Source organism: Coregonus clupeaformis, unplaced genomic scaffold (genome assembly GCF_020615455.1).
Source record: "Coregonus clupeaformis isolate EN_2021a unplaced genomic scaffold, ASM2061545v1 scaf0015, whole genome shotgun sequence".
Lineage (NCBI taxonomy): Eukaryota > Metazoa > Chordata > Actinopteri > Salmoniformes > Salmonidae > Coregonus > Coregonus clupeaformis.
The window spans coordinates 1497619-1569707 of record NW_025533470.1 but is presented as its reverse complement, the minus strand read 5'-3'; the positions used below and the strand labels follow the sequence as shown (position 1 = coordinate 1569707).

Below are 72089 nucleotides of genomic sequence, written 5' to 3'. Positions count from 1 at the left end.
TTATATATATATATATATATATATATACAGTACCAGTCAAAAGATTGGACACACCTACTCATTCAAGGGTTTTTCTTTATTTGTATAAAATAACTTAAAAACTATGAAATAACACATATGGAATCATGTAGTAACCAAAAAAGTGTTAAACTAATCAAAATATATTTTATATTTGAGATTCTTCAAATAGCCACCCTTTGCCTTGATGAAAGCTTTGCACACTCTTGGCATTCTCTCAACCAGCTTCATGAGGAATGCTTTTCCAACAGTCTTGAAGGAGTTCCCACATATGCTGAGCACTTGTTGGCTGCTTTTCCTTCACTCTGCGGTCCGACTTATCCCAAACCATCTCAATTGGGTTGAGGTCGGGTGACTTTGGAGGCCAGGTCATCTGATGCAGCTCTCCATCACACTCCTTCTTGGTAAAATAGCCCTTACACAGCCTGGAGGTGTGTTGGGTGATTGTCCTGTTGAAAAACAAATGATAGTCCCACTAAGCCCAAACCCTATGGGATGGCGTATCGCTGCAGAATGCTGTGGTAGCCATGCTGGTTAAGTGTGCCTTGAATTCTAAATAAATCACAGACAGTGTCACAAGCAAAGCACCCCCACACCATAACACCTCCTCCTCCATGCTTTACGGTGGGAACTACACATGTGGAGATCATCCGTTCACCCAAGTCCACAAGTCAAGTCCTCAAGTCAAGTCTGCAAGTTAAGTCAGCAAGTCAAGTAATCAAGTCAACTCCTCAAGTCAAGTCCTCAAGTTAAGCCCTCAAGACCACAAGTAACGTCCTCAAGTCAAGTCCTCAAGTCAAGTCCGTAAATTAAGTCCACAATTCAAGTATTCAAGTCAAGTCCTCAAGACCTCAAGACAAGCCCACAAGTCAAGTCCTCAAGTCAAGTCTGCAAGACAAGCCCTCAAGTCAAGTCCTCAAGTCAAGTCCGCAAGTCAAGTCCACTCTTTAGTCAATACAAGTGTTGTGATGCAAGCACACGAGTGGACAGAGAGACCACATTCCAGGCCAAGATTCTAAGTCTGTAATTGACAGCGCCCCCTTTCAACACATCACAGAACAAACAAGCCGCTCTTCCCTTCTGCTTTTACGACTCTGAGTGGCCCTGGGTGTCATGAGACAGTCAGCAGACCATGTTTTAAGGGGATGTCATCAGAGACCTTTGGCGCCAGGGCTGTTTCAACAAAGGGACCTTTTTTCCTCACTCTCCTTAACAAAGAGAAAATGGCACAAAAGGGCATTTTAAACACGTTTTCTTCTTCTGTGTTAAAACTGATGAAACAGGACGACAGGAGGGTGCTTTACTCTAAACACTCGCTACAATACCACCGTAGTTATTGTGTTGGCCATAGTTTGGGGAGACACCCACGTCCTTCTTGCTTCCCTCATCTGATGAAGATGCTGATGCTGATGGTAATTGCGCATCGCGGCCGCTGCGTGTCCGGTTGGAGACTGCGATTGTTGCGCGGCACAGACAGAGAAGCACTGCCGAGAAGGCGACCAGGGACAGCGGCGGTTGGCCTCTCATTTCTTCCCCTCTTACAGCTTCAGTCTCACTGTTTTAGTGCAAATTGATAGTGGACTGCGCCGTTACTGTCAGCGGAGATCCGAGGCGAGAAAGAGCGGTACGGGGGCAGGTGGCTTCCATAACAGTAGATGGCGTATTGAATAGAAAGCGGTACAAACCACCTCAAGATAAAAACATAATATTCAAAATCAGTAAGTTAGACTAAATATTAGCATTTCATATATTCGCAGTAAATAAAATTCAATCTGGATAATAACACAAAAAAATCATAAGGCTAGAGAAATATATCGACAAATATTACAACAACACGCAACACCCAAACATGGCGGAAGATAAACGAGGAGAACCAATCCCCAAGAGAAAACGCGACTCGTCGACTGATACAGATGATATATGCTTTTCACCACTGGGACTGGTAAGTGTGGAAAGCGACCTGTTGAAGTCGATAAATGACAAATTGGGCGTACTAGAATTGGTCAGTAAGGACGTAAAAGAGTTGAAAGCGAGTCTTGAAATTGAGTGACGAAAAAGCTGCGATAATGGAGAAAGACAGTCACTAAGATGGAAACGGACGTTAGGGAACTTAAAAAGGAGAACAACCTTCTGAGAGAAGCCTTACTCGACATCCAAACTAGATCGATGAGAGAAAATCTAGTACTTACGGGTATTCAGGAAAAGGAGGGAGAAATAACCGAGAATATTATGAAGGATTTCCTGCATACAGCGCTTCAAATCCCACTCGAGGCTGTCGAAAAAAATCAAACTCGAACGTGTACACCGTTTCGGACAAAGAGGACAGAAATATGATCGCCCAATCGTTGCCACATTTGCATTTGTTAAGGATAAAGCAATGGTTAAAAGCCTAGGTAAAAGACTTGCTGGCACGAAAATAGGCATGAATGATCAGTTCCCGAGGGAGATTGCAGAAAGGCGCAGGAAAATAGATTAAAAGGGAAACGTGTTGCACTGGTGGTCGATAAACTATAATAATATAATAATATGCCATTTAGCAGACGCTTTTATCCAAAGCGACTTACAGTCATGTGTGCATACATTTTTACGTATGGGTGGTCCCGGGGATTGAACCCACTACCCTGGCGTTACAAGCGCCATGCTCTACCAGTTGAGCTACAGAGGACCACGAACTCACGACATGTTCATATAACCTGAAAAACAATGTGAAATCTTTCTTCTGATTTTCCTTTGTCATAATAGGGGTATTTTATTTATTTTATTTTTTTGTCATTTAGCAGACGCTCTTATCCAGAGCAACTTACAGGAGCAATTAGGGTTAAGTGCCTTGCTCAAGGGCACATCGACAGATTTTTCACCTAGTCGGCTCGGGGATTAGAACCAGCGACCTTTCGGTTACTGGCACTACGCTCTTACCCACTAAGCTACCTGCCGGGTATAATGTGGATTTTGCTGTAACATAAAATGCATGGATTTGATCATGGTCATGTCTGTACTCTACAGACTACGTACTTCAACCTAGAGATTGTTTTTCTTATTCAAAACACATTTGAAAATTTTGTGAACACTTATGAGGAAATGTAAGGTTTATCTCATGTGAGCATGAAATGTATTTTGTTCCCCGAATCAATGGGGCAGTCTTTGTGACGCTTCCTGGCTGATTCCTCCCACACTATAAATAGTGAGACTTGTACTCAGACTGATCAGATCAGATCTTCGTGTGGTGGTTCAATGATCCATCTCCTTGGAAACCAAAACACAGATCGACAGGGAGACCCGAACACGATATTGCACCCTAGCGCCTTAAACTTTATATCTTTGGACTGAACGAATTGAGAACTGAACAGAGAGAGAAAGAGTGCTCCTTGCATGGCAGCTCTGACGAGGGAAGTAGCTTCTTCGACCGAAAGCTCCAACGCCAGGATTCCGGCCCCTTTTCCCTGCTTACCGTCATGGAAACCCAACTGAACCAGAGGAAACTCAGCTAGAAATACACGTAAATATTCACTGCATTGAATTTCTTTTTTGTGTAATGCTGTGTCTGTGTAAAAGTGGTGGCAGTAACTGATTATTGTAAGACTGTTAGTCTTAATTCCATATAATTATTAATACTGTTTCTGCATTGTCCACATTAGGATGCGAACTGGTAGCCTAGCCCACTGGTGATTCCTGGTTGATGAAACTATGACCTAAAGCGCCCTCTAGTGGCCTTATGGGTGGAAAGTAATATAATATATTTTTCATAATGGTAAGAAACTCCGCAGTCTGTAGGGAGACCGGGCAAAGGAATGAGACGGCAGGACTTAGAAAACCGATCCACAACAACTAAGATCGTGGTATTCCCTTGTGACGGGGGGAGGTCCGTAACGAAATCCACCGATAGGTGTGACCACGGCCGTTGTGGAACGGGTAGGGGTTGTAATTTCCCTCTGGGCAGGTGTCTAGGTGCCTTGCACTGGGCGCACACCGAGCAGGAGGAAACATAAACCCTCACGTCCTTAGCTAAAGTGGGCCACCAGTACTTCCCACTATGACAGCACACTGTCCGACCGATGCCAGGATGACCAGAAGAGGGTGACATGAGCCCAATAGATCAATCGATCGCGAACATCAGACGGAACGTACACACGACCCACTGGACACTGGGGGGGGAGTGGGCTCTGTGCGTAACGCCCGCTCGATGTCCGCGTCAACCTCCCATACCACCGGTGCCACCAGACAAGAAGCCGGAAGTATGGGAGTGGGCTCCCTGGACCTCTGTGTCATACAGCCGGGACAGAGCATCTGCCTTAGCATTCTGGAAACCTGGTCTGTACGAGAGGGTGGAAACAAAATGCCTTCAGAGCCTTAACAACAGTAACCCGGTCCCCCACATCATAGTTACGCTCCGCCGGACTGAGCTTCTTCGAAAAGAAAGCACAGGGGCGGAGCTTTGGTGTCGTACCCGAGCGCTGAGACAGTACAGCTCCTATCCCAGCCTCGGACTCGTCCATCTCGGCTATGAATGCCAAGGAGGGATCCGGATGAGCCTTCAGGTGACCAAAAGCCCTGTCCGCCTCAGCTGACCACTGCAGGTGCACCGGTACCCCCTTCAGCAAAGAGGTAATGGGAGTTGCTACCTGACCAAAGCCCCGGATAAACCTCTGGTAGTAGTTGGCAAACCCTAAGAATCGCTGCACTTCCTTAACCGTGGTTGGAGTCGGCCAATTACGCACGGCTGAAATGCGGTAATTTTCTAACTCCAACCCTGACGTGGACAGGCGGTGTCCCAGGAAGGAGACGGACTGTTGAAAGAACAGACATTTCTCAGCCTTGACGTACAGGTCATTTTCCAACAGTCGACCGAGCACCTTGCGCACCAGGGTCACATGCTCGCCTCGTGTAGCGGAGTATATGAGAATATAATCTATATACACCACTACACCCTGTCCATGCAGGTCCCTGAAAATCTCATCGACAATGAAGACTGAGGGAGCATTCATCAACCCGTACGGCATGACGAGGTACTCATAGTGCCCAGAGGTGGTACTAAATGCCGTCTTCCACTCATCCCCTTCCCGGATTTCGCACCAGGTTGTACGCGCTCCTGAGATCCAATTTGGTGAAGAAGTGCGCCCCGTGCAATGACTCCGTCATACTAGCAATGAGAGGTAGTGGATAACTGTACTTAACAGTGATCTGATTGAGACCACGGTAGTCAATGCACGGGCGTAATCCTTCTTCTTCACAAAAGAAGAAGGATTACGAATCAATCAGGAAGAGACTAATTCTCTCCTCATGACCCGCCAGCGTTTTCATCCAGAGTGGAGCTGTGACCTCCCTAATCAGGCCCGACCCTAAAGGGCGACTATCTAAGGCATGTATAGGGAAGGGCACATCAACAGGTACAATAGGGATCCCTAATCTATGTGCAAATAGACGGTCTATAAAATTCCCAGCTGCGCCTGAATCTACGAGCGCCTTATGCTGGGAATGCGGGGAAAACTCAGGAAATTCTACGTGAACAAACATGTGCGCTCACCTGGGATGGTCCACCAGTGCCCTGCCTGCTGCCTCGACTCCCTGAGGACCCTTTCCAGCACCGACCAGCAGTGTGTCCTCTGCGGCCACAGTTGGTGCAGGAAACAGCCCTCCTTCCGGTCACCCTTAGATCAGCACCTCCGAGCTCCATCGGTGTAGTGTCGGAAGTGCTGGGGAATGGACTGGACGGAATGTTTGCATTTTACACAGCTCATTTGTCATCATTTTTAAATCACAAAAAGAAAAGTTTTTAGAGCCTTTTTACCAGTGGTGTAATGTACTTAAATAAAAACACTTTAAAGTACTACTTCAGTAGTTTTTTGGGGTATCTGTACTTTACTTTACTATTTATATTTTTGACAACTTTTACTTTTACTTCAGTACATTCCTAAAGAAAATAATGTACTTTTTACTCCATACATTTTCAGGAAAATGGTCAAATTCACGCACTTATCAAGAGAACATCCCTGGTCATCCCTACTGCCTCTGATCTGGCGGACTCACTAAACACAAATTATTTGTTTGTAAATTATGTCTGAGTGTTAGTGTAAAAATAACAAAACATCTGTAAATAAAAAAAACAAGAATATGGAGCCCCCTGGTTTGCTTAATATAAGGAATATGAAATAATTTGTACTTTTACTTTTGATACTGAAGTCTATTTAAAACCAAATACTTGTATACTTTTACTCAAGTAATATTTTACTGGGTGACCTTCTCTTTTACTTGAGTCATTTTCTATTAAGTATGACAATAGGGTATTTACCTTCCACTCCTAACTTACCTTTTCTTTAAACCCGCCAAGACAATGTGCTGTAGGACGTTGGTACCGAGACAGGCGCTAATGCATCTCTCTCTCCTCACTGAATAAATGACGAATGGACGATCATTGTGCACTTTACTTTCCTTCACAAATGAATTTAAAATGAGGCCTAAGTGAGTGATAAGGAGGGGTGAAGAGGTTGATTTAATTTAGAAAGACATTGTGTAATGATGAGTTTGTGCTATACCTATTTATCAGCAGCAAATTGTTTGACCGCGCACCTTGCATTCAGCACATGACCACTTGCTCTGGCTACTAAGCAAAAATGAGTAACATATTAAACTTAAACTATGCTATTTATTTATGCAATTCATCCTTTACAATTTTTCATGCACTGGTGCTTTTGTTCAGGAATACAGCAAATACTTTCACCTGAACACCTGGCTGGTTATATTATTATTATGTTTTACTTTGTGAAAAGAAGCTGTAAGTGGGCTTTATTAATTAAATATAATATGCCATTTAGCAGACGCTTTTATCCAAAGCGACTTACAGTCATGTGTGCATAATTTTTTTTACGTATGGGTGGTCCCGGGGATCGAACCCCACTACCCTAGCGTTACAAGCGCCGTGCTCTACCAGCTGAGCTACAGAGGACCTGTAAATTACTAATCAAATCAAGAAATAAAGTTGATCAAATGGATTACAATGTAATGTTCTTATTGTAAGGGAAACTAAAAGAGGCTATGAGCCAACGACTTTGTAGAATTATACAAAACATATCCTTGACTGTCTAATTTTTTATATTTTTTATTTTGATATATTTCCACGAATATTTCTTCATGCAATCAATCCTTTATAATAGTTTCTGCCCTATTTATCAAGTGTTGGTGCTTATGTTTGCTGTACCTTGCGGGTGTTTAGCTTGTCCGGGAGCAGTGTCGCGACGTGGCTGGTTTTCACTCTATAATCCCTAATTGTCTGGAGTCCCTGCCACATACGTCTCGTGTCTGAGCCGTTGAATTGCGACTCCACTTTGTCTCTGTACTGACCTTTTGCCTGTTTGATTGCCTTACGAAGGGGCAAAACGGGACTGTTTGTACTTGATCATATTCCCAGTCACCTTGCCATGGTTACATGTGGTTCACGCTTTCAGTTTTGTGCGAATTATGCCATCTATCCAATTTTTTTTGATTCAGATAGGTTTTAATAGTCACAGTGGGAAAAACAGTGACAATGACCGAAGATAATTATCTCGGGAGGTAATGTAATCTGCATTTGATTGTGAGGTATTCTAGGTCGGGTGAACAAAAGGACTTGAGTTCCTGTATGTTACCACAATCACACCATGATTGGTCCTCTGTAGCTCAGCTGGTAGAGCACGGCACTTGTAACGCCAAGGTAGTGGGTTCGATCCCCGGGACCACCCATACACAAAAATGTATGCACGCATGACTGTCGCTTTGGATAAAAGCGTCTGCTAAATGGCTTATTATTATTATTATTATTAATCATGAAACACCTCCACCTTTCTTCCCAGAGAGTTCTTTATTCCTGTTTACACGATGTACTGAGAACCCAGCTGGCTGTATGGACTGGGCCAGTATATCTGGAGAGAGACATGATTCCATGAAACAGAATATGATGTATGATCCTCGCCCTGAGCTCATCTACTTTATTGTCCAAGGACTGAACATTAGCGAGTAATATACTCGGGAAGCGTTGGATGGTGTGCACGCCTCCTGAGTCGGACTAGAAGTCCACTCCGAATACTTGTTCTCCGCCAGTGGCGTCTTGGAGCAGTCTCTGGGATAAGTGGAATTGCCTTGGTGGGTAGGAACAAAGGGACCAATTCAGGAAAGTCATATTTCTGGTCGAAATGCGGGTGAGTTACTACCGCTTTAATATCCAGCTGTATGTGATAATGCAAAGGACGTTTTGAGCTAATAATGTGAGAAGTAACACACAAACAAAAAATACTGCAAAGTTGCTTAGGAGCCATCAAACAGGGTGACCATGTGTTGCCTAGGAGCCATCAAACAGGGTGACCATGTGTTGCCTAGGAGCCATCAAACAGGGTGACCATGTGTTGCCTAGGAGCCATCAAACAGGGTGACCATGTGTTGCCTAGGAGCCATCAAACAGGGTGACCATGTGTTGCCTAGGAGCCATCAAACAGGGTGACCATGTGTTGCCTAGGAGCCATCAAACAGGGTGACCATGTGTTGCCTAGGAGCCATCAAACAGGGTGACCATGTGTTGCCTAGGAGCCATCAAACAGGGTGACCATGTGTTGCCTAGGAGCCATCAAACAGGGTGACCATGTGTTGCCTAGGAGCCATCAAACAGGGTGACCATGTGTTGCCTAGGAGCCATCAAACAGGGTGACCATGTGTTGCCTAGGAGCCATCAAACAGGGTACCATGTCTATCAGTGCCATCTTGACAAGGTGTCATACAGCTGGAAGTAACTTTTGGATATCAGAGCAGCGGTAACTCTCCCCCTCTTCCCTCCCCCCTCTACTCACCCCCTCCCTCTTCTCCCCCTCCATTCACCCCCCTCCTCTTCCCTCCCCCTCAAATCAAATCAAATGTTATTTGCCATATGCGCCGAATACAACAGGTGTAGACCTTACAGTGAAATGCTTACTTACAAGCCCTTAACCAACAGTGCAGTTTTAAGAAAATACAAAATAAGTGTTAAGTAAAAAATAGATAAGTAAAAAATTAAAGTAGCAAATAATTAAAGAGCAGAATCAATGTGAATAACAGGACTATATTGGTGAGGTTAGTAATGTGTGGGCAGTTGAATATCTGGTACAGAGTCAAAGTAATTGAGGTAATATGTACATGTGAATAGAGTTAAAGTCACTAGTACAATTGGTTAGAGGGCTGTAAAAACGGCAGCCATCTTCTCCCCCTCTTCCTCACCCTCTACTCACCCCATATCTTCTCTTCCCTCAACTCACCCCCCTCTTCCCTCCTCCCTCTACTCACCCCCTCTTCCCTCACCCCTCTACTCACCCCCCTCTACTCACCCCCCTCTTCCCTCCCCATCTACTCACCCCCCTCTTCCCTCCCCTCTACTCACCCCCTCTTCCCTCACCCCACTACTCACCCCCCTCTTCCCTCCTCTCTACTGACCCCCCTCTTCTCTTCTCCCCCTCTACCCCCCTCTACTCACCCCCTCTTCCCTCCCTCTCTACTCACCCCCTCTTCCTCACACCACTACTCACCCCCCTTCTCTTCTACCCATCTACTCCCCCCTCTTCCCTCCCCCTCTTCCCTCTCCCCTCTCTTCTCCCTCCTCTTCTCCCCCCTCTTCTCCTCTACCCCTTCTCCTCACCCCTCTCCCCTCTGCTCCTACTCCTCTCCGCCCTGCTCATCGACCCTCTCCCCCCTGCTCCTCACCCAAATGTACATTCATCAGATATAGTCGACTTTTCCGGGATGGCCACAATTCCGGGATGGCCACAATTCCTCTTGACAAGTTACAGGGTTATGCAGGCTTTCTTGTTCAAGCCCAGTTGTACCACACCTGATTCTACTATTCATGGTCTCGATGAACAGCTGGGGTCTCAATGACCAGCTGAGGTCTCGATGAACAGCTGAGGTCTCGATGAGCAGCTGAGGTCTCGATGAGCAGCTGAGGTCTCGATGAACAGCTGGGGTCTCGATGAGCAGCTGGGGTCTCGATGAGCAGCTGGGGTCTCGATGAGCAGCTGGGGTCTCGATGAGCAGCTGGGGTCTCGATGAGCAGCTGAGGTCTCGATGAGCACCTGAGGTGTAGAATCAGGTGTGGCAGCAATGGGCTTGAACAGAAAATAATAAATAACGCCGTCAAGAGCAATTTTGATAACTCCTGATACAAACACTGCAACAAATGACAAACTGCTGAGAAACACCTGTAAAATAGTCATTAGACAAGTACAAAACTCTTAAGAAAAATTAGAGACATTCAGTATTTACAAATCTTAAATTGGATAATTCTGTACACTCTGTCCATCTCCAGTAAAAGACCATAACTTCCCACATTTATAAATGGCAGTATAAATATTAAAACATACAGTACATGTTAAGTGTTGATAGTGTCAGCACCTTGTGTACTGCAGGCATTTTCATAAGTCGCTTGTCAGTTCCACACGGACCAGCTTGCATTTCTCTGTGACAAGGCACATGCCCACAATCCACCACTCTGCCATAAAGCACTCTGTCCCTGGGCAGCACCGTAGGGATGGTGGGCATCTCACGGATCAGGTTCAACGACCTTTCTTTCTTTCTTTCTTTCTTTCTTTCTTTCTTTCTTTCTTTCTTTCTTTCTTTCTTTCTTTCTTTCTTTCTTTCTTTCTTTCTTTCTTTCTTTCTTTCGAGTCTGAAAGCTGTTCTCTCTGTTCTCCTGCATTCAGTAGTACACACCACCACACTCACTGCTACTTGCCTGCCACTCCACCAACCCAAAGGCTTTTTTAAGAGCCACCTAATACATGACAATAAGTGTGTTGGGAGGGAGGGAGGGAGGGAGGGGGGAGAGGAGGGGGGAGGGAGGGGAGGGAGGGATGGAGGGGGCTGTCAAAACTATGAACTAAATAATGGTGAAAATGTATCCTCCGGGAGGCAAACCCACAATCTTCAGATCCACAGGTGGTAATTCTAACCATTACACTACGAACCCTGTTCTTAAAATGTTGATTTCAACAGACCATTTAAATGGACGGTCTGGAAGTGTTCGTTCCGAAATGATTTTGTTCATTCACTCAGTACTGATTGAACGTTTATTTCTCTTGCTTGGTTAAAATACAATAGTCTACAGTCGATTTTCTTGAAAACAGACGTATTTAATCACGTAGCTAACCAAGTTAGCAAGCATTAGAAGGATTACTTTTATCCTATCCCAGGTATTCCTTAAAGAGGTGGGGTTTCAAGTGTCTCCATGAAGGTGGTCAGTGACTCCGCTGTCCTGGCGTCGTGAGGGAGCTTGTTCCACCATTGGAGTTCCAGAGCAACCTAGCTTGTCTTACCGTAGCTTGGTCTATGGAGTAGCCCACCTAGCTAGTTTTGCAATGCCCATTGCATACATTCTAAGATAGCTAGCTAGTGACAGTTTCCCAAAGTTTGGCGTTGGCTTTGCTCTTAATTCAAACCTATTTAGCTAGCTAGCTATGTTTAGTGGAGGAATAGTTTGATATATTGTGGCGCATGAACTGGTCATACACGTTAGCTAACGTTACAGTCTTAACTGCAGCCAAGGATGTTCACTGGCATATTTGTTTGTGCTCTGATTACACACAAGTGTCTAGGTCAGCAGTTTACACATGATGACTTCAGACAACATAGAGAGAGAGAGAGAGGACAAAGCAAGAGAGGACAGAGAGAAAACAGAGCGAGATGACAGAGAGAGAGAGAGAGAGAGAGAGAGAGAGAGGAGAGAGAGAAAACAGAGAGAGAGGACAGATAGAGGACAGAGCACACAAAAAACTATACATACCTCAGGCCTAAATATCAGCGCCACAGGTAACTTCCACAAAGCTGTGAACGATCTGAGAGACAAGGCAAGAAGGGCCTTCTATGCCATCAAAAGGAACATAAAATTTGACATACCAATTAGGATCTGGCAAAAAATTATTGAATCAGTTATAGAACCCCATTGCCCTTTATGGTTGTGAGGTCTGGGGTCCACTCACCAACCAAGAATTCACAAAATGGGACAAACACCAAATTGAGACTCTGCCTGCAGAACTCTGCAAAAACATCCTCTGTGTACAACGTAAAACATCAAATAATACATGCTGAGCAGAATTAGGCCGATACCCGCTAATTATCAAAATCCAGAAAAGAGCCGATAAATTCCACAACCACCTAAAAGGAAGTGATTCCCAAACCTTCCATAACAAAGCCATCACCTACAGAGAGATGAACCTGGAGAAGAGTCCCCTAAGTAAGCTGGTCCTGGGGCTCTGTTCACAAACACAAACAGACCCCACAGAGCCCCAGGATAACAACACAATTAGACCCAACCAAATCAAGATGATTACTTGACACATTGGAAAGAATTTACAAAAAAACTGAGCAAACTAGAATGCTATTTGGCCCTAAACAGAGAGTACACAGTGGCAGAATACCTGACCACTGTGACTGACCCAAACTTAAGGAAAGCTTTGACTATGTACAGACTCAGTGAGCATAGCCTTGCTATTGAGAAAGGCCGCCGTAGGCAGACCTGGCTCTCAAGAGAAGACAGGCTATGTGTACACTGCCCACAAAATGAGGTGGAAACTGAGCTGCACTTCCTAACCTCCTGCCAAATGTATAACCATATTAGAGACACATATTTCCCTCAGATTAAACAAATAAATTCCCTTATCTACTGGGTGAAATACCTCAGTGTGCCATCACAACTGCAAGATTTATGACCTGTTGCCACAAGAAAAGGGCAACCAGTAAAGAACAAAAACCATTGTAAATACAACCCATATTTATGTTTATTTATTTTCCCATTTGTACTTTAACTATTTGCACATCATTACAACACTGTATATAGACATAATATGACATTTGAAATGTCGTTATTCTTTTGGAACTTCTGAGTGTAATGTTTACTGTTAATATTTATTGTTTATTTCACTTTTGTTTACTATCTACTTCACTTGCTTTGGCAATGTTAACATACGTTTCCCATGCCAATAAAGCCCTTAAATTGAAATTGAATTGAGAGATAGCGAGAGATAGATGACAGAGAGAGAGAGAGAGAGAGAGTGACAGAGAGAGAGAGAGAGAGAGAGAGAGAGATAGAGAGATAGATAGAGAGAGAGAGAGAGAGAGAGAGAGAGAGAGAGAGAGATGAATGATGACTGAAGGTAATTGAGTTTGCAGCGCTTAGCTAGTAGTGGACATCTGGAGGTCATGTGAAAACTAAAGGAAACACCCAAAACAGCAGCATGGGATTCATACTTCACTCTCCTTCTCTTCCACCATGTTCTCCTGGAGTGTAAAGGTCATAGAGGTCATTGGACAGAAGAAGAGAGAACTCCTATGGTTGAAGGTCTTGTGGTCTCATATACTATGAGGCGTGCTACTGCCATCTAGTGATGGGATTTGGAGAGGTGCACACACACACACCAGACGAGAGGTCAGGTGTGATTGCGTTCTCTTATCAAAAGCTGCTTCTCGCCATCTTATCAGGAACAACATTGAGGTGACAGAAAGTTCTGGTGAAAAGTCTGCGTCATAAATAGTACCCTATTCCCTATACACTGAGTGGTCAAAATATTAGGAACACATTCCTAATATTGAGTTGCACCCCCTTTAGCCTCAATTCGTCAGGGCATGGACTCTACAAGGTGTCGAAAGCGTTCCACAGGGATGCTGGCCCATTTAGGCTCCAATGCTTTCTACAGTTGTGTCAAGTTGAAACAGTATGAAAAATGTATGCACTCACTAACTGTAAGTCGCTCTGGAAAAGAGCGTCTGCTAAATGACAAAAAATGAAATGAAAAAAAGTTGTCTGGAAGTCCTTTGGGTGGTGGACCATTCTTGATACACACGGGAAACTGTTGAGCGTGAAAAACCCAGCAGCGGTGCAGTTCTTGACACACTCAAACCGGTGCGCCTGGCACCTACTACCATACCCTGTTCAAACGCACAAATATTTTGTCTTGCCCGTTCACCCTCTGAATGACACACATACACAATCTATGTCTCAATTGTCTCAAGGCTTGAAAATCCATCTTTAACCCGTCTCCTCCCCTTCATCTACACTGATTGAAGTGGGTTTAACAAGTGACATCAATAAGGGATCATAGCTTTCACCTGGATTCACCTGGTCAGTCTGTCATGGAAAGAGCAGGTGTCCTTAATGTTTTGTATATGACACCAATCTTAATGAAATTTCGCAAATCAACTTGATTGGAGGTACACCCGAGCACCAGGAAAATCTCCTTGTTCCTGAGGTTTATTCAGGAAGGTGCAACATGTTAGATAAAACTACAGGTAACTGCCAAAACAATTTAAACACTTGAGTAAATGAGGGATACAAAGTATATTGAAAGCAGGTGCTTCCACACAGGTGTGGTTCCTGAGTTAATTAAGCAATTAACATCCCATCATGCTTAGGGTCATGCATCACAATGCTCTGCAGGATATTATTTTGGCTACCATGACAATGCCCCCATCCACAGGGCACGAGTGGTCACTGAATGGTTTGATGAGCATGAAAACTATGTAAACCATATGCCATGGCCGTCTCAGTCACCAGATCTCAACCCAATGGAACACTTCAGGGAGATTCTGGAGCGGCGCCTGAGACAGCGTTTTCCATCACCATCAACAAAACACCAAATGATGGACATTTCTCGTGGAAGAATGATGTCGCATCCCTCCAATAGAGTTCCAGACCACTTGTAGAATCTATGCATCATTGACTCATGGTGACCCAACACGTTACTGTCTATATCATGTCATCTCATTGTAACTTAGGGAGCTCATTCTATAATACAGACCTGGGTGATTTCTGTCCCAGGTAGTTGCTAAAAGTCGGGTATATCTTTCCCAAAACCCGGTTGGAATCTTCCCGGAATCATAAGCAGGAAATCAGGAAATCTCCAACCAGGATTTCTGGAAAACCTGGGGAAAGTTACCGGATTTTTGCAACCCTAGTCCTAACAGATTGAACTGTGTGCATGTTTTTATTCCTGCCTAGCACAAACGTCTTCCATTTAGACCACAAGTAGTTGAGTGAAGCGTTAGTAGAGTGCTGGGACCTGTACACTCGTGTGTAAACTTGACTAAAATTGTCTAAATCCAGGTAGCATATTTTATTTAGCTAATCCATGCAGGTTTGTCATCTGATTTCCAAGGAGTCTGGTGGAGATGGATGCATCCAGGTTGAGGCCTGCTACCAGCAGGAACATGAATCCCCTCATGTCAGTGTCAGTAAGTCATGACGGCACACATCACTCACAGTTGAGAGAGGAACACGGGGTCAAGCTGCAGTGCAGCGCCCCTGGATGGAGAGCATGTTGTGATGTTAATGGCCTTGCTCAAGGGCCCAACAGTAGGGGAATATCTTTAGGATGTGAACCCAGAAGCCCTCCAGTTGCCAGATCAATTCCCTCCTTTTTTTCCAGCGCCTGGCCCGGGATTCAAAGCAGACACCATTCGGTTATAGGTCCAACTCCTTAGGCGCTGGGCTCCCTACTCCTATGAGGAGGTCATATGCACCATAAACCTGTCTACTGCAGAACCTTCCTGTCAGAGAGACTGATTAGAGGGTTAGACAGGAGGCCCTGGGCCAATGGGAGGTCACGGGTGAGGGGTCAGAGAGTGGGTCAGTTTGTTTAACATGGTCCGGTGCCCCAAGCGAACGTTACCAGGCGGTGTTATCAGGTGAACGTCAGCAGGCTGTGTTATCGGGTGAACGTTACCAGGCGGTGTTATCAGGTGAACGTTACCAGGTGGTGTTATCAGGTGAACGTTACCAGGCGGTGTTATCAGGTGAACGTCAGCAGGCTGTGTTATCAGGTGAACGTTACCAGGCGGTGTTATCAGGTGAACGTCAGCAGGCGGTGTTATCAGGTGAACGTCAGCAGACTGTGCTATCAGGTGAACGTTACCAGGCGGTGTTATCAGGTGAATGTCAGCAGGCTGTGTTATCAGGTGAATGTCAGCAGGCGGTGTTATCAGGTGAACGTCAGCAGGCAGTGTTAACAGGTGAACGTCAGTAGGCTGTGCTATCAGGTGAACGTCAGCAGGCAGTGTTATCAGGTGAACGTCAGCAGGCGGTGTTATCAGGTGAACGTCAGCAGGCAGTGTTATCAAGTGAACATCAGTAGGCTGTGCTATCAGGTGAACGTCAGCAGGCAGTGTTATCAAGTGAACATCAGTAGGCTATGCTATCAGGTGCATGTCACCAGGCGGTGTTATCAGGTGAACGTCAGCAGGCTGTGTTATCAGGTGAATGTCACCAGGCGGTGTTATCAGGTGAACGTCACCAGGCAGTGTTATCAGGTGAACGTCAGCAGGCTGTGTTATCAGGTGAATATGGAGAGTTACTTAGCTTTGGGAAGGGTAAAGCGTTCACCCTCCCAATTTCCCAAAATACCTCCTCTCCATTCCTTCACGCTCGCCAGCAGCCAGCAGTCTGGTCCACAGTGGCTTGTTGATTTGTAGTTCGTCCTCCCGTCAGGTCACATGGCAGCTATAGACTCAATCCACAGGCACACTGGCATTAATGAGTGCGTAGCAACACAGTAGAGAACCTCAGAATAGAGTTGGTTATAGATGTACTCAGCTTTGGGAAGGGTGATGCATTCACCCTACCAATTCCCATAAAGGCCTTCTCTCTCCGTTTCAACACTGGTCCCGGTCTGCTCCAGCAACAGCATGCGTTCTCCTCAATCGCCTCGGCTCCGGCTCTGCAACCAAGCTGCTCCCAGCTCACATCGATGGCGTGCTGCTTCTGGCGTTCACCTTAAATAAAGAACAGGTGCAAGCAACTCCCAGGTCCCAATCAGTGACGCGTCAACTGGTGGCGGCAGGTAGCTTAGTGGTTAAGAGCGTTGTGCCAGTAACCGAAAGGTCGCTGGTTCTAATCCCCGAGCCGACTAGGTGAAAAATCTGTTGATGTGCCCTTGAGCAAGGCACGTAACCCTAATTGCTCCTGTAAGTCGCTCTGGATAAGAGCGTCTGCTAAATGACAAACAAAAAAAAGAAATGTACTCCTGTGATCAACAGGGGGAAGAGTTACCAGGGGCAAAAGAGGTGTGAATTAGGTTCTGGGCATATAATGCAATGTATGGAGGCAGTTTCTAACAGATATCTAGGCATTGGATAAGAACGAGACTACATTAGACTTGCCACCTTTCGGACTGAATATGTTTGTAGGGGCAACAGTTTTGATCAAATATATAATTTATCGCTCTCACGTGCACATTTCCGTACATTAAGAAACATTTCTGACAATGCTAACATCTTTCCAGCCGAATCTCAGAGTTCTATTTAACCGGGTCAGCAACTTGGTTGCTCGGCAACAACACCGCTGCTGTTGGCTAATGTTAGATTCCTTGTACACTCAAAAGTAGTGCACTATGTAGGCAATAGGGTGCCAATTGAGAAAAAACCTCAATCTTATCATCATATCAGGATTTGTCACGTTGGAGAAAGTTGAATTTGTTAATTCTAAAGAGAAATGGTTTGTTAGAATGTGAAACTTGTTTGTCAGAGATAGTACAGATCCCAAATGACAACCCATGGGTCCTGGTCAAAAAAATAGGGTGCCATTTGGGACTCAGAGATAAGATGGTGTCTGACAAGCAGCTCAACGTGTAGAGAATTATCCCATGAACTGAGGAGGGCTTGATGATGATACAGCTTCATCTATCTCACAACACACACACACACACACACACATCTTTATCTATCTCACAACACACACACACACACATCTTTATCTATCTCACAACACACACACACACATCTTTATCTATCTCACAACACACACACACAAACATCTTTATCTATCTCACAACACACACATCTTTATCTATCTCACAACACACACACACACATATTTATCTATCTCACAACACACACACACACACACATCTTTATCTATCTCACAACACACACACACACATCTTTATCTATCTCACAACACACACACTTCTGTATCCTCCTCACAACAAATTGCTGTGTCGGTTTGTCAACAAATGGCTGTGTCTGTTTGTCAACGTTCAGACAACGTTCAGACAACGTCTCCAGAGATAGCTACACCCAGGTGATTGTCAGTCCATCTCCTGCTGAATGCCTTTCAGACTCAGCTCGAGTCCGAAATGGCACCCTATTCCCTATATAGTGCACTACTTTTGACTACAGTCTAAAGGGTCCTGGTCCAAAGTAGTGCACTATATAGGGAATAGGGTGCGATTTGGAACTCACACATTCTTTTTGTCCCCGGGACAGAATCAACAATCTCTCACACAATAATCATGTAAAATGGTTTGAAGCATGACATGATTTGTATTGAATAAGAGTTTTGATAAGGAGTTGATTGAAAACATAACCTCATGGAGTTGTATGTTCTTAGAGCTAGCCATCATCCTGATCGTAGAGGTGTTGATGCAGGGGTGTTGTGTTGGCTCCACCTAGTGGGATGTAGTGAAATTACATGTGCAAAAAAAGTTATTTTCGCTTCAACCGCGTCAATAGCTCTCTTAAATCTCCTGCAGGCCTATTAGAGACATATAATACTGCATTTATACATAGACAAGGGTTTAGACATGTAACACATAGTTTCAGAATCACATTGCACTGATCCACAAAGTCATGCTACGTAAGATCATGTGTCCACTCTGGATAATGAAAGTAGCCACACAGCCGTCAAAATGTTAATTAAAGCACATCTATTCTTTTGTATTCTCCGATGTGTATTGTGTTCCCTGGCAGCTACAGCGTCCCTGGCATTGTGTTGTGGTTGAGGGTGGGCTGGTTTTTAGCTGCAGTCCTCTCTCTGACAGGCCTATCTGCCATATGCTGTTGGGGGACAACAGAAACCTGACTCCTTAGTTAACCGACCTCCACCTCTATGGTCATAGATCATATACCTCTTTAGTGTTATACACAGAACAGTATATAAACAGGCATGTGTAATGTGTTTAATGTATTTTACAGAACAGAAGTGTATATTAAGAGGCATTTTGGTTCCTAATTATTTCCTTCGTAGAAGAAGAAAACGTTGTGCTCTGTTCTGAAGCTCTATTCAGGTAATAAGTGAAATAGATCAACAACAAAAAAAAACAGAACACTTTTAGGATAAAAAAATGTTTTGCTGGAGTTGAATGTTTTTTTGTCTCAATGTTTGTTTTAGTAAACATGTTTACCTCTGCGTAATGTGCAAGCTGAGTCCGCCTACGAACACACACACACACACACACACACAGAGATGGAGACAGACACACAGACACTCACACACCACCACCACCAACCCCCCACAGAGTGCGACAAGTCAGACACCAGCGGCCCTTGTTATAGAATATCTATGGCTAACTTGAAGTTTTCACTTAGTGTGTAACTATGGACACAAACAAGCCTGACTCCCGAGTGGCGCAGTGGTCTAAGGTGCTGCATCGCAGTGCTAGCTGTGCCAATAGAGATCCTGGTTCAAATCCAGGCTCTGTAGCCCGCCGCGACCGGGGTGGCGCACAATTGGCTCAGGGTAGGGGAGGAAATGGCCGGCAGGGATGTAGCTCAGTTGGTAGAGCATGGTGTTTGCAACACCAGGGTTGTGGGTTTGATTCCCACGGGGGGCCAGGATGAAAAAAAAGAATAATATATGCACTCACTAACTGTAAGTCGCTCTGGATAAGAGTGTCTGCAAAATGTCAAAAGTTAATTTGTGGAATTTCTTTCCTTCTTAATGCGTTTGAGACAATCAGTTGTGACAAGGTAGGGGTGGTAAACAGAAGATATCCCTATTTGGTAAAATACCAAGTCCATATTATGGCAAGAACAGCTTACACGATTCCATATGTGTTATTTCATAGTTTTGATGTCTTCACTATTATTCTACAATGTAGAAAATAGTAAAAATAAAGAAAAACCCTTGAATGAGTAGGTGTGTCCAAACTTTTGACTGGTAGTGTAGACCTAGCCATAACGCTCTCCATTAGCATCACAACCTGCAGACCTTGGCCAGACCACCTCAACCTGAAGCTTTGGACATTCAGGGTTTGTCTTAAATTAAAGGCTTTAAATTAACGGCTGTAGGCTATTAGTGGAACGTTTTTTGAGGTATGAATAATAATTTATCTCACTAAAATGCAGGTTTAATACATTCATTATGTCTGCCTATATTCTTTAGCTACTTCAAATTGAGACATGGATTATTTATCTGATCCAAACGCAGGTTTCTTGCTACCAGCTCTCACAGTCTCACATCAGAATTAGATGTTCATCCATGTTTCTCAAACTCAAATTTCTTATTTGTTCCAAACGTCAAATTTCGAAAGTGTTTAAAGTTACGTTCAGGCATCAACTCAGAATTCTTAAGGTAATTGTTAAGGTTTGGGATAGACTTAAAACAAAAATATATATCAAAAACAACTTGTAACCTTCGGAAGCAGAGGCAGAGGCTAGCAGAACCGGCCACCGAAACCAAGGTAACAGCGCTTACTTTTGGCCCCTAGACCTACCATAGGAGTGTGAGCGATGCTGCAGCACATAATGACGGGAGGAATTTCTCGCAATAAACAGTTCTGTTCCTGCCTAATAGTTGGTCAATTAGCCACAAATAACGTTGATCTAATGAGCCGTTAGGCTACTTTAACTACAATATTACTTCCCTTCCCTAAATTAATGATACTAATTAATTTGGGATAATGTGGTTGAAACCCGGGCGTTAGACGTCACACACGACATCTCTTCAACCTCTCTACCCCATGTCACCTCCGTAGCTTGGGGTGGACGGGGTTAATGATAGGCCCGAGAAATCGAACATCAAGGGGTATATTTGGATAGTCATCCTCAGACAGACTGTTCTCTCCCTGCACCTCTGTGTCTATGTGATATCGTCTATTGTGTGAAAAGTGGAAGCATTTTATTGTATAACGAGTCTTTAATTAAAGAGAGTCGTGAAGGAGAGATAAACAATGCCGGCGTAGTGTGGTTGGCACCGTCCTCTCTAGCTCAGCTTCACTCCACCGCACCGGGAGAAAGGAGCCGTCTCAGACCCCGTTCTGATCTCCAGTGAAGGAACGTGTGCCGTTTATATCTTGGCTAAATGAACCATGATTTGTTGTTGGAGATCGTTCTCAGCAGGTAAGGTAGGTCTGTTCGTGGTCCAATTAACGAATTAGGCTACTCGGTTGTGTAATTAGGTCTTGCACACCTGCAGTCAATCTTTAATGCAAAGCAGTTAAGGAAATATTAAAACAGCAAATTAAACACCTTGAATATTCTAATCATAAAACAATAATGGAATACACTTAATTGGAAATGAATTGAATCCAGTTGAAGGAAAATAGTTTAGTTTATGTGAGGAATGTGTTGATAATGAAGTAGGTCTAATTGAATCATACAAAGCAAGATTAATTGAATAAGCTAAACGAATTTCAAGAGTTTATTTGCCATGGGGGCCAATTCCGACCTGAGTTAAGCAAATTGAAATGTAAATTGAACATAATTCCCTTTTTATGCACTTTTCTCTCTAGTGGTTTCCCAAGCTTGGTTCTGCCCCCCCGGGTGCACGTTTTGGTTTAAGCCCCACAGCACTTCACAGGTGATTCTAATAATCAAAGCTTGATGATGAGTTGGTTATTTGAATCAGCTGTGTAGTGCTTAGGGAAAAACGTGACAGTGTGTTTCCACCGAATCGTGTTGCAGAGAAGAATGTGTGTGTGATGAGGTAATGCACACAAAATGTAGTTTCAAGATATGTAACGTTCAAAATACAGAACTCTGGCCTGTGTGATGCATTTTGAATCATATGATGCTGAATGTATCATACGGGCCATGATTTTGGTATTTTGAAAGTTACATATCTTGAAAACTTAATTGCTGACATGCAAAAAAATGTTTTTAACTGTATCAACGATGGACTAATGAAACAAACACCAAAATATAGTTTTCCTTTTAAGTTTTCATGTACAAAACAAAAAGCCAATGTTCAAAGTGTGTCCATCACATTTTCAACTCTATAGTTTTGTCACAAAAACTGTTGCGTTAAATAGATAAATGGACCTCCTCTGGTCTTGGCACCTGCGCTGTAGCCAACAGCTGGCAGATACAGTGTGGGTAGTCTAGTCTACATGATGAGATTATTATGGATAAGAGAGAGAGTGTTTTTATTTGTCAAAACGGCAGTCGAGCATCGATCATCATGTCACCAGAATAAGACCCTCAACATTTATTGGAAAGGAGCATCAAGCTCATCACCGTGCACTTTCACCACCCTGTGAAGTTCATCATAACATTTAATCTGTAGCCTGATTTAAACTACGTGGTTTCCCTAGTCGTAGTGGGGATGTTATTATATCAATATTTGCTCATAAAGGCATTCCACCGTCATTTGTCGCATAATTAATTTTACAGACACAAAAAACATCCCACCATGTTGAATGAATACATTATCTATTTAAGCAATAAGGCACAAGGGGGGTGTGGTACATTTTTTACATTTTAGTCATTTAGCAGACGCTCTTATCCAGAGCGACTTACAGTTAGTGAGTGCATACATATATATTTTTTTTTTTACTGGCCCCCCGAACATGGCCAATATACCACGGCTAAGGGCTGTTCTTGGGCACGACGCAACGCGGAGTACCTGGATACAGCCCTTAGCCGTGGTATAATGGTCATATATCACAAACCTGGTGACTGGTAGTATGGTAATATATCAATGTAAACAGGAGTAGCAGTGACCAGTAGCAGGATAAATAGATGGATACTAATGGTAATGACAATCAATAATCAATGAACAGCAGCGTAATGGAGTAACGGATCTAATTAATAATAGGTTGTCTGAGTGGGTAGAGGCCTGTGGATGGGCTTAGAGTTAATAGAGTCAGTGTGGATAGAATGTGGGAGAGGGAGAACAGTAGTTGTTAGCCATTTAACAGTCTTATTACCAGTGGATGGAAGCTGTGATTTGCATAATCATGGGTCCATCCTACAAGATAAACTCTAATAAAAACTATTCAAGCGGGTTGGCGTCTTACCGGTACTGGGCTTGTTGTTAGGGTATGGTGGGGGTGGGGCTTGTTGTTAGGGTATGGGTGGGGGGCTACAGAGGACTAGAGGTCGCCCCCTCCCCCCTGTTTTGACTCGCGTGTGTAAGTCTGCGATCATCTTTCACCCTGTCTTCTAAAGTTGACCTCTGTAATGTTCTCCTCACATCTCCCGTGGTCTCCTCCTCCCCTCCCCTGGCCTCCCCCGGCCTCCCCGCGGCAGATGGGGAGTGTAGCCGGGCGCCTCAGCCCACATTCGGCAGGTCTGCAGGCTGTTGCGGCCTGGCGGTGGGGAGGGCCTCGCTGGAGAGATGAAATATTAATGTAAGGCAGAGTGAATGGGCTCCCCGGGTGGAAGGAGTGTGCCTGGTTGATGTTCAGACCGATCTGCAGGCTTCATTAGGCCGCTGACGGGGGAGCAGGTCATGGTGATTTCCTTACCACAGGCCTACCGCCTGTCATGCACAAGCACGTAAATATCCGCGCACGTGCACAGCAAAATAAAACACACACAGAGAGTGCGTGTGAACATACACACAAACACAGAACAAACACATTGGTCACGAAAAATTTATCTGGCATAAACTTGTGAAAAAAGTTGATAAATAAAAGTATAATTTGTATCATTATAACCTATTAGACTGCATTCTAGAGACTATATGTTTTATAACCAATTAGACTGCATTCTAGAGACTATATGTTTTATAACCAATTAGACTGCATTCTAGAGACTATATCTTTTATAACCAATTAGACTGCATTCTAGAGACTATATGTTTTATAACCAATTAGACTGCATTCTAGAGGCTACATGTCATTCTAGAGTCTACATGTCATTCTAGAGGCTACCTGTCATTCTAAAGGATACATGTCATTCTAGAGGCTACCTGTCATTCTAGAGGCTACATGTCATTCTAGAGGCTACATGTCATTCTAGAGGCTACATGTCATTCTAGAGGCTACATGTCATTCTAGAGGCTATGTCATTCTAGAGGCTACATGTCATTCTAGAGGCTACATGTCATTCTAGAGGCTACATGTCATTCTAGAGGCTATGTCATTCTAGAGGCTACATGTCATTCTAGAGGCTACCTGTCATTCTAGAGGCTACATGTCATTCTAGAGGCTACATGTCATTCTAGAGGCTACATGTCATTCTAGAGGCTACATGTCATTCTAGAGGCTACATGTCATTCTAGAAGCTACATGTCATTCTAGAGGCTACATGTAATTCTAGAGGCTACACGTCATTCTAGAGGCTACATGTAATTCTAGAGGCTACACGTCATTCTAGAGGCTACATGTCATTCTAGAGGCTACATGTCATTCTAGAGGCTACATGTCATTCTAGAGGCTACATGTCATTCTAGGCTACCTGTCATTCTAGAGGCTACATGTCATTCTAGAGGCTACATGTCATTCTAGAGGCTACATGTCATTCTAGAGGCTACCTGTCATTCTAGAGGCTACATGTCATTCTAGAGGATACATGTCATTCTAGAGGCTACCTGTCATTCTAGAGGCTACATGTCATTCTAGAGGCTACATGTCATTCTAGAGGCTACATGTCATTCTAGAGGCTACCTGTCATTCTAGAGGCTACCTGTCATTCTAGAGGCTACATGTCATTCTAGAGGCTACATGTCATTCTAGAGGCTACATGTCATTCTAGAGGATACATGTCATTCTAGAGGCTACATGTCATTCTAGAGGCTACATGTCATTCTAGAGGCTACATGTCATTCTAGAAGATACATGTCATTCCAGAAGATACATGTCATTCTAGAGGCTACATGTCATTCTAGAGGATACATGTCATTCTAGAGGCTACATGTCATTCTAGAGGCTACCTGTCATTCTAAAGGCTACATGTCATTCTAGAGGCTACATGTCATTCTAGAAGATACATGTCATTCTAGAGGCTACATATCATTCTAGAGGCTACATGTCATTCTAGAGGCTACATGTCATTCTAGAGGATACATGTCATTCTAGAGGCTACATGTCATTCTAGAGTCTACATGTCATTCTAGAGGCTACATGTCATTCTAGAGGCTACATGTCATTCTAGAGGCTACACGTCATTCTAGAGGCTACACGTCATTCTAGAGGCTACATGTCATTCTAGAGGCTACATGTCATTCTAGAGGCTACATGTCATTCTAGAGGCTACATGTCATTCTAGAGGCTACATGTCATTCTAGAGTCTACATGTCATTCTAGAGGCTACATGTCATTCTAGAGGCTACATGTCATTCTAGAGGCTACATGTCATTCTAGAGGCTACCTGTCATTCTAGAGGCTACATGTCATTCTAGAGGCTACATGTCATTCTAGAGGCTACATGTCATTCTAGAGGATACATGTCATTCTAGAGGCTACATGTCATTCTAGAGGCTACATGTCATTCTAGAGGATACATGTCATTCTAGAGGCTACATGTCATTCTAGAGGCTACATGTCATTCTAGAGGCTACATGTCATTCTAGAGGCTACATGTCATTCTAGAGGCTACATGTCATTCTAGAGGCTACATGTCATTCTAGAGGCTACATGTCATTCTAGAGGCTACATGTCATTCTAGAGGCTACATGTCATTCTAGAGGCTACATGTCATTCTAGAGGCTATATTCGGCTGTGTTTGTTTTCTTGATGCAGTATCCACCACAGGAGTTTGGTGGCATCATAATTGGGGAGGACGGGCTCCACAGTAGCCTATCCCACATGATCATTTAGCGTTTTATGGAGGTCAAATAGGCGCAGTCATCATCAATCATGTTACTCGGTCAGCAACTCTCAAGGGCTCTGATGCCTCGCATCTTTCTAAAGGAGTCTTCTGTCAGATGGGGCTGTTGATTAAATGGCTGCTGCTATTCTAATGTCTGATTAGTATCTCGGTAACAAACTATAAACAGTGTGAAAGTTAGACTCCATGCGAGGCAGCAGATGGGAGGCGGGGGTGACTGTACGTCTGGCTACGTGACAGAGAGAAGGAGCGAGAGCGAGAGAGAGGAGGGAAATAGGGGGAGAGAGAGAGAGCAGAACAAAAGAGAGAGGGGGGATATAGGGGGAGAGAGAGCAGAGCGAGAGAGAGGGGAGATATAGGGGGAGAGAGAGAGCAGAGCAAGAGAGAAGGGGGATGTAGGGGGAGAGAGAGAGCAGAGTGAGAGAGAGAGCAGAACAAAAGAGAGAGGGGGGAAATAGGGGGAGAGAGAGAGCAGAGCGAGAGAGAGGTGGGATATAGGGGGGAGAGAGAGCAGAACAAGAGAGAGAGGGGAGGATATAGGGGGAGAGAGGGGGGGTATATAGGGGGAGAGAGAGAGCAGAGCGAGAGAGAGGAGGATATAGGGGGAGAGAGGGGGGTATATAGGGGGAGAGAGAGAGCAGAGCGAGAGAGAGAGGGAGAGAGAGGGGAGGATATAGGGGGAGAGAAGGGGGATATAGGGGGAGAGAGAGAGCAGAGCGAGAGAGAGGGAGGATATAGGGGAGAGAGGGGGTATATAGGGGAGAGAGGGGGTATATAGGGGAGAGAGAGGGGGTATATAGGGGGAGAGAGAGAGAGCAGAGCGAGAGAGAGAGGGAGAGAGATGGGGGATATAGTGGGAGAGAGAGCAGAGCGAGAGAGAGGGGGAATATAGGGGAGAGAGAGAGAAGAGGAGAGAGAAGGGGGATATAGGGGGAGAGAGGGGGGATATAAGGGAGAGAGAGAACAGAGCGAGAGAGGGAGAGAGGGGGGATATAGGGGGAGAGAGAGAGCACAGCGAGAGAAAGGGGGATATAAGGGAGAGAGGGGGGATATAAGGGAGAGAGGTGGGATATGGGGTGAGAGAGAGAGCAGTGAGAGAAAGATAGGGGGGATATAGAGGGAGAGAGGAAGAGAGAGCGAGAGAGAGGGGGAGAGAGGGGGAGAGAAAGCAGAGCAAGAGAGAGGGGGGATATTGGGGAGAGAGAGAGCAGAGAGAGAGGGGGGATATAGGGGGAGAGAGCAGAGCGAGAGAGAGGAGAGAGAGGGGAAATAGGAGAGAGGGGAGGATATAGGGGAGAGGTGGGATATGGGAGAGAGAGAGCAGATTGAGAGAGAGAGGGAGGATATAGGGGGAGAGATGGGGATATAGGGAGCGCAGAGGAGCGAGAGCGAGAGAGAGGGTGATATAGGGGGAGAGAGGGGGGATATAGGAGCTATAGGGGGGATATAGGGAGCGAGAGGAGCGCAGAGCGAGAGAGAGGGGTGATATAGGGGAGAGAGGGGGATATAGAGGAGAGGGGAGCGAGAGGTGGAATATAGGGGAGAGAGAGAGGGAGGGAGGATATAGGGGGAGAGAGAGCAGAGCTAGAGAGAGGGGGATATAGGGAGCAAGATGGAGCGAGAGGGGAGAGAGGGGGAGAGAGGGGTAGAGAGGGGGATATAGGTGAAGAGAGCAGAGCGAGAGAGAGGGAGAGAAGGGGGATATAGGGAGCAAGAGGAGTGAGAGGGGAGAGAGGGGGTATATAGGGGAGAGAGAGGGGTATATAGGGGGAGAGAGAGAGCAGAGCGAGAGAGAGGAGAGAGATATATAGGGGAGAGAGAGAGCAGAGCGAGAGAGAGGGAGAGAGATGGGATATAGGGGGAGAGAGAGACAGAGCGAGAGAGAGGGAGAGAGATGGGGATATAGGGAGAGAGACAGCTAGAGAGAGGGGGATATAGGGGAGAGAGAGCAGAGCAAGAGAGAGGGAGATATAGGGGAGAGAGAGAGCAGAGCAAGAGAGAGGGGGAAATAGGGGAGAGAGAGAGCAGAGCGAGAGAGAGGTGGGATATAGGGGGAGAGAGAGCAGAACAAGAGAGAGAGGAGGATATAGGGGAGAGAGAGGGGGTATATAGGGGGAGAGAGAGAGCAGAGCGAGAGAGAGAGGGAGAGAGAGGGGGATATAGGGGGAGAGAGAGAGCAGAGCGAGAGAGAGAGGGAGAGAGATGGGGGATATAGTGGGAGAGAGAGCAGAGCGAGAGAGAGGGGGATATAGGGGAGAGAGGGGGATATAGGAGAGAGAGAACAGAGCGAGAGAGGGAGAGAGGGGGGATATAGGGGGAGAGAGAGAGCACAGCGAGAGAAAGGGGATATAAGGAGAGAGGGGGATATAAGGGAGAGAGGTGGGATATGGGGTGAGAGAGAGAGCAGTGAGAGAAAGAGAGGGGGGATATAGAGGGAGAGAGGAAGAGAGAGCGAGAGAGAGGGGGGAGAGAGGGGGAGAGAAAGCAGAGCAAGAGAGAGGGGGATATTGGGGGAGAGAGAGAGCAGAGAGAGAGAGGGGGGATATAGGGGGAGAGAGCAGAGAGAGAGAGAGGGAGAGAGAGGGGGGAAATAGGGAGAGAGGGGAGGATATAGGGGGAGAGGTGGGATATGGGGAGAGAGAGAGCAGATTGAGAGAGAGAGGGGAGGATATAGGGGGAGAGATGGGGGATATAGGGAGCGAGAGGGAGCGAGAGCGAGAGAGAGGGGTGATATAGGGGGAGAGAGGGGATATAGGAGCTGATAGAGGGATATAGGGAGCGATAGGGGATATAGGAGCCAGAGGAGCGAGAGCGAAGAGAGGTGATAGGGGAGAGAGAGGGATATAGAGGAGAGGGAGCGAGAGGTGGAATATAGGGGGAGAGAGAGAGAGGGAGGGAGGATATAGGGGGAGAGAGAGCAGAGCTAGAGAGAGGGGGACATAGGGAGCAAGATGGAGCGAGAGAGGGGGGAGAGAGGGGTAGAGAGGGGGGATATAGGTGGAGAGAGCAGAGCGAGAGAGAGGGAGAGAAGGGGGATATAGGGAGCAAGAGGGAGTGAGAGGGGGGAGAGAGGGGGAGAGAGGGGTAGAGAGGGGGGATATAGGTGGAGAGTGAGAGCAGAGCGAGAGAGACGGGGGAGAGAGGGGGATGTAGGGGGAGAGAGAGAGAAGAGCGAGAGAGAGGGGGGAAATAGTGGGAGAGAGAGCAGAGCGAGAGAGAGGGAGAGAAGGGGGGGATATAGGGAGAGAGAGAGAGAGGGGGATATAGGGGATAGAGGGGATATAGGGAGCGAGAGGTGGGAGAGAGGGGAGAGAGGGGTAGAGAGGGGGATATAGGTGGAGAGAGCAGAGCGAGAGAGAGGAGAGAAGGGGGATATAGGGAGCAAGAGGAGCGAAAGGGGGAGAGAGAGGGGAGAGAGGGGTAGAGAGGGGGATATAGGTGGAGAGTGAGAGCAGAGCGAGAGAGAAGGGAGAGAGGGGGATGTAGGGGAGAGAGAGAAGAGCAGAGAGAGGGGGAATATAGGGGGAGAGAGAGAGCAGAGCAAGAGAGAAGGGGAGAGAAGGGGGATGTAGGGGGAGAGAGAGAGAAGAGCGAGAGAGAGGGGGGAAATAGTGGGAGAGAGCAGAGCGAGAGAGAGAGAGGGGGATATAGGGGAGAGAGCAGAGCGAGAGAGAGGGAGAGAAGGGGGAGATATAGGGAGAGAGGGAGAGAGAGGGGGATATGGGGATAGAGGGGGGATATAGGGAGCGAGAGGTGGATACGGGGAGAGAGAGCAGAGCGAGAGAGAAGGTGGATATGGGGGGGAGAGAGAGAGCAGTGAAAGAGAGAGGGGAGGATATAGGGGAGAAATGGGGATATAGGGAGCAGAGAGGAGCGAGGGATATAGGAGAGCGAGGGGGATATAGGAGAGAGAGAGCAGAGCTGAGAAAGAGAGGGAGATATAGGGGAGAGAGAAGCAGAGAGCGAGAGAGGGGGAGGGGAGAGAAAGCAGAGCAAGAGAGAGGGGGATATAGGGGGAGAGAGAGGGAATATAGGGAGCAAGAGGGAGCGAGAGGGGGAGAGAGGGGGGAGAGAGGGAGAGAGGGGGGATATAGGTGGAGAGTGAGAGCAGAGCGAGAGAGAAGGGGAGAGAGGGGGATGAGGGGAGAGAGAGAAGACTGAGAGTGAGGGGATATAGGGGAGAGAGAGAGACAGAGGAGAGAGAGGGGAATATAGGGGGAGAGAGAGGGGGCTATAGGGGAGAGAGGGGGGATATAGGGGGAGAGAGAGAGCAGAGTGAGAGAGAGAGGGGAGGATAAAGGGGGAGAGAGAGCAGAGTGAGAGAGAGAGAGGGGGAGAGAGGGGGAGAGAGAGAGCAGAGCAAGAGAGAAGGGGGAGAGAGGGGGATGTAGGGGGAGAGAGAGAAGAGCGAGAGTGAGGGGGATATAGGGGGAGAGAGAGAGCAGAGCAAGAGAGAGGGGAGAGAAGGGGATGTAGGGGGAGAGAGAGAAGAGCGAGAGAGAGGGGAGATAGTGGAGAGAGCAGAGCGAGAGAGGGGAGAGAAGGGGGGATATAGGGAGAGAGAGGGGGGATATAGGGAGCGAGAGGGAGGGAGCGAGAGGTGGGATACGGGGGGAGAGAGAGCAGAGCGAAAGAGAGGGTGGATATGGGGGGAGAGATGGGGGATATAGGGAGCGAGAGGGAGCGAGAGGGAGCGAGAGGTGGGATAATGCGGGAGAGAGAGCAGAGCGAGAGAGAGGGTGGATATGGGGGAGAGATGGGGGATATAGGAGCGCAGAGGGAGCGAGGGGATATAGGGGAGAGAAGACAGAGCAGAGAGAGAGAGAGGGTGGATATAGGGAGCAAGATGGAGCGAGAGGGGGGAGAGAGGGGGAGAGAGGGGGAGAGAGAAAGCAGAGCGAGAGAGAAAGGGGGGATATAGGGGGAGAGAGAGAGCAGAGCGAGAGAGAGAGGGGGAGATATAGGGGGAGAGAGAGCAGAGCAAGAGAGAGGGGAGAGAGGGGTGATATAGTGAGCAAGAGATAGCGAGAGGGGGGATATAGGGGGAGAGAGCAGAGCAAGAGAGAGGGAGAGAGAGGGGGAAATAGGGAGAGAGGGGGGATATAGGGAGAGAGAGGTGGGATAATGGGGGAGAGAGGTGCGTGACTTGTCGTCGGGTAAGCTTGGCGTCGGGTAGGTTTGGCTTTATACATAGCTTGGGCTTTGTCGAGTAAGGCTTAAACTATGTATTTAGATTGTAGTTAGGTATTGTAGGTAGGTATCGTGGGTTGTTGTAGGTAGTTATTGTATGTAATTATTGTAGGTTAGATTGTATTCGCGGTGCCGGGTGTAGCACTGAGTTAGCTAGCTAGCTAACTCACCACCTGGACTAGCTGGCGAGTAGCTATTAGCAACGGTATAGTTGTTTCACGCCTGAGAGTGCCTGTAATTACGCCAGCTGGCTGCCTACAATAATTACATACAATAACTGCCTACCATTCAGCTGTTTTCTAACCTCATTGTCTGAACCGTTAACGTTAGGTAGCAAGTGGCTACTGTGCTTGAAAATTAGCAAGCTTGTTGCAACCTGGATAGCTACTTGTAAACAATAGCTGGAACGACCGAGCGAACAGACGCGAACTGGCTGAGTCAATTCAGTGGCTAGCTTTGCACTTGGCTAGCTAACAGTAGCTGCTAGGGTAAGTCATAACCTACACTTGTGTTTTGTTTTTTACATATTGATAGCCGAGTCGCTCAAGGAATTCGGGACATGGGTGACTAGTTAACGGTAGTTTGGCTCTCTGTGTGTTCGTGCCGTGAAAGGAGGGGTTCTTCTTTGTCTGAAAGCAATGGCTAGCTAGTTTGCTAACTATTCTAGCTAACTAACTGGCTGAATAAGTTGACGACGGACTCGCTCAAGCTGTCGAGACTAACCCACAACGTTAGACACGGACACGAACGATCTGCTTGCGTGTTGATACACTGGTGGTTGTTGTGGCTGAGTATTGGCGCTAAACCCTGGTGCTGGAGACCGGCATGCTAGCTGGCTGTGGCGTCTTATGACGAGGTGCCCAGACGTTTTTCACGGAATAATACTGCACCTAGTTAGCTAGCTGAATAAACTAGGTTAGTCTATTCCTAGAAAACATTGAACCACTGTAGTTTACAACAATTATAGTTTCTGAGGTGGAAGTTGGGAGAGTTATATTTGGGAGTTGTGGTGAGGGAGGCCCCGCTCTCTCCTTTCCCAGATGTTTAGTTCATTTTATTCCGATCTCCTCTGCATTATTGTAGCTATCTGCTGCAGCCTGTCAACTATGCCTCTGCCTATCCCTGTTCTCTCCTCTCCGCACAGGCTACACAAACGCCTCACACCGCGTGGCTGCTGCCTCTCTAACCTGGTGGTCCCTGCACGCACGACCCACGTGGAGTTCCAGGTCTCAGGCAGCCTCTGGAACTGCCGCTCTGCTGCCAACAAGGCAGACTTCATCCCAGCCTATGCTACCCTCCAGTCCCTCGACTTCTTGGCGCTGACGGAAACATGGATTACCACTGAAAACACTGCTACTCCTGCTGCTCTCTCCTCGTCTGACCATGTGTTCTCGCATACCCGAGAGCATCTGGTCAGCGGGGTGGTGGCACAGGAATCCTCATCTCTCCCAAGTGGACATTCTCAATTTTTCCCCTGACCCATCTGTCTATCTCCTCATTTGAATTCCATGCTGTCACAGTCACTAGCCCATTTAAGCTTAATATCCTTGTCATCTATCGCCCTCCAGGTTCCCTTGGAGAGTTCATCAATGAGCTTGACGCCTTGATAAGTTCCTTTCCTGAGGATGGCTCACCCCTGACAGTTCTGGGGGATTTCAACCTCCCTACGTCTACATTTGACTCATTTCTCTCTGCCTCCTTCTTTCCACTCCTCTCCTCTTTTGACCTCACCCTCTCACCGTCCCCCCCTACTCACAAGGCAGGCAATACGCTTGACTTCATCTTTACTAGATGCTGTTCTTCTACTAATCTCACTGCAACTCCCTCCAAGTCTCCGACCACTACTTTGTATCCTTTTCTCTCTCCCTCTCCTCCAACACTATTCACTCTGCCCCTACACAGATGGTAATGCGCCGTCGCAACCTTCGCTCTCTCTCTCCCGCTACTCTCTCCTCTTCCATCCTATCATCTCTTCCCCTCTGCTCAATCCTTCTCCCTCAATCTCCTGATTCTGCCTCCTCAACCCTCCTCTCCTCCCTTCTGCATCCTTTGACTCTCTATGTCCCCTATCCTCCCGGCCGGCTCGGTCCTCCCCTCCAGCTCCGTGGCTTGATGACTCATTGCGAGCTCACAGAACAGAGCTCCGGGCAGCTGAGCGGAAATGGAAGAAAACTAGACTCCCTGCAGACCTGGCATCTTTTCACTCCCTCCTCTCTACATTTTCTTCATCTGTTTCTGCTGCTAAGGCCACTTTCTACCACTCTAAATTCCAAGCATCCGCCTCTAACCCTAGGAAGCTCTTTGCCACATTCTCCTCCCTGCTGAATCCCCCCTCCTCCCTCTCTGTGGATGACTTCGTCAACCATTTTGAAAAGAAGGTTGACGACATCCCGATCCTCGCTTTGTTAAGTCAAATGACACTGCTGGTCCTGCTCACACTGCCCTACCCTATGCTTTGACTTCTTTCTCCCCTCTCTCTCCAGATAAAATCTTGCGACTTGTGACGGCAGGCCGCCCAACAACCTGCCCGCTTGACCCTATCCCCTCCTCTCTTCTCCAGACCATCTCCGGTGACCTTCTCCCTTACCTCACCTCGCTGATCAACTCATCCTTGACCGCTGGCTATGTCCCTTCCGTCTTCAAGAGAGCGAGAGTTGCACCCCTTCTCAAAAAAACCAACACTCGATCCTCTGATGTCAACAACTACAGACCAGTATCCCTTCTTTCTTTCTCTCCAAAACTATTGAGCGTGCCGTCTTTAGCCAACTCTCTTGCTATCTCTCTCAGAATGACCTTCTTGATCCAAACCAGTCAGGTTTCAAGACTGGTCATTCAACTGAGACTGCTCTTCTCTGTGTCACAGAGGCTCTCCGCACTGCTAAAGCTAACTCTCTCTCCTCTGCTCTTGTCCTTCTAGACCTGTCTGCTGCCTTTGATACTGTGAACCATCAGATCCTCCCCTCTCCACCCTCTCCGAGCTGGGCATCTCCGGCGCGGCTCACTCTTGGATTGCGTCCTACCTGACCGGTCGCTCCTACCAAGTGGCGTGGCGAGAAGCTGTCTCCACACCACGTGCTCTCACCACTGGTGTCCCCAGGGCTCAGTTCTCAGGCCCTCTCCTATTCTCGCTATACACCAAGTCACTTGGCTCTGTCATATCCTCACATGGCCTCTCCTATCATTGCTACGCTGACGACACACAACTAATCTTCTCCTTTCCCCCTTCTGATAACCAGGTGGCGAATCGCATCTCTGCATGTCTGGCAGACATATCAGTATGGATGACGGATCACCACCTCAAGCTGAACCTCGGCAAGACGGAGCTGCTCTTCCTCCCGGGGAAGGACTGCCCGTTCCATGATCTCGCCATCACGGTTGACAACTCCGTTGTGTCCTCCTCCCAGAGTGCGAAGAGCCTTGGCGTGACCCTGGACAACACCCTGTCGTTCTCCGCTAACATCAAGGCGGTGACCCGATCCTGTAGGTTTATGCTCTACAACATTCGGAGAGTACGACCCTGCCTTACACAGGAAGCGGCACAGGTCCTAATCCAGGCACTTGTCATCTCCCGTCTGGATTACGCAACTCGCTGTTGGCTGGGCTCCCTGCCTGTGCCATTAAACCCCTACAACTCATCCAGAATGCCGCAGCCCGTCTGGTGTTCAACCTTCCCAAGTTCTCTCACGTCACCCCGCTCCCTCCGCACACTCCACTGGCTTCCAGTTGAAGCTCGCATCTGCTACAAGACCATGGTGCTTGCCTACGGAGCTGTGAGGGGGAACGGCACCTCCGTACCTTCAGGCTCTGATCAGTCCCTACACCCAAACGAGGGCACTGCGTTCATCCACCTCTGGCCTGCTGGCTCCCCTACCTCTGCGGAAGCATAGTTCCCGCTCAGCCCAGTCAAAACTGTTCGCTGCTCTGGCACCCCAATGGTGGAACAAGCTCCCTCACGACGCCAGGACAGCGGAGTCACTCACCACCTTCCGGAGACATTTGAAACCCCACCTCTTTAAGGAATACCTGGGATAGGATAAAGTAATCCTTCTACCCCCCCAAAAAAAAAAAATTGGAAAGTGGTTATCCCACTGGCTATAGGGTGAATGCACCAATTTGTAAGTCGCTCTGGATAAGAGCGTCTGCTAAATGACGTAAATGTAAAATGTAAATGTAAAAAATGGAAAGGTGCGATATATGGCGAGAGAGAGAGCAGATTGAGAGAGTGGGGGGATATAGGGGGAGAGAGAGAGCAGTGAGAGAGAGAGGGAGGATATAGGGGGAGAGAGGGGGTATATAGGGGGAGAGAGAGAGCAGGGCGAGAGAGAGGGGGGATATAGGGGGAGAGAGCAGAGCGAGAGAGAGGGAGAGAGAGGGGGATATAGGGAGAGAGAGGTGGGATATATGGAGGGAGAGAGAGCAGAGCGAGAGAGAGGGGGGATAGAGGGGGAGAGAGGGGGGATTAATGGGGAGAGAGGGGAGATATGGGAGCAAGAGAGAGGAGGGAGAGAGGGGGGATATAGGGGGAGAGAGAGAGCAGAGCAAGAGAGAGGGGGGGATATAGGGGGAGAGAGAGCAGTGAGAGAGAGAGGGGGATGTAGGGGGAGAGAGGGGGGAGAGAGGGGGAGAGGGGGGTGATGTAGGGGGAGAGAGAGAGATGACGGCGAGAGATTGTTGATGTTGTTTCGTCTGTTCTCACTTTTGTTTGTTAATTTCATTTGCTTTGGCAATCTAAATATGTTTCCAATGCCAATAAATCCCCTTTGAATTGAATTAAATTGAGAGACAGAGAGAGTGCCAAGGGACACCTGCTGATAGGTAGACTGAGCGAGGTTTCCCTTTACTCAAAGCCCTACTATTAGATGTTATTTATGAGGTTGACTAAGGCGCCATACACCGCTGACTGATCTATGTGCCACTGTTGAAATGTAAATATTGAAATACAGTAGAACAGAGTACTGGATCAGACAGCGATGACCATGGGTTAGGCTATATGAGGAGGAGGATGATGATGATGATGGTGATGGTAATGATGGTGGTGATGGTGGTGATGGTGATGATGATGGTGGTGGTGATGATGGTGGTGGTGATGGTGATGGTGATTATCATCATCTCTTCCTCTTCCTCATCGTCATAATCATCATCACGATTAAATAAATAAATTCATTATTTGTCATCATCATTATCTTCACCAACTGATTTTTTTTTGAAAACGCTTTTATCCAGAGCGATTTACAGTAAGTAGTGAGTGCGTACATTTTCGTACTTTCCCCTATTGTCACCGGTAGCCCAAGCCAGTAGACTTTATGCTTGTATTCTCTAATATTGGCTCCTATACTACTAAATGATTCATAGCTGTGGCTATACCTACCTGCCCTGCATTCAGACATATCTGTTATCAGTGATCCGGGCAGTGACGGAGACAGGTGTGTCCATCTCCCTGCCTCACCCTGGCTACCACCTGGCCACCACCTGGCCACTTTTATTACCGCAAATAATCCACAGAGATCGTCAATTTTTACTGTTTATTTGAGAACAAACTAGAAGATATATTGCTCTGCTATGCATGTCAGTCCTCCCTCTACGAGTCTGCTTCTCCCTTGCTAATTCCGTTGCTTATCTGCGCTGTATTATATTGTTAAGGGATAAGGATGTGGGTAAGTTTTTAACCGATGTTGGCAGCAACACAAACTAGAGGAAGATAAATATTCAGATTAAATATGGGGAGATGTCAAGGCGAGTACTCCACCCTCACGGAGTCGTGTATTGGTTGTATTATTCAAATACATAATTCATCTGTTTATCGGTGAAACTGCCAAGACCCCCAAAAGTAGCCCTTGGAAAGATGTGTATTCGATCAACATAAATCATTACTTTTTTTCATGAGACTTAAAAGTCCCCCCAATATGTTCTGGAATCGAATAAACACAAATACACTCCTAGTCGTGAGAGTTAATTCGTTTTTTAAGTAAAAAAAAAAAAAAAACGTTATTTTCTCCAAGACAAAACGAAACTTCTTCAGACAGAATAATAAATGACCTCGGATGACAAGTGAAACGAAATGTCTATCAACATCATGATGGATTTACAATGCACAAACGTTGCAGAAAAGAAGTTAAAGATTGTCCCAACTGTTTTCTTTTGTGGGGAAGAGGCAACCCTCGCTATTGGCTGTGCGATCCAAACCTGTGTGCCTCCTAGGGCGGGGTTGGGTGGAGGGGGGGTGTAGTATTAAAGGATCGGCCAGGATCCAGAGGTGACAGCGAGGAGATTGTGTCACAATTGAGTCCACTCTTAGCGCCGTCCTTGGGCATTGAAGAGAGACACATTTGCAGCACTGTCCAAACCTGGTTTTGGTGGAATTTTTTAGAGATAACTTTTTTGTTGTTGCTCTGAATCGCCTCATAACTTTCCAACTAACTCTTACCGCTGTCTTTGAATATTCAAGAGACGTTCCAGTGCTGTGAAAATATTGGTTATCCAAGATAGAGCGAAATAACTCACCATACCTCTCCAACCGAATCGTGGATGTCTATAGCCGTTATGACAGCTAAAACAGAACTGTCCGGCTGGCCAGACTTCTCAGCCGAGGACTTCCCCCTGTTAGAACAGTCTAAACTGGGACATCTCGGATCCAGAACCTGGGTAAAATCTCCAGGAGGAGAGCAGTCTCGATACTCACCCAGAGATACGGGCCATTACGCACACAGCGGCTCCATGGATCTCTCACTGGAGAAACTCATGTCGGTGAGTAAACTAGCGGACGGTGGTGTCAGGATAGAGATGGACCTGGATACAGTACCGGGGGACCAGCGAGATGGAGGTAACGGTAAGCAGCAGGGCCACCACCCGGGCCCGCAGAAACACCGGCGCGTCGCAGCTAACGCCCGGGAGAGGCGGAGGATGCACGGGCTGAACAAGGCGTTTGACACCTTGCGGAGCGTGATCCCGTCCAACAATAATAAATTGTCCAAGTATGATACTCTCCAGATGGCTCAGATCTACATCCAGGAGCTTTCGGAGCTGCTCACCGGGGTGGTGAAGCCAGAGGTTCGGGTCGGGTCGCGGAGTGGATGCGCCTCACCGGATATAGACCACCCCATCCCGGCTAGGAGGAACCTGCTGGGGTCTTTCTCTCCAGAGCCCCGGGGGAGCGGTGGTGGGATGACTGGGATCAGCTACACCCTGCAGGACTCCCCCTCCCCGCAGCCTCAGAACAAGAGACTGATCGGAGACCAGGAGAACACTGACCCCGTCGGTCACCTCATCATTCTGTCTGCGCCTAAATCTGATCTAGGATCGGGGAATAAGAGGGTCTCTAACACTTCTAACGGGAGTGATGGAGAGTCGTCGCATTACAGTGACTTTGAGGACGGACAGGCCGGCAGACAGTGACATTTTAGAGACTGAATGTCACAACAGGAACTCTTATAGGAGACGTTTTAATATGGATTGTTTTAGAAGACATAATAACGGACACCAAATGGAGCCACGTAGCCCACCTTGAAATGTTGAATAATGTTCTGGTTTAGATTAAGAGGGTAGTCTAGGCCTACTCTCGACTACATTTAGACAAGAACACCTATGTCTCACCATGCCATATTTATTTATTAGATGTGGACACCAGGGATGGGGTCAATTCCATTTTAAATTCCCCTCAGTTCAGGAAGTACACTGAAATTCAAATTCTCTTCAATGGTTGCCAATGGGAAAAATTGGAGTCTGAATTTGGTTTGAACTTTCTGAATTGAAATTGAATGTACCCCAAATCCTGCTCGTAGCTCATCTTGAAAAGTTGAATAATGTTCTGGGTTAGATTGAGATGTTAGCCTAGCCCACATCTAGACAACAACACGAATATCCCAGTGAGCACGAGATGTACCTCACAAAGAAAAAAACGGCAGTTTTGAAACTGCAGTAAAAGAGCAGAACTGCAGCTGACGGTGGTATTTTGGACGCAGTAGTTGCAGAATAATTGCAGTTAAAATTACTGCAGTAAAAAAAAACTTATTTTGGACGCAGTATTTGCAGTGTACCGGGGTTGAAAATTAGTATTTTGCTCATAGGGACGTTTAATCATGCCATATTTATTTATTAGATATCGACACTGCAAAATTAAAATACTTATTCTACTGTGTGATATTGTAGACTTTATTATGTATTTAAACAAGGCCTTGTAATATGATATAATAATAATAATAATAATAATAATAATAATAATCTTCCTTTATTGCACTTTATTGACTAAATAAGTCTGGAACATTTCGTTTCACTGTCTGACTGCATTTATATCTAATAATTTTAAAGAACATAACCTCTTTGATATTTACGTATTGTTATTTTGTATTCTTGCAAGAATCGTTATTTGATGGAATGAAAAAGTTTTGTATTTGGTAGATACGTATTTCAAAAGTTGAGTATTGCTGGTTTGTCTCTTTCTCCAGTAGCATCATCTCTTGTGGACACATTACATAACATAAATGGTATTGTTCTGGGTTGTTGAGATTAGACAGGGATAGAGTCCTAGTAGTGATAATTACAGCCACAGTCTCTTGGCTTCACTGGGCCCGTAGGGGTGTAGAGTGGTTCGGGGGATTTCTAGGCTAAATGTTGAAATAAATGCAATTTACAAATGGACACAATACACTTTGATTCAGTTTTGTACTTTTAATACTGTCAGTTCTTCAGTCACCAGTCACCTCCCCATGTCTTCTAGTTCTGATAGACCTGATAGAGCTGGTATATAAGTCACTGTCTTTTAGTAACGGTAGACATTAGTATTCACTGACTCTTCGTGTCACTGTGGCCAGGGGGGGGTTAGTGGGGGCTGGAACTTAGCCAGATCCTTACACACGATGTCAGAGAGCTTCTGTTTAAAAGTGACAGGGACCCCAGTGGGGGTGATGGAGCCACCAGAGCCCGTCTCTTCTTCCCACTGGAACTGGGCCTGGAACTGGGCCTGGAACCGCAGGCGGGACAGGTTTGGCATGGACCGGGACTGGGTTTGGGGTTGAGGCAGGGGCCAGGCCAGAGACAGTGTCTGGGTCACTAAAGCATAGACTACCCCCCATCCTCTCCTTCTGCCACTCTCTCTCCTTCTTCTCCTCTGTCCTCTCAATAATACCCCTTCTCAGGTTGTAATGAGGAGACCCAGTTTGTTCAGGTCGACAGCATCCAGGGACCTCTCTTCTTCCTCCTCGTAGAGAGGCAGGCTGTGCTGCGCCCTGAGTGGGGCGGGTGGGCGGTGGTCCTCTATAGTGGCGTACAGATCACTATCAGAGTCAGCCATTGGCTCAGGCCCCGGAACCGGTTCAGTAACAGGAGTTATGATTGGAGGGTTGGGTAAGAGGTTGTTTCTCATTGGTAGAGGAGGGGCAGTGAGTCTGTCTGATAGGTCGGTCAGGTAGCGGGTGTGAACTCTGTGTTTGTTAGGAGGGTGAGGAGGAGGAGGAGGAGGTGTGATGGAGTTTAGGAGAGGAGGAGTGAGGAGGTGTGATGGAGTTTAGGAGAGGAGGAGTTGAGGAGGGTGGGGAATGAAGGAGTGAGGGAATTTAGGTGAGGAGGAGCTACGTGGAGGGTGAGGAGAGGAGGAGTAGGAGGAGGAGGTGTGAGGAGGAGCTACGTGGAGGGTGAGGAGAGGAGGAGGTGTGAGGAGGAGCTACGTGGAGGGTGAGGAGAGGAGGAGGAGGAGGAGGAGGTGTGAGGAGTAGCTACGTGGAGGGTGAGGAGAGGAGGAGTGGGAGGAGGAGGTGTGAGGAGTAGCTACGTGGAGGGTGAGGAGAGGAGGAGGAGGAGGAGGAGGAGCTACGTGGAGGGTGAGGAGAGGAGGAGGAGGTGAGGAGGAGCTACGTGGAGGGTGAGGAGAGGAGGAGGAGGAGGAGGAGGTGAGGAGGAGCCACGTGGAGGGTGAGGAGAGGAGGAGGAGGAGGAGGTGTGAGGAGGAGCTACGTGGAGGGTGAGGAGAGGAGGAGGAGGAGGAGGAGGTGTGAGGAGTAGCTACGTGGAGGGTGAGGAGGAAGAATGAGGAGGTTGAGGAGAGGAAGTTGCTAGGAGGCTGGTTAGAGGTCTTGGTGTCTCATTGTCCATCTCGCTGTGCAGAGTAATAGCATCTTCTTCCATGGCCTTGTAGATCTGAGGAGCTCAGACAGGAAGGTGCCCCTCTCTGAGGTACAGCGACGACCCGCCTCGATGCTGAAGCCCCCCCCTTTCAATCAGACACAAGACTGGGTTCCTCAGTCCCTCCAGGATTGGCCAATCCCTGCACTATTATCACATAAAACAGTCAAATCATCACAATATTATTGCAGAAAACTGACCCATCACAGCACTACAAAAAGAGGGCTCACAATTTCAACCAATCACCACACATTTAGCGCATAATATCGTTCAGTCAAGCCACAAGGCAACAAACTTTTTTCCTCATCAGCATATTTTTGTGACAAATTGGACAAAATCATTGCATATTGATATGCAAAATGTCAGAATTGCTGCTGCAAAATCCTGGAGGGACTGGTTATTCAGTTCTGATGATTTTGTGGTCCTCTGTAGCTCAGCTGGTAGAGCACGGCGCTTGTAACGCCAAGGTAGTGGGTTCGATCCCCGGGACCACCCATACACAAAAAAATGAATGCACGCATGACTGTAAGTCGCTTTGGATAAAAGCGTCTGCTAAATGGCATATTATTATTATTATTATGATTATGATCAACACAACTCTAGCTGAAATCTACTGGACATTATAACTGAATAATCGGACTAATCTGAATCCTGACCTTTTACCTCTAACCTTTTACCTTGACCTGTCCAAAGCGTTGCAGGAACCGGTAGAGCCAGCAGTCGAGGGTCTGACCCCTGACCTTTTACCTCTAACCTTTTACCTTGACCTGTCCAAAGCGTTGCAGGAACCGGTAGAGCCAGCAGTCGAGGGTCTGACCCCTGACCTTTTACCTCTAACCTTTTACCTTGACCTGTCCAAAGCGTTGCAGGAACCGGTAGAGCCAGCAGTCGAGGGTCTGACCCCTGACCTCTAACCTCTAACCCTTTACATTGACCTGTCGAAGCGTCGTAGCACCCGGTAGGGCCAGCATTAGACGGTTTGACCTCTGACCTCTAACCTCTAACCCTTTACATTGACCTGTCGAAGCGTCGTAGCACCCGGTAGGGCCAGCATTAGACGGTTTGACCTCTGACCTCTAACCTCTAACCCTTTACATTGACCTGTCGAAGCGTCGTAGCACCCGGTAGGACCAGCATTAGACGGTTTGACCTCTAACATATAACCTGTTACCTTTAATTTGACCTTTAAAAGGGCAATCCTTAGTTGAAAAAATATGATATGTCCTCAGCCTGAGAATACCAGTGGTGGGCTAAAACATAATGCTGAGATAAATGAATGAGAGGCCCAGACACAGAGCATTGCTGCTCCCTCCACAGTGGTTTATTCCTGCTAATATACAACGTTTTGATTTTCACAGTAGTCTTTGTCAAGTGTCAGAGCATTGTAAATGTTAGGTTACATGATGAGGAGTAACCATGCTGATCTAGGACCAGTTTTGCTTTATAATCATATGATTACAGCTGATCCTAAATCAGTTCTCCTATTCCGAGACACTATGTATACGAGCCCAAAGCACTGTAAACATTAAGGTTACACTATGAGGTGCTCTCTCTTATCTCAGTTAGTTTTATGACTAACAGTGTTTGAGATGTGGCTAGGGGGGAGGGAGATGGGGTTTGAGAGGAGACTAGGGGGAAGGGGAGATGGGGTTTGAGATGTGGCTAGGGGGAGGGAGATGGGGTTTGAGAGGAGACTAGGGGGAGGGAGATGGGGTTTGAGAGGAGACTAGGGGGAGGGAGATGGGGTTTGAGAGGAGACTAGGGGGAGGAGAGATGGGGTTTGAGAGGAGACTAGGGGAGGGGAGATGGGGTTTGAGAGGAGACTAGGGGGAGGGAGATGGGGTTTGAGAGGAGACTAGGGGGAGGGAGATGGGGTTTGAGAGGAGACTAGGGGGGAGGGAGATGGGGTTTGAGAGGAGACTAGGGGGAGGGAGATGGGGTTTGAGAGGAGACTAGGGGGAGGAGAGATGGGGTTTGAGAGGAGACTAGGGGGAGGGAGATGGGGTTTGAGAGGAGACTAGGGGAGGGGAGATGGGGTTTGATAGGAGACTAGGGGGAGGGGAGATGGGGTTTGAGAGGAGACTAGGGGGAGGGAGATGGGGTTTGAGAGGAGACTAGGGGGAGGGAGATGGGGTTTGAGAGGAGACTAGGGGGAGGGAGATGGGGTTTGAGAGGAGACTAGGGGGAGGAGAGATGGGGTTTGAGAGGAGACTAGGGGGAGGGAGATGGGGTTTGAGAGGAGACTAGGGGGAGGGAGATGGGGTTGAGAGGAGACTAGGGGAGGGAGATGGGGTTTGAGAGGAGACTAGGGGAGGGGAGATGGGGGTTTGAGAGGAGACTAGGGGAAGGGAGATGGGGTTTGAGAGGAGACTAGGGGAGGGAGATGGGGTTGAGAGGTGGCTAGGGGAGGGAGATGGGGTTTGAGAGGAGACTAGGGGAGGGAGATGGGGTTTGAGAGGAGACTAGGGGGAGGGAGATGGGGTTTGAGAGGTGGCTAGGGGAGGGAGATGGGGTTTGAGAGGAGACTAGGGGAGGGGAGATGGGGTTTGAGAGGAGACTAGGGGGAGGGAGATGGGGTTTGAGAGGAGACTAGGGGAGGGGAGATGGGGTTTGAGAGGAGACTAGGGGAGGGAGATGGGGTTTGAGAGGTGGCTAGGGGAGGGAGATGGGGTTTGAGAGGAGACTAGGGGAGGAGATGGGGTTTGAGAGGTGGCTAGGGGGAGGGAGATGGGGTTTGAGAGGAGACTAGGGGGAGGGGAGATGGGGTTTGAGAGGAGACTAGGGGGAGGGGGATGGGGTTTGAGAGGAGAGTAGGGGGAGGGGAGATGGGGTTTGAGAGGAGACTAGGGGGAGGGAGATGGGGTTTGAGAGGTGGCTAGGGGGAGATGGGGTTTGAGAGGAGACTAGGGGGAGGGAGATGGGGTTTGAGAGGAGACTAGGGGGGAGATGGGGGTTTGAGAGGTGGCTAGGGGGGAGGGAGATGGGGTTTGAGAGGAGACTAGGGGAGGGAGATGGGGTTTGAGAGGAGACTAGGGGAGGGAGATGGGGTTTGAGAGGAGACTAGGGGGAGGGAGATGGGGTTTGAGAGGAGACTAGGGGGAGGGAGATGGGGTTTGAGAGGAGACTAGGGGTGAGGGAGATGGGGTTTGAGAGGAGACTAGGGGGAGGAGATGGGGTTTGAGAGGTGGCTAGGGGGAGATGGGGTTTGAGAGGAGACTAGGGAGGGAGATGGGGTTTGAGAGGAGACTAGGGGAGGGAGATGGGGTTTGAGAGGAGACTAGGGGAGGGGAGATGGGGTTTGAGAGGAGACTAGGGGAGGGAGATGGGGTTTGAGAGGAGACTAGGGGGAGGGAGATGGGGTTTGAGAGGAGACTAGGGGAGGGAGATGGGGTTTGAGAGGAGACTAGGGGGAGGGAGATGGGGTTTGAGAGGAGACTAGGGGGAGGGAGATGGGGTTTGAGAGGAGACTAGGGGGAGGGAGATGGGGTTTGAGAGGAGACTAGGGGAGGGAGATGGGGTTTGAGATGTGGCTAAGGGGGAGGGAGATGGGGGTTTGAGAGGAGACTAGGGGGAGGGAGATGGGGTTTGAGAGGAGACTAGGGGGAGGAGATGGGGTTTGAGAGGAGACTAGGGGGAGGAGAGATGGGGTTTGAGAGGTGGCTAGGGGGAGATGGGGTTTGAGAGGTGGCTAGGGGGAGGGAGATGGGGTTTGAGAGGTGGCTAAGGGGGAGGAGATGGGGTTTGAGAGGTGGCTAGGGGGAGGGAGATGGGGTTTGAGAGGTGGCTAGGGGGAGATGGGGTTGAGAGGTGGCTAGGGGGAGGAGATGGGGTTTGAGAGGTGGCTAGGGGGAGGGAGATGGGGTTTGAGAGGAGACTAGGGGGAGATGGGGTTTGAGAGGTGGCTAGGGGGAGGAGATGGGGTTTGAGAGGAGACTAGGGGGAGGGGAGATGGGGTTTGAGAGGAGACTAGGGGAGGGAGATGGGGTTTGAGAGGAGACTAGGGGAGGGAGATGGGGTTTGAGAGGAGACTAGGGGAGGAAGATGGGGTTTGAGAGGAGACTAGGGGAGGGGAGATGGGGTTTGAGAGGAGACTAGGGGGAGATGGGGTTTGAGAGGAGACTAGGGGAGGGGAGGGGAGATGTGGTTTGAGAGGTGACTAGGGGAAGGGGAGATGGGGTTTGATAGGAGACTAGGGGGAGGGGAGATGGGGTTTGAGAGGAGACTAGGGGGGGGGGAGATGGGGTTTGAGAGGAGACTAGGGGGAGGGAGATGGGGTTTGAGAGGAGACTAGGGGGGAGGGAGATGGGGTTTGAGAGGAGACTAGGGGGAGGGAGATGGGGTTTGAGAGGAGACTAGGGGAGGGAGATGGGGTTTGAGAGGAGACTAGGGGAGGGAGATGGGGTTTGAGAGGAGACTAGGGGGAGGGGAGATGGGGTTTTGAGAGGAGACTAGGGGGAGGGAGATGGGGTTTGAGAGAGACTAGGGGGAGGGAGATGGGGTTTGAGAGGAGACTAGGGAGGGGAGATGGGGTTTGAGAGGTGACTAGGGGGGAGGGAGATGGGGTTTGAGAGGAGACTAGGGGGAGGGGAGATGGGGTTTGAGAGGAGACTAGGGGGAGGGGAGATGGGGTTTGAGAGGAGACTAGGGGGAGGGAGATGGGGTTTGAGAGGAGACTAGGGGGAGGGGAGATGGGGTCTGAGAGGTGACTAGGGGGAGGGAGATGGGGTTTGAGAGGAGACTAGGGGGAGGGAGATGGGGTTTGAGAGGAGACTAGGGGAGGGAGATGGGGTTTGAGAGGAGACTAGGGGAGGGGAGATGGGGTTTGAGAGGAGACTAGGGGGAGGGGAGATGGGGTTGAGAGGAGACTAGGGGGAGGGGAGATGGGGGTTTGAGAGGTGACTAGGGGGAGGAGATGGGGGTTTGAGAGGAGACTAGGGGGGAGGGAGATGGGGTTTGAGAGGAGACTAGGGGGAGGGGAGATGGGGTTTGAGAGGAGACTAGGGGGGGGGGAGATGGGGTTTGAGAGGAGACTAGGGGAAGGGAGATGGGGTTTGAGAGGAGACTAGGGGGAGGGGAGATGGGGTTTGAGAGGAGACTAGGGGGAGGGAGATGGGGTTTGAGAGGAGACTAGGGGAGGGGAGATGGGGGTTTGATAGGAGACTAGGGGGAGGGAGATGGGGTTTGAGAGGAGACTAGGGGAGGAGAGATGGGGTTTGAGAGGAGACTAGGGGGAGGGAGGGAGATGTGGGTTTGAGAGGTGACTAGGGGGAGGGGAGATGGGGTTTGATAGGAGACTAGGGGGAGGGGAGATGGGTTTGAGAGGAGACTAGGGGAGGGGAGATGGGGTTTGAGAGGAGACTAGGGGGGAGGGAGATGGGGTTTGAGAGGAGACTAGGGGGAGGAGATGGGGTTTGAGAGGAGACTAGGGGGAGGGAGATGGGGTTTGAGAGAGACTAGGGGAGGGAGATGGGGTTTGAGAGGAGACTAGGGGAGGGGAGATGGGGTTTGAGAGGTGACTAGGGGAGGAGATGGGGTTTGAGAGGAGACTAGGGGAGGGAGATGGGGTTTGAGAGGAGACTAGGGGAGGGGAGATGGGGTTTGAAAGGAGACTAGGGGGAGGGGAGATGGGGTTTGAGAGGAGACTAGGGGAGGGGAGATGGGGTTTGAGAGGAGACTAGGGGGAGGGAGATGGGGGTTTGAGAGGAGACTAGGGGGAGGGGAGATGGGGTTTGAGAGGTGACTAGGGGGAGGGAGATGGGGGTTTGAGAGGAGACTAGGGGAGGGGAGATGGGGTTTGAGAGGAGACTAGGGGAGGGGAGATGGGGTTTGAGAGGAGACTAGGGGGGGGAGATGGGGTTTGAGAGGAGACTAGGGAGAGGGAGATGGGGTTTGAGAGGAGACTAGGGGAGGGGAGATGGGGTTCTGAGAGGTGACTAGGGGTGAGGGAGATGGGGTTTGAGAGGAGACTAGGGGGAGGGAGATGGGGCTTTGAGAGGAGACTAGGGGAGGGGAGATGGGGTTTGAGAGGAGACTAGGGAGGGGAGATGGGGTTTGAGAGGAGACTAGGGGGAGGGGAGATGGGGTTTGAGAGGAGACTAGGGGGAGGGGAGATGGGGTTTGAGAGGAGACTAGGGGGAGGGGAGATGGGGTTTGATAGGAGACTAGGGGGAGGGAGATGGGGTTTGAGAGGAGACTAGGGGAGGGGAGATGGGGTTTGAGAGGAGACTAGGGAGGAGGAGATGTGTTTGAGAGGTGACTAGGGGAGGGGAGATGGGGTTTGAGAGGAGACTAGGGGGAGGGAGATGGGGTTTGAGAGGAGACTAGGGGGAGGGGAGATGGGGTTTGAGAGGAGACTAGGGGGAGGGAGATGGGGTTTGAGAGGAGACTAGGGGGAGGGGAGATGGGGGTTTGAGAGGAGACTAGGGGGAGGGAGATGGGGTTTGAGAGGAGACTAGGGGAGGGAGATGGGGTTTGAGAGGAGACTAGGGGGAGGGGAGATGGGGTTTGAGAGGAGACTAGGGGAGGGGAGATGGGGTTTGAGAGGTGACTAGGGGGAGGGAGATGGGGTTTGAGAGGAGACTAGGGGAGGGGAGATGGGGTTTGAGAGGTGACTAGGGGGAGGGAGATGGGGTTTGAGAGGAGACTAGGGGGAGATGGGGTTTGAGAGGAGACTAGGGGAGGGGAGATGGGGTTTGAGAGGAGACTAGGGGAGGGAGATGGGGTTTGAGAGGAGACTAGGGGGAGGAGATGGGGTTTGAGAGGTGACTAGGGGGAGGGAGATGGGGTTTGAGAGGAGACTAGGGGAGGGGAGATGGGGTTTGAGAGGAGACTAGGGGAGGGGAGATGGGGTTTGAGAGGAGACTAGGGGAGGGGAGATGGGGTTTGAGAGGAGACTAGGGGGGAGGGGAGATGGGGTTTGAGAGGAGACTAGGGGAGGGGAGATGGGGCTCTGAGAGGAGACTAGGGGGAGGGGAGATGGGGTTTGAGAGGAGACTAGGGGGGGGAGATGGGGTTGAGAGGAGACTAGGGGGAGGGAGATGGGGTTTGATAGAGACTAGGGGGGAGGGAGATGGGGTTTGAGAGGAGACTAGGGGAGGGGAGATGGGGTTTGAGAGGAGACTAGGGGGAGGGGGAGGGGAGATGTGGTTTGAGAGGTGACTAGGGAGGGGGAGATGGGGTTTGATAGGAGACTAGGGGGAGGGAGATGGGGTTTGAGAGGAGACTAGGGGAGGGAGATGGGGTTTGAGAGGAGACTAGGGGGAGGGAGATGGGGTTTGAGAGGAGACTAGGGGGAGGGAGATGGGGTTTGAGAGGAGACTAGGGGGAGGGAGATGGGGTTTGAGAGGAAACTAGGGGGAGGGGAGATGGGGTTTGAGAGAGACTAGGGGGAGGGAGATGGGGTTTGAGAGGAGACTAGGGGAGGGGAGATGGGGTTTGAGAGGAGACTAGGGGAGGGAGATGGGGTTTGAGAGGAGACTAGGGGGAGGGAGATGGGGTTTGAGAGGAGACTAGGGGGAGGGAGATGGGGTTTGAGAGGAGACTAGGGGGGAGGGAGATGGGGGTTTGAGAGGAGACTAGGGGGAGGGGAGATGGGGTTTGAGAGGAGACTAGGGGGAGGGGAGATGGGGTTTGAGAGGAGACTAGGGGGAGGGAGATGGGGTTTGAGGAGGAGACTAGGGGGAGGGAGATGGGGTTTGAGAGGAGACTAGGGAGGGAGATGGGGTTTGAGAGGAGACTAGGGGAGGGAGATGGGGTTTGAGAGGAGACTAGGGGAAGGGGAGATGGGGTTTGAGAGGAGACTAGGGGGAGGGGAGATGGGGTTTGAGAGGAGACTAGGGGGAGGGGAGATGGGGTTTGAGAGGAGACTAGGGGGAGGGGAGATGGGGTTTCAAATAAAATCAAATAAAATGTTATTGGTCGCATACACATATTTAGCAGATGTTATTGTAGGTGTAGCGAAATGCTTGTGTTCCTAGCTCCAACAGTGCAGTAGTATCTAACAATTCACAACAATACACACACATCTAAAAGTAAAATAATGGAATTAAGAAATATCTAAATATTAGGACGAGCAATGTCAGAGTGGCATTGACTAAAATATAGTAGAATATAATACAGTATATACATATGAGATGAGTAAAGCAGTATGTAAACATTATTAAAGTGACTAGTGTTCCATTATTAAAGTGACTAGTGTTCCATTATTAAAGTGACTAGTGTTCCATTATTAAAGTGACTAGTGTTCTATGTCTATGTATATGGGGCAGCAGCCTCTAAGGTGCAGGGTTGAGTAACCGGGTGGTAGCCGGCTAGTGATGGCTATTTAACAGTCTGATGGCCTTGAGATAGAAACTGTTTTTCAGTCTCTCGGTCCCAGCTTTGATGCACCTGTACTGACCTTGCCTTCTGGATGATAACGGGGTGAACAGGCCGTGGCTCGGGTGGTTGAAGTCCTTAATGATCTTTTTGGCCTTCCTGTGACACCGGGTGCTGTAGGTGTCCTGGAGGGCGGGTAGTTTGCCCCTGGTGATGCGTTGGGCAGACTGCACCACCCTCTGGAGAGCCCTGCGGTTGAAGGCGGTGCAGTTGCCATACCAGGCGGTGATACAGCCTGACAGGATGCTCTCAATTGTGCATCTGTAAAAGGTTTGTGAGGGTTTTAGGTGCCAAGCCAAATTTCTTCAGCCTCCTGAGGTTGAAGAGGCGCTGTTGCGCCTTCTTCACCACACTGTCTGTGTGGGTGGACCATTTCAGATTGTCAGTGATGTGTACGCTGAGGAACTTTAAACTTTCCACCTTCTCCACTGCTGTCCCGTCGATGTGGATAGGGGCGTGCTCCCTCTGCTGTTTCTTGAAGTCCATTATCAGTTCCTTCGTTTTGTTGACATTGAGGAAGAGGTTATTTTCCTAGCACCACTCGTCATTGTTGGTAATCAAGCCTACTACTGTTGTGTCGTCTGCAAACTTGATGATTGAGTTGGAGGCGTGCATGGCTACGCAGTCATGGGTGAACAGGGAGTACAGGAGGGGGCTGAGCACACACCCTTGTGGGGCCACAGTGTTGAGGATCAGCGAAGTGGAGGTGTTGTTTCCTACCTTTACCACCTGGGGGCGGCCCGTCAGGAAGTCCAGGACCCAGTTGCACAGGGCGGGGTTCAGACCCAGGGCCTCAAGCTTAATGATGAGCTTGGAGGGTACTATGGTGTTGAAGGCTGAGCTATAGTCAATGAACAGCATTCTTACATAGGTATTCCTCTTGTCCAGATGGGATAGGGCAGTGTGCAGTGTGATGCCGATTGCATCGTCTGTGGATCTATTGGGGCGGTAAGCAAATTGAAGTGGGTCTAGGGTGTCAGGTAAGGTGGAGGTGATATGATCCTTAACTAGCCTCTCAAAGCACTTCATGATGACAGAAGTGAGTGCAACGGGGTGATAGTCATTTAGTTCAGTTACCTTTGCTTTCTTGGGTACAGGAACAACGGTGGACATATTGAAGCAAGAAGGGACAGCAGACTGGGATAAGGAGAGATTGAATATGTCCATAAACACTCCAGCCAGCTGGTCTGCGCATGCTCTGAGGACGCGGCTAGGGATGCCGTCTGGGCCAGCAGCCTTGCGATTGTTAACACGCTTAAATATCTTACTCACGTCGGCCACGGAGAACAAGAGCCCACAGTCCTTGGGAGTGGGCTGCGTCGGCGGCACTGTGTTATCCTCAAAGTGGGTGAAGAAGGTGTTTAGCTTGTCCAGGAGCAAGACGTCGGTGTCGGCGACGTGGCTGGTTTTCCCTTTGTAGTCCGGGATTGTCTGGAGACCCTGCCACATACAGTGGCTTGCGAAAGTATTCATCCCCCTTGGCATTTTTCCTATTTTGTTGCCTTACAACCTGGAATTAAAATTGATTTTTGGGGGGTTTGTATCATTTGATTTACATAACATGCCTACACTGGTTTTCCCTTTGTACTCCGTGATTGTCTGTAGACCCTGCCACAAACGTCTCGTGTCTGAGCCATTGAATTGCGACTCCACTTTGTCTCTGTACTGACGTTTTGCCTGTTTGATTGCCTTACGGAGGGAATAACTACACTGTTTGTATTTGACCATATTCCCAGTCACCTTGCCGTGGTTAAATGCAGTGGTTCGCGCTTTCAGTTTTGTGCGAATGCTACCATCTATCCACGGTTTCTGGTTTGGGTAGGTTTTAATAGTCACAGTGGGAACAACATCCCCTATACACTTCCTGATGAACTCTGTCACCGTGTCCATGTATATGTTAATGTTATTCTCAGAGGCTATCCAGAACATATCCCAGATTGTGTGATCAAAACAATCTTGAAGCATGGATTTCGATTGGTAAGACCAGCGTTGAATAGACCTTAGCATGGGTACTTCCTGTTTTAGTTTCTGCCTATAGGAAGGGAGGAGCAAAATGGAGTCGTGATCTGATTTGCCGAAGGGAGGGCTGGGGAGGGCCTTGTAGGCGTCCCGGAAGGGGGAGTAACAGTGGTCGAGTGTTTTTCCAGAGCGAGTTCTACAGTCAATGTGTTGATAGAACTTCGGTAGCATTTTCCTCAAATTTGCTTTGATAAAATCCCCAGCTACAATAAATGCGGCCTCAGGATATGGGGTTTCCATTTTGCATAAAGTCCAGTTTGGTTTGATAGGAGGCTAGGGGGGAGGGAGATGGGGTTTGAGAGGTGGCTAGGGGGAGAGAGATGGGGTTTGAGAGGTGGCTAGGGGGAAGGGGAGATGGGGTTTGAGAGGTGGCTAGGGGGAGAGAGATGGGGTTTGAGAGGTGGCTAGGGGGGAGGGGAGATGGGGGTTTGAGAGGAGGCTAGGGGGGAGGGAGATGGGGTTTGAGAGGTGGCTAAGGGGAGGGAGATGGGGTTTGAGAGGTGGCTAGGGGGAAGGGGAGATGGGGTTTGAGAGGTGGCTAAGGGGAGGGGAGATGGGGTTTGAGAGGTGGCTAGGGGGAGGAGATGGGGTTTGAGAGGTGGCTAGGGGGAGAGAGATGGGGTTTGAGAGGTGGCTAGGGGGAGGGGAGATGGGGTTTGAGAGGTGGCTAGGGGGAGGAGATGGGGTTTGAGAGGTGGCTAGGGGGAGGGGGAGAGATGGGGTTTGAGAGGTGGCTAGGGGGGAGGGGGAGAGAGATGGGGTTTGAGAGGAGGCTAGGGGGGAGGGAGATGGGGTTTGAGAGGTGGCTAGGGGGAGGGAGATGTGGTTTGAGAGGTGGCTAGGGGGAGGGGAGATGGGGTTTGAGAGGTGGCTAGGGGGGAGGGGAGACAGGGTTTGAGAGGTGGCTAGTGGGGAGGGGAGACAGGGTTTGAGAGGTGGCTAGGGGAGGGAGATGGGGTTTGAGAGGTGGCTAGGGGGGAGGGAGATGGGGTTTGAGAGGTGGCTAGGGGAGGGAGATGGGGTTTGAGAGGTGGCTAGGGGGGAGGGAGATGGGGTTTGAGAGGTGGCTAGGGGGGAGGGAGATGGGGTTTGAGAGGTGGCTAGGGGGGAGGGAGATGGGGTTTGAGAGGTGGCTAGGGGGGAGGGGAGACAGGGTTTGTGTAAGCAGCGGTAAGGAGAAGGAGAAGTGAGGAGGTGACCAACTGTTGCTATCAGGACTACTTCCTCATTGTTGCCAGTGGGTTTTTCTGCATCCCAAATGGCACCCTATTGGGCTCTGGTCAACAATGAGTGCAGTATATAGGGAATAGGGTGCCATTTGGAACGCAGCCTGAGATACTGGAGAGACAAACACTACTAGAACCTTCTAATGGTGTCTTATGAATATTAGCCCCTTCTAATGTTGTCTTATGAATACTAGCCCCTTCTAATGGTGTCTTATGAATACTAGCCCCTTCTAATGTTGTCTTATGAATACTAGCCCCTTCTAATGTTGTCTTAAGAATACTAGCCCCTTCTAATGTTGTCTTCTGAATACTAGCCCCTTCTAATGTTGTCTTATGAATACTAGCCCCTTCTAATGTTGTCTTAAGAATACTAGCCCCTTCTAATGTTGTCTTATGAATACTAGCCCCTTCGAATGTTGTCTTATGAATACTAGCCCCTTCTAATGTTGTCTTATGAATACTAGCCCCTTCTAATGGTGTCTTATGAATACTAGCCCCTTCTAATGTTGTCTTATGAATACTAGCCCCTTCTAATGTTGTCTTATGAATACTAGCCCCTTCTAATGTTGTCTTATGAATACTAGCCCCTTCTAATGTTGTCTTATGAATACTAGCCCCTTCTAATGTTGTCTTATGAATACTAGCCCTACCAAGCAAAAGAGCAGTAACTGCACATTTGGTCAAAAATGAGTCAAAAAAAGTTATACATTAAATACATGCTTTATCATGTGGACAAATATCCTGCCTCCATTGTGTTGTGTTGTGGAGAAAAGGGGGGTAACTGCAAAAAGTTCCAGTGAACTTTTATCAGGTTAGATCAATAACTCACTGATGGCATCAGTTAGTCAGTTAGACGTCAGTTACTGCTTTCCCCTGGTTTCACTGAGCTTTGGTCGCGGTGTTAAAACGCTAAACCTGGGTATTATCTATTGTTCTAACCTGATAAAAGTATCATACTACACTGCATTCGGAAAGTGTTCAGATCCCTTGACATTTTCCACATTTTATTAAGTTACAGCCTTATTCTAAAATGGATTAAATTATTTTTTTCCCTCTTCAATCTACATTTCAATCTACACACAATACCCCATAATGACAAAGCGAAAACAGTTAAAAAACTAAACAGAAAATACCTTATTTACATAAGTATCCAGACCCTTTGTTATGAGACTCAAAATTGAGCTCAGGTGCATCCTGTTTCCATTGATCATCCTTGAGATGTTTCTAAAACTTGATTGGAGTCCACCTGTGGTAAATTCAATTGATTGGGCATGATTTAGAAAGGCACACACCTGTCTATATAAGGTCCCACAGTTGACAGTTCATGTCAGAGCAAAAACCAAGCCGTGAGGTCGAAGGAATTGTCCGTAGAGCGCCGAGACAGAATTGTGTCGAAGCACAGATCTGGGGAAAGGTACCAAAACATTTCTGCAGCATTGAAGGTACCCAAGAACACAGTGGCCTCCATCATTCTTAAATGGAAGAAGTTTGGAACCACCAAGACTCTTCCTAGAGCTGGCCGCCCGGTCAAACTGAGCAATCGGGGGAGAAGGGCTTGGGGGCAGGGCTGGGGGAAGGGCTGGGGGCTGGGGGTAGGGCTGGGGGCAAGACAGCTCTCCTCTGGGGTAACACTGAGACAGTCACACAGCTGAACAACCTTCCTACCCTGGGGGGACTTGGACTGGGTGGGGTTTTTGCTGGTAGTGATGTGTCCTCTGTCAAGGAGGTCGTACAGTTCGACCGATGCTGAAGATGCTAGGGGGATAGAGAACCATCCACATCTTCCTCCACATTTTCTTTGAAGGAGGGATACAGCAGTCAATCAATCAATCAATCATGATTCATAATTCTTTACTGTTGAAAGAACTTTCATAACATCACTTGAATTTGTAAGCACCAATTTGTAAGTCGCTCTGGATAAGAGCGTCTGCTAAATGACGTAAATGTGCCCTTGAGCAAGGCACTTAACCCTAATTGCTCCTGTAAGTCGCTCTGGATAAGAGCGTCTGCTAAATGACTAAAATGTAATGTAAATGTAATCAGATGAGAATACCCTTCAACATTTCTTCCAACATTCGTGAAGACTTTCATCTATTAGCTCAGTTGAGTAAAGTCCTGCAAATATACAGCATCTTTGTAAACACTCACCTTTCCAAACTTGTTTCCCTTAGGGTAGAGCGTCCTCTCATTGAAAACAACCTCCATGCCTCTCCCTCTGTGTAATTAAGGTAATCACCCCCACCCTAATGTAGCCTACATCCTCTCTCAAATCTGTCTGTCAGTTAGGTTATCCTCCAGTACCAACTACGTAGTCTTCTTTCTAATCTCTGTTAAGTTCACCTCCAGCACCTCAGAGTACAGAACCCTTCCCCAGTCTGTGTTTTAATGCGGTTACATCCACCACTACCAACTGACAGTCAAGTCCCTTCCCCAGTCTCTCCACCGCAGCTGTGTTCCAGTGTAGTCAACGCAGACCTCTGAGGCGATTAGTGAATCTGCCAATCAGCAGTAGCGAGTGGTTTAGCCACCACTGGTCCAGGTGACAGGCCCGTGCCGATAGTGGGCAAGTTCCTGAGGTTCAAGGACAAGGTAGCTGTTCTGGAAAGAGCCAAGAACTTGAGAGGAACGTATATCTTCCTTAAGGAGGACTATCCTGAAGCTGTGCGCCAGAAGAGGAAAGAACTTATCCCAGCCATGAAAGCTGCCAGAGCGCGTGGGGACGTTGCTTACATGCGCTATGACAGGCTCATTGTCCACCCTCCCTCCCAGAAGCATGGAAGGGATGAGAGAGCCAAGCCTATGGGTTCGTAGCTTCAACCCCGCAGCATACACACACACACACACACACACACACACACACACACACCAACTGATTAATGGACTGCTGAATGTACAGTACCAGTCAAAAGTTTGGACACACCTACTCATTCAAGGTTTTTCTTGATGTTTACTATTTTCTACACTAGAATAATAGTGAAGACATCAAAACTATGAAATAACAAATATGGAATCATGTAGTAACCAAAAAAGTGTTAAACAAATCCAAACTTTTGATTGGTAGTGTACACACATACCAATTGAAAAATGGTCTGCTGAAAGTATATTTTTTTATCTTGCTTTGTTTGCTCTTTCCAGTATTATGTCTATCTCTGATAAGCTACCCAGGAAAGGGCTGAAAATAGCCCATATTAATATATGTAGCCTTAGAAATAAGGTTCATGAAATCAATAACTTGCCAACATCAAATAGCATTCATACAGTTGAAGTCGGAAGTTTACATACACCTTAGCCAAATACATTTAAACTCAGTTTTTCACAATTCCTAACATTTAATCCTAGTAAAAATTCTCTGTCTTAGGTCAGTTAGGATCACCACCAAAGTAACAAACATTGTAGATTAGAAATTATAGGAATTAACGGTAAATGTACTACTGGTGATATATGTAATGGGGAATTGATATACACTTAAAAATCAAAACGCAAACAATTCTCAATTGTGAAACAATGAATGTGCACAAATTGGCGGGGGGGGAGCACATTCTGGAAAGACATCTGCATTTACAGTGTATTCATTTATGAATTTATGGTGATATGACCTCAGCAGAAGTCAGGGCATCCACATACTTCCTGTTCTTCCCAGAGCAGTGCAAAGCCGTTGTCAAGGAAGTGAGTTTGTGTTTTCTACAGGATGTAAACACCACCTCCCGTCAACCAATCATGGCAATGCAAAGCTATACAGAGCCCTCCACATTGTTACAACATTTGGGAGGCGCACAGCGATGCGGTACGGGGTTCAATTTGGCCTCTGCATGCCTCGAGGCTCCGCAATTGCGTCACACCCTCCATATGGAGCCTCCGACCACATTTTCGGATCCAGCATAAATTGGCTCTTAAGAACATCAATTGGCTAGGCCTTTGCAATGGATTAGCTCACTGAGATGGGCGCAAATATATGTATTTGTTACTGGTCGGCTAAAACAATCTTGGTCGACCAACAGCCTAACGACCAAACAATCGACCAGTCGACTAATTGGGGTCAGCCCTAGTGAAGTGTGATTCATCACTCCAGAGAACACATTTCCACTGCTCCAGAGTCCAATGGCGGCGAGCTATACACCACTCCAGCCGACGCTTGGCATTGTGCATGGTGATCTTAAGCTTGTGTGCGGCTGCTCGGCCATGGAAACCCATTTCGTGAAGCTCCCGACTAACAGTTCTTGTGCTGACGTTGCTTCCAGAGGCAGTTTGGAACTCGGTAGTGAGTGTTGCAACCGAGGACAGACGATGTTTACGCGCTTCAGCATTCGGCGGTCCCTTTCTGTGAGCTTATGTGGCCTACCACTTTGCGGCTGAGCCGTTGTTTCTCCTAGACGTTTCCACTTCACAATAACAGCACTTACAGTTGACCGGGGCAGCTCTAGCAGGGCAGACATTTGATGAACTGACTTGTTGGAAAGGTGGCATCCTATGACGGTGCCACGTTGAAAGTCACTTAACTCTTCAGTAAGGCCATTCTACTGCCAATGTTTGTCTGTGTGCTCGAGATTATACACCTGTCAGCAACGGGTGTGGCTGAAATAGCCAAATCCATTAATTTGAAGGGTGTCCACATATGTTTGTATATATAGTGTATGTGAAAGTAAATTCAGAAGTCCATGGAGCTGTGTGCCAGGTAGTCTTTGTGTCCGATGTTGGTGACCTGTTTGGTCTGCATGGCCTCCAGTTTGGGACAGTCTGTGATACGATGACCAAGACCACCACAGAACGTACAGCTCTACACAAGCAGAGACACAACAGATAGAATGGGGAGGAACCAGGCCAAGTCATGGCAGACATCAGGGCCAGTCATAGTTCCAGCAATAAACTATTCCGCTCAAAAAGTCTAACTTCTGTGAAGGAGAGAAATGAGAGGGAATAAGAGAAAAAGAGAGCGATATAAATATATTAACAGAGAGAAAGAGAAAAATATATCAAAAGAGAGAAATATTTATCAACAGAGATAGAGAGCGAAATATATACAGTGGGGGAAAAAAGTATTTAGTCAGCCACCAATTGTGCAAGTTCTCCCACTTAAAAAGATGAGAGAGGCCTGTAATTTTCATCATAGGTACACGTCAACTATGACAGACAAAATGAGAAAAAAAAAATCCAGAAAATCACATTGTAGGATTTTTTATGAATTTATATGCAAATTATGGTGGAAAATAAGTATTTGGTCAATAACAAAAGTTTCTCAATACTTTGTTATATACCCTTTGTTGGCAATGACACAGGTCAAACGTTTTCTGTAAGTCTTCACAAGGTTTTCACACACTGTTGCTGGTATTTTGGCCCATTCCTCCATGCAGATCTCCTCTAGAGCAGTGATGTTTTGGGGCTGTCGCTGGGCAACACGGACTTTCAACTCCCTCCAAAGATTTTCTATGGGGTTGAGATCTGGAGACTGGCTAGGCCACTCCAGGACCTTGAAATGCTTCTTACGAAGCCACTCCTTCGTTGCCCGGGCGGTGTGTTTAGGATCATTGTCATGCTGAAAGACCCAGCCATGTTTCATCTTCAATGCCCTTGGTGGAAGGAGGTTTTCACTCAAAATCTCACGATACATGGCCCCATTCATTCTTTCCTTTACACGGATCAGTCGTCCTGGTCCCTTTGCAGAAAAACAGCCCCAAAGCATGATGTTTCCACCCCCATGCTTCACAGTAGGTATGGTGTTCTTTGGATGCAACTCAGCATTCTTTGTCCTCCAAACACGACGAGTTGAGTTTTTACCAAAAAGTTCTATTTTGGTTTCATCTGACCATATGACATTCTCCCAATCCTCTTCTGGATCATCCAAATGCACTCTAGCAAACTTCAGACGGGCCTGGACATGTACTGGCTTAAGCAGGGGGACACGTCTGGCACTGCAGGATTTGAGTCCCTGGCGGCGTAGTGTGTTACTGATGGTAGGCTTTGTTACTTTGGTCCCAGCTCTCTGCAGGTCATTCACTAGGTCCCCCTGTGTGGTTCTGGGATTTTTGCTCACCGTTCTTGTGATCATTTTGACCCCACAGGGTGAGATATTGCGTGGAGCCCCAGATCGAGGGAGATTATCAGTGGTCTTGTATGTCTTCCATTTCCTAATAATTGCTCCCACAGTTGATTTCTTCAAACCAAGCTGCTTACCTATTGCAGATTCAATCTTCCCAGCCTGGTGCAGGTCTACAATTTTGTTTCTGGTGTCCTTTGACAGCTCTTTGGTCTTGGCCATAGTGGAGTTTGGAGTGTGACTGTTTGAGGTTGTGGACAGGTGTCTTTTATACTGATAACAAGTTCAAACAGGTGCCATTAATACAGGTAACGAGTGGAGGACAGAGGAGCCTCTTAAAGAAGAAGTTACAGGTCTGTGAGAGCCAGAAATCTTGCTTGTTTGTAGGTGACCAAATACTTATTTTCCACCATAATTTGCAAATAAATTCATAAAAAATCCTACAATGTGATGTTCTGGAATTTTATTTCTCAATTTGTCTGTCATAGTTGACGTGTAACTATGATGAAAATTACAGGCCTCTCTCATCTTTTTAAGTGGGAGAACTTGCACAATTGGTGGCTGACTAAATACTTTTTTTCCCCCCACTGTATATCAAAAGTCCATTTGCAGTCACAGTGGCAAAAGTACACCCGCGGCTGAATCTAGTTGATGATCCCTGCTTTGATGACCTTTACTTACTTTACTACTTTACTAGTTTCAGGAAACTAGGCATATGACTTTACAGGAGAAGCATTTGAACATTTATTTTCTGATCAAAATGCGTTTTTCTGGGAGAAATGCATTCTGGAACATTTAAACTTTAATGTGCCTTAATAACAAACTTGTATGCCATCTGTAAATACAAATAAAGTTGTTAAATTAGTTGGTTTAGCCACATAAAAAGACAGGAACCTTCCAGCTAGCCATGATTGGCTGAGATAATGAATGGGCTGGACATGCTGAGAGATGAGTTTCGGATTGGTCTGCCGTGTATGACGCTTCTGTTTATAAAATGAGCTGCTCGTTAATCCTTTCTACTACTGTCTTTTTAAAAAGATTTTAAAGATATAACGTTAGCCATGAACTGCAAATGTGTTGCTAATGCTCTCAATAACATTGCTGCCCTGAATTTATCAGGCACTATCGACAAAGGTCAGTGGGAAAAGGTAGGTGATGGATGACGGTACCATGATGACTCTTTCTGACTCTGAAAATGAATCAGACGAAATCCCAGATTTAGGTAAAAACATTTTTCATTGAAGAAGACATTGTAGAGTCTTCTGATGACAGTGATGGGGGGAAACGGCGATCAACAGTGTTGTTGTCACGGAAGAAGTTGACCAGGTTTTGAAATCAGTGGAATGTCTGGTGGAAGCGGAGTATAATAAGGAGATGGATAGAATTCTGGTGTTTGATTACAAATGCAGAGGGAGCGGAAAAGAGAAACACAGAAGGCTGTTGTATAAAACACCTGTCTCTGGATTACATCTTCAAACTAAGGGCAACCATGGCATCCGTGACAGAGAGGGGAGAAAGATCTGATGATTCTTATGGCATTGCACACGGTCAGTGTGAACCAGAGTGACTTGACACAACGGGCCAAGCAAGCTGTACAAAAAATACGGAAACAACACAGGACGTCTTATTTAATGAAAGGGGTTGCAGTCTGCCGTGAAGCGTTCATCCATGTCTACGGGTAAGAGTCTAGCTACAGTTTCAGATATTATACATTTCTAATTTTGTCAGAAAGTTGTTTTCATTGCAAGTTATTGTTTAGCTAGCTGTCTAAACAAAAGACCCCCAAGTTAAAGCGTACTTTTAGCTAGCTAGCTGACGTTAGATGGCTGGCTCACTAGCTAACATTACGTTTTATGATCTGTGTAGTAATATTATCTCAGCAAGCCATTTGCATTGCTAGTTATAGCCTAATGTTAGCTAGCTAACTAGCTAACATTGAACCTATTTGGTTAACTTTAGCTAGCTGAGACAATCGGTTTGTATTGATAGTACTCTATGGATTGGGATTATGGTTCATTGTTTAGCTAGCTAGCTAGCTAGCTAGCTAGCTAGATTTCTAAACAAAAGACTCGACTTTGCCAGATGATTACATGACCCATCAAGTTAGCCAGGTGTGTCTGACGGTGATTACGGATATCTATTGTATAATAATGCTAATATATTTGTGTCTGGAATTTGTCTTTCACCATCAGTAGAACACACCTGACTCTCATCCACCAGTCTAATGCCTCCCATCAAAAAGAGAGCTGGACCAAGCAAGAACAAGTTACACCTGAAGCATGAGGACTTGCAGCGAGTTGTGAACTTCATCAACAACCACGCAGAGGATTACCAGGACGCCACCCAGGACACAAACCCTTTGGTGGAAAGCTGCTGCCATCTCATGTGACAAAAGCAGCAGTGTGGCGTCTCTACAAGGAATCGATGACAACACTTGGTATGTAAAGCATAAACAACACGTGTGGACCTGAATTGTGATCAACTGCAGCGGCCAAAACAAGAACAAGTTGTGCTCTGGTATTGTGCCTGACGGACCAGCTCCACCACAGTCTGGACCTTCACTTCCTGATCACAGGCCACACCACAGTCCGGACCTTCACTTCCTGATCACAGGCCACACCACAGTCCGGACCTTCACTTCCTGATCACAGGCCACACCACAGTCTGGACCTTCACTTCCTGATCACAAGCTCCACCAGTCAGGACCTTCACTTCCTGATCACAAGCTCCACCAGTCTGGACCTTCACTTCCTGATCACAGGCCACACCACAGTCTGGACCTTCACTTCCTGATCACAAGCTCCACCACAGTCTGGACCTTCACTTCCTGATCACAGGCCACACCACAGTCTGGACCTTCACTTCCTGATCACAGGCCACACCACAGTCTGGACCTTCACTTCCTGATCACAGGCCACACCACAGTCTGGACCTTCACTTCCTGATCACAGGCCACACCACAGTCTGGACCTTCACTTCCTGATCACAGGCCACACCACAGTCTGGACCTTCACTTCCTGATCACAAGCTCCACCACAGTCTGGACCTTCACTTCCTGATCACAGGCCACACCACAGTCTGGACCTTCACTTCCTGATCACAGGCCACACCACAGTCTGGACCTTCACTTCCTGATCACAAGCTCCACCAGTCAGGACCTTCACTTCCTGATCACAAGCTCCACCAGTCTGGACCTTCACTTCCTGATCACAGGCCACACCACAGTCTGGACTTTCACTTCCTGATCACAGGCCACACCACAGTCTGGACCTTCACTTCCTGATCACAGGCCACACCACAGTCTGGACCTTCACTTCCTGATCACAAGCTCCACCACAGTCTGGACCTTCACTTCCTGATCACAAGCTCCACCACAGTCTGGACCTTCACTTCCTGATCACAGGCCACACCACAGTCTGGACCATCACTTCCTGATCACAGGCCACACCACAGTCTGGACCTTCACTTCCTGATCACAGGCCACACCAGGTTTGCACACCAAGTTTGCCCCCGACTTGTGCTTCAGCCTCATCAAGCAGTGCTTCAGAAAGACCAGAGTGAACACTTTGTCCTATATTGCTTGTGTTGTTAAGGACAGAACTGTGACAGGGGTCAACATCCCACAGCTGGTTGGACTGGAGGATGGTACGGTGCTGGTGGAAGGCTATGGCTGGCAACAACACCTGACTCCGTACTTCAGGCCGCTGCCACAGGTCAAGCAGTACCAGCACTTCAGGTGGATATCATTTTCATTGCATTGTATGAGGTTATTCTTCTTATTTAACCTTGGGAGGTGAATGATGTTATGCAAGGTTGTAACGTCTGTTATTTCCTGTTTTACAGCTTTGATGCTCTGGAGCCTGGTGTTGTCGTCGCCAAGGAGCGTTGAGACTCAGTCGAGACCAGGTTTCAGCTGCTGAATATAGATTCCCTTGTTCATGCGGACCAGTTCATCACCGGGGGCGAGTTCCCAGTCATCAGCACTATCAGCCTCTATGGACGTTCCCATGACTCTCTCCTAACACACACGCCATACGTTGCTGCTACTATTTATTTTTATCCTGCTGCATATAACTACCTCGTCTATCGCCAGTATCACTGATATTTGATCTTGTACATACTGTATATTATTTTGTTATTTCTCTACTGGCGTTGACACTATTTTTGATATTGCTACTACGCAAGTAACCATTTCGCTGTACTGTTTACACCTTCTGTAGAGACATTTACATTTTTTTTTACATTTTAGTCATTTAGCAGACGCTCTTATCCAGAGCGACTTACAGTTAGTGAGTGCATACATTATTATTATTATTTGTTATTTTTTTCATACTGGCCCCCCGTGGGAATCGAACCCACAACCCTGCTCTACCAACTGAGCTACATCCCTGCCGGCCATTCCCTCCCCTACACTGGACGACGCTGGGCCAATTGTGCGCCACTCCCGCCCCCCCCGCTACGACAGAGCCTGGATTCGAACCAGGATCTCTAGTGGCCTTAGACCACTGCACCACTCGGGAGACCCATCCAAGTAGCAAGATGTGGCTGGGGGTTATAGCATTTCTTTCACATGACCCATCAATTTAGACAAGAGTGTCTGGGTAAGCGTCATCTAATATTTATAAAATATTTTTATCTGGACACTTTCTGTTTACCTGAAAATGTTTCCTTATTGTAGGCTACTACTTTTAGTCTTAATCTGTACCACACTACATGATCTTTAGCACATGACCTCACATGTGAATCCTTAAAGAGATGGGTGGGGCTAAGGCTTAAGAGGGTGTGAACGATGCTGAATGGGTGTAGACAAAAGAAGAGCTCTCCAGCAGGTGTACCAAAACATTCAAGGGCCATTTTCTCAAAAAGTGGGGTTACAAGTTGATCAACTTTCAAAGCAGAATTACTTTCCAGTTGTTCCTCAAATGCAGTGTATGATATACCATTTTGTAGCTCTGAGGCTCAACTTTTATCCAATGTATGAAAATGTATGCACTCACTAACTGTAAGTCGCTCTGGATAAGAGCGTCAGCTAAATGACTAAAATGTAAATGTAAAAAATCACAATTTAAAATTTTGCTACATAAGACCGATTCAAGGCAGTCGGTCACATATTTGAAGCCATCATTGGGCTTTATGTACCAGTTATTTATGGCGATATGGCCATGTGAATAGTGTCCAACATGGCCCCATGCAGCTGGTTGGTGGCTATATTGGAAATGGCCACCGGGGGGTAATGGACTAATTCTGTGATGGCACAAAAGCCCAAAGAATTTATGCCGCGTTCAAAACAACTGGGAACTCTGAAAAATACGAGGTCAAATCATGACGTCAGTGACCTCCAGGTCGCAAAGTTGGAGCTCTAGAAAGAGGCCAGAGTTCCCGAGTTGGATGACCATTCAAAACGATTTTTCCCCAGTAGGAGCTTGTTTCTTTTCGAGTTCCCAGTTGTTTTTGAACACACTGAAGTCGGAGAGTTCCCAGTTGTTTTTGAACACATTGAAGTCGGAGAGTTCCCAGTTGTTTTGAACACACTGAAGTCGGAGAGTTCCCAGTTGTTTTGAACACACTGAAGTCGGAGAGTTCCCAGTTGTTTTGAACACACTGAAGTCGGAGAGTTCCCAGTTGTTTTGAACACACTGAAGTCGGAGAGTTCCCAGTTGTTTTGAACACACTGAAGTCGGAGAGTTCCCAGTTGTTTTGAATGCGGCATTAGACATGCCCTAGAATAAACCCCACAGATAATATAGACGATACTTCATGATCAGAAGTATCGTCTATATTATCTGTGGGGTTTATTTAGTCGGTAGATAACATTAGTCATTTTGATATTGTTTGGAATGATTTTCCCTTATTTTCTCCTAACAGGAAATCCGAATGGCAGCCATTGGACGGTGCTTCCTAGATGGCCTCTAATCTTTCAAAATGTTCCTCAAAGAGATTCTCTCGTACTTTTACACTCACGAGCCAAAAGTGGTCCCGGAAATGGCCTACTATGTGCACCACGTCATTGATCCCTCTCATGTGTCCACTGAGCCTTCGGGCCCGCCCTGCAACCTCATTGGATAACACTGGGCATGCCTCTTGCTAGCTGTCACTCAAATGGGAGGGGTTAGAACTCTAATTGCTAGTGGGAGCTTTGAAAAAACGGTCACTTTCATACTAGGGATTTGGTGGCTAATTGAGGTAAGACAGTAATTATGCTAATAGATTATGCATGTATGAACACATTGACACATCCAGTCCAAAGCAGGAGGTTTCAAAAATACTTTCTTAGATCGCCAAAGTACGGGAGCATGTCTTTAAGGTATTACATTTACATTTACGTCATTTAGCAGACGCTCTTATCCAGAGCGACTTACAAGTTGGTGCATTCACCCTATAGCCAGTGGGATAACCACTTTACAATTTTTTTTTTTTTTTTTTTTTGGGGGCGGGGGGGTAGAAGGATTACTTTATCCTATCCCAGGTATTCCTTAAAGAGGTGGGGTTTCAAATGTCTCCGGAAGGTGGTGAGTGACTCCGCTGTCCTGGCGTCGTGAGGGAGCTTGTTCCACCATTGGGGTGCCAGAGCAGCGAACAGTTTTGACTGGGCTGAGCGGGAACTGTGCTTCCGCAGAGGAAGGGAGCCAGCAGGCCAGAGGTGGATGAACGCAATGCCCTCGTTTGGGTGTAGGGACTGATCAGAGCCTGAAGGTACAGAGGTGCCGTTCCCCTCACAGCTCCATAGGCAAGCACCATGGTCTTGTAACAGATGCGAGCTTCAACTGGAAGCCAGTGGAGTGTGCGGAGGAGCGGGGTGACGTGAGAGAACTTGGGAAGGTTGAACACCAGACGGGCTGCGGCATTCTGGATGAGTTGTAGGGGTTTAATGGCACAGGCAGGGAGCCCAGCCAACAGCGAGTTGCAGTAATCCAGACGGGAGATGACAAGTGCCTGGATTAGGACCTGTGCCGCTTCCTGTGTAAGGCCAGTCAGCCGGCCAGTCAGCCAGTCAGTCCTCTGTATAGGAGGCATAGTCCAGCGGTCCAGGTATCTAGTATTAGGGTACTAAGTTTGATCATTTTATCATAAAATGCACAATCTTGGGTATATTTGGTTCTTATCCGCTGGACTATGCCTCCTATACAGAGGACTGACGGGCTGACTGGCCGGCTGACTGACTGGTTGACTGACTGGTTGACTGACTGGTTGACTGACTGGTTGACTGACTGACTGGCTGGCTGACTGGTTGACTGACTGGTTGACTGACTGGTTGACTGGTTGACTGACTGGTTGACTGGTTGACTGACTGGTTGACTGACTGGTTGACTGACTGGCTGGCTGACTGGTTGACTGGCTGACTGACTGGTTGACTGGCCGGCTGACTGACTGGCTGGCTGACTGACTGACTGACTGGCTGGCTGACTGACTGAATGGCTGACTGACTGACTGACTGGTTGACTGGTTGACTGGCTGGCTGACTGGCTGGCTGACTGGTTCAGAGTACTTACTGGTTGACCACCTCCATCTGGTCCTTGACAGACATGCCTCCTATACAGAGGACTGATCTCATATGTGGAGCCCCTTCTTCCTCCAGCAGCTTACAGTAGTATTCTATGATGGTGTGGGTCTGTTTAGCCAACTCTCTCTGCAGGGAGAGGAGAGGAACATCAGAAACCAGAACAGGCTGTTTAGCCAACTCTCTCTGCAGGGAGAGGAGAGGAACATCAGAAACCAGAACAGGCTGTTTAGCCAACTCTCTCTGCAGGGAGAGGAGAGGAACATCAGAAACCAGAACAGGCTGTTTAGCCAACTCTCTCTGCAGGGAGAGGAGAGGAACATCAGAAACCAGAACAGGCTGTTTAGCCAACTCTCTCTGCAGGGAGAGGAGAGGAACATCAGAAACCAGAACAGGCTGTTTAGCCAACTCTCTCTGCAGGGAGAGGAGAGGAACATCAGAAACCAGAACAGGCTGTTTAGCCAACTCTCTCTGCAGGGAGAGGAGAGGAACATCAGAAACATGATCTGTCATCAGTCAATGTTATCATCTATGGAAGAGAAAGTGGTCAAGAGCGAATCAGAGTACAGTGTGAAGGACTTACTGAGGGACAGATGATGAGACCGCAGGGTCCTTCACTCTGACAGAAGGGCAGCTTCTTCTCTAACCTCTAACCCCAATCATAACATTACAGTGTGAAGGACTTACTGAGGGACAGATGATGAGACCGTAGGGTCCTTCACTCTTACAGAAGGGCAGCTTCTTCTCTAACCTCTAACCCCAATCATAACATTACAGTGTGAAGGACTTACTGAGGGACAGATGATGAGACCGTAGGGTCCTTCACTCTTACAGAAGGGCAGCTTCTTCTCCTGCTCCAGAGAGAACATGATGATCAGAGTCTTTCCTGAACCTGTGAAGGCGATACCGATCATATCCCGGCCTGAGAGACTCCACACTCCAGATACAGAGGAAACCAATCAATCATATTGGATTGATATAGCCAACCAATCAATCATATCGTATTAATATAGCCAACCAATCAATCATATCGTATTGATATAGCCAACCAATCAATAATATTGTATTGATATAGCCAACCAATCAATCATATTGTATTGATATGAAATGGCCAACCAATCATATTGTATTCAAATAGCCAACCAATCAATCATATTGTATTGATATAGCCAACCAATCAATCATACTGTATTCATATAGCCAACCAATCAATCATATTGTATTCATATAATCAAATCAATCATATTGTATTGACATAGCCAACCAATCAATCATATTGCTTCTACATCTGCATTGCTTGCTGTTTGGGGTTTTAGGCTGGGTTTCTGTATAGCACTTTGACATATTTTGATGTAAAAAGGGCTTTATAAATACAATTTGATTGAATTTGAACCAATCAATCATGTTGTATTGATACAGGCCTTTTACTATAATTGTTTCAGAGCTTTACAGTAACAGAGAGAGAAGCGAAGACAACCAATGAGAATCCAGTTAAACATTGTATAGCTTTATATATCTCCAGGAATCATGTTCATTTAATAAGGAACTTGGGCCACATCATCAGTGGTATACTAATGCCCTTACATGGTGGGAATTCCCTGGATTTGAATGGCTGTGGGGTGAACGATTCCCTTCTTTTTCAGACCTTTCAAGATTGCTGCAAACATTTACATTACATTTACGTCATTTAGCAGACGCTCTTATCCAGAGCGACTTACAAATTGGTGCATTCACCTTATGATAGCCAGTGGGATAACCACTTTACAATGTATTATTTTTAGAGTATATTTTTAATTTTCATTTGTTCTATATATATATTGTATTTTGTTTTTCTAATGATTTTTTTTATATACACTGCTCAAAAAAATAAAGGGAACACTTAAACAACACAATGTAACTCCAAGTCAATCACACTTCTGTGAAATCAAACTGTCCACTTAGGAAGCAACACTGATTGACAATAGATTTCACATGCTGTTGTGCAAATGGTATAGACAACAGGTGGAAATTATAGGCAATTAGCAAGACACCCCCAATAAAGGACTGGTTTTGTAGGTGGTGACCACAGACCACTTCTCAGTTCCTATGCTTCCTGGCTGATGTTTTGGTCACTTTTGAATGCTGGCGGTGCTTTCACTCTAGTGGTAGCATGAGACGGAGTCTACAACCCACACAAGTGGCTCAGGTAGTGCAGCTCATCCAGGATGGCACATCAATTGTGGTCCTCTGTAGCTCAGCTGGTAGAGCACGGCGCTTGTAACGCCAAGGTAGTGGGTTCGATCCCCGGGACCACCCATACACAAAAATGTATGCACGCATGACTGTAAGTCGCTTTGGATAAAAGCGTCTGCTAAATGGCATATTATTTATTATTTATTATTAATACGAGCTGTGGCAAGAAGGTTTGCTGTGTCTGTCAGCGTAGTGTCCAAAGCATGGAGGCGCTACCAGGAGACAGGCCAGTACATCAGGAGACGTGGAGGAGGCCGTAGGAGGGCAACAACCCAGCAGCAGGACTGCTACCTCTGCCTTTGTGCAAGGAGGAGCAGGAGGAGCACTGCCAGAGTAAAATCCTTCCAATTCTAACTGTAAAATCATTCCACTTCAATTGTCAAACTATTCCAATTCTAACTGTCAAACCATTCAAATTCTAACTGTCAAATCATTCCAATTCTAACTGTCAAATCATTCCAATTATAACTGTCAAACCATTCAAATTCTAACTGTCAAATCATTCCAATTCTAACTGTCAAATCATTCCAATTCTAACTGTCAAATCATTCAAATTCTAACTGTCAAATCATTCCAATTCTAACTGTCAAATCATTCAAATTCTAACTGTCAAATCATTCCATTTCAAACTGCCACTGTACCACTTACCTTCAGCCTTTTCCTTGAGGACCTGGTGTTGGTCCAGCAGGGAGACGTTAGAACGTGGTCCCAGCCCCTCGTCCTCATCTCTCTGCTCTCCTCCACTATCCTTCTGCTCCTCCTCTACCACCTTCCCTCGCAGACGCAGCATCTTCAGTTGCTGGGGGGAGAAAAACATACAACGTTATAAAATCCATGTACACAAACTTGGCAAAAAACACACACATTTCTTTCCACAGGGCCGTGGGGTGAGACAGGGATGCAGTTTAAGCCCCACCCTCTTCAACATATATATCAACGAATTGGCGAGGGCACTAGAACAGTCTGCAGCACCCGGCCTCACCCTACTAGAACCTGAAGTCAAATGTCTACTGTTTGCTGATGATCTGGTGCTTCTGTCACCAACCAAGGAGGGCCTACAGCAGCACCTAGATCTTCTGCACAGATTCTGTCAGACCTGGGCCCTGACAGTAAATCTCAGTAAGACAAAAATAATGGTGTTCCAAAAAAGGTCCAGTTACCACGACCACAAATACAAATTCCATCTAGACACCATTGCCCTAGATCACAACAAAAACTATACATACCTCGGCCTAAACATCAGCGCCACAGGTAACTTCCACAAAGCTGTGAACGATCTGAGAGACAATAATATAATATAATAATAATAATATAATAATATAATAATGTATATACATCCTATTACATATATATATTTATTCTGCGGACGCCGACATTGCTCGTCCTAATATTTCAATATTTCTTAATTCCACTGTTTTACTTTTAGATTGATGTGTATTGTTAGACACTACTGCACTGTTGGAGCTAGGAACACAAGCATTTCGCTACTCCCGCAATAACATCTGCTAAATATGTGTATGCGACCAACAAAATTTGATTTGAGAGTGTGTGTTTACCATTTGATGCGTCCTGATTTTGACAGGTAAGTATGGAACATAGTCATCCTCTTCAAGTTTCTGTACGGCAGCAGGGAATGACAAATAGAACCAGCGTGAAAGGCGTTGTCGAAAATCTTCCCTTTGGGCAGCAAGTCTTATAATATAATAATAATATAATATAATATAATATAATATACTAATAATAATATAATAATATAATGATATAATATGCCATTTAGCAGAGTCTTCGCGAACGCTGGCGAAACAGACCTCGGCAGGGGTTTGAGAAGATAATGAGAGAAGTGAAAAAGTATTCCTTAGTTGTTAATTTTCTCAAAATCTAAAGGCACGACCTAGACTCGAGCCAATGTCTTAAGAAGGTGAATATGTTATTACTCCAACCTCATGAAACTGACACGTCTTCATTTTCATCTAAAAACAACTTTATGGTGTGCTATTGAGTTGACGGCCTGAATTGCCGTTCAACAAGAGACGAAGAGGAAGAGAGAGGACCAACTCGGCAGGTGGCATTTTTTCGTTGTTTCGCCCACCAAGCAAGGCATTTTTGTGTGGAGGTCAATGGGTGTCGAATTTGGTCAACAAAAACATTAATGGTTTATGTGCTACGTGAGGTTTATTTGATCAAATATAAGTTTTGTAATGCTTAAATTGTTACGAGTGTACTGATATAAGTAGGACACGTGACATCCCGGCAACTTTGAGAGAAAAAAAAACAGTTTATATCAGAGATGGGTGCATATTCATGTTATGACGGGTAGTAGCATGTAAACAACTCTCATCGAATATTCAAAAAAAGATTACAATAATGAGATGTATCCACCAATCCAAATAAAGGATAGGCGGTAGCTAGACTGCCGGCAACGCTGCTTTGTGGACAAAGCTGTATCTAACATGTATCTTGTCAGTTTATCCATAATATGTGGACCTGATGAACGTCGCCATGACATCGCCTACACTATGTTCGGGAATTTCTATTGGAGAATACATTTGAGCCTATCTTCGTACTGTGCTGCCACAGATAGATCAATGAGACAGGTATTTCACCGGATGTATAAATGTCAAGCTTCCGCTTGGCGTTTCCACACACTACCAAATATGTCCAGCAGTGGGAGAAGCTGGAAGGAGACGGATTTTGGCCGACGTGCTGCAACATTTTCTCAGCGATGAAACATTTGATCTCAATACAGTTTTCTGTTGCCAAAACTTTTTGTTCTTTGTCTAAGTTTTTCAAAATCGGGTCGTTTAGAAGGAGTGCCAAGGCGAATTGAGTTATTGCACACGCGCACTTCACAGAGTAGGCGTTCCCTAACGGAAATATGGAGATGACGCTAGAAACAGGCCAATAGGATCTCGGTAGGTCGTGCTTGGCTCTGCCCACTTTGCGTTGCCTGACAACTCAAACTGAATTGTTCGCTAATGTTCATGGGCGTGGTGTAGCGAATGATCGAGAAAGCATCCCCATATTTGGGGGTGAGTGGAAACGCCAACCGGATGCTTCAGATTTATACATCCGGTGAAACATCTGGCTCATTGTTCTATATATATATATGACATCCCTATATAGTTCCTATTGAGTACCACAGTATGAGTCATAATACCCATAAAACCTGGACGTGGTTCCATTCATTTTTCCGTTGGGGATTTTTGAACTACTACATATAAGGTCTGTGTTTCGTGGAGGCTTACCCTGACTTGACGTTTTGATAACCGTGCAAATCTCTCTCAGACAAGGTAACTTTTATCAATATATTCGCCTGTAATTACCCCCCCATGCAGCAACCTAGCAAGTAGATATTATAGCCTTTTTAGTTTATATTCTCATGTGTATTCTTGTTTAGCATTTTTGAAATTACTGTATTTTTAAATTACTAGAATTACCCTCTGGCCTTTGTAGCGAACTAGTTAACCTTAGGTGTCTGGTTTGAGCTGAAGCCAGCTGGATGGTTCTGTACTATGTACCGGATTGTAACCTACTCCGATAAGCACACTTGCAGTTTATAGTTTACCGACCTCTGTAATCGAGAGGCGTCGCTGGAGTCGTGTGATAAGGTGAAGCCCTGTTTGCTAGCTGCTAACAAACACTT

General features: G+C 47.2%; 2 protein-coding genes across 2 annotated transcripts; one reads left to right on the top strand and one right to left on the bottom strand.

The window, feature by feature from the left end:
* The first annotated feature begins 37219 nt into the window (after nt 1-37219).
* On the top strand, nt 37220-39585 carry LOC121559985 (protein atonal homolog 1-like). The gene has a single exon (XM_041873022.2). The coding sequence runs from the start codon at nt 37477-37479 to the stop codon at nt 38341-38343; it is 867 nt and encodes a 288-aa protein (XP_041728956.1). The 5' UTR covers nt 37220-37476; the 3' UTR covers nt 38344-39585.
* A 17745-nt stretch (nt 39586-57330) lies between these two features.
* LOC123483049 (ATP-dependent RNA helicase abstrakt-like) lies at nt 57331-67881 on the bottom strand. The gene is made up of 4 exons (XM_045212461.1): nt 67799-67881; nt 67006-67144; nt 66207-66343; nt 57331-57457 (listed from the first exon to the last, which is right to left on the bottom strand). Exons 1-4 carry the CDS (start codon nt 67879-67881, stop codon nt 57331-57333), a joined length of 486 nt encoding a protein of 161 aa, XP_045068396.1.
* Nucleotides 67882-72089: the final 4208 nt, after the last annotated feature.

Bases quoted from the DNA above. Each gene is read 5' to 3' on its own strand.
- LOC123483049 (XM_045212461.1), bottom strand. From the start codon at position 67,881: ATGTTTGCAGCAATCTTGAAAGGTCTGAAAAAGAAGGGAATCGTTCAC. The intron at 67,145-67,798 runs GTAAGGGCATTA...TGGAGTGTGGAG, and splicing joins ATCCAGGGAATTCCCACCAT to TCTCTCAGGCCGGGATATGA. The intron at 57,458-66,206 runs GTAAGTACTCTG...GCTTGTGTAGAG, and splicing joins CAGATGGAGGTGGTCAACCA to CTGTACGTTCTGTGGTGGTC.
- LOC121559985 (XM_041873022.2), top strand. From the start codon at position 37,477: ATGTCTATAGCCGTTATGACAGCTAAAACAGAACTGTCCGGCTGGCCA.